The sequence below is a fragment of the Bos taurus genome, chromosome 21 (assembly GCF_002263795.3).
Source record: "Bos taurus isolate L1 Dominette 01449 registration number 42190680 breed Hereford chromosome 21, ARS-UCD2.0, whole genome shotgun sequence".
In the NCBI taxonomy this organism is placed as follows: Eukaryota; Metazoa; Chordata; class Mammalia; order Artiodactyla; family Bovidae; genus Bos; species Bos taurus.
This window is the reverse complement of record NC_037348.1, coordinates 61,831,855-61,903,943: the sequence shown is the minus strand read 5'-3', so window position 1 is coordinate 61,903,943 and position 72,089 is coordinate 61,831,855. Positions and strand designations below refer to the sequence as shown.

The 72,089-nt window shown below is 45.6% G+C and overlaps 1 long non-coding RNA gene across 1 annotated transcript; it reads right to left on the bottom strand.

Annotated features, from left to right (window-relative positions):
- Positions 1 to 32,916: 32,916 nt before the first annotated feature.
- LOC132343381 (uncharacterized) lies at positions 32,917 to 52,626 on the bottom strand. Its single transcript, XR_009492213.1, has 3 exons — positions 52,329 to 52,626; positions 48,497 to 48,573; positions 32,917 to 33,392 (listed from the first exon to the last, which is right to left on the bottom strand). It is a non-coding gene; the product is annotated as an uncharacterized lncRNA (long non-coding RNA).
- Between the last annotated feature and the right edge of the window lie 19,463 nt (positions 52,627 to 72,089).

Sequence of the window (72,089 nt, the reverse complement as noted above, 5' to 3'; positions counted from 1 at the left end):
TTCTGATTCACCCTGACAAGGTAATTCGCCTCTCTAGTCCTCAATATCCTTGTCAATAAAATGAGGATAATGACATCCTCATTAACGTAAGGGATAAGACAGAGCATGTAGGGTATTCTGCCTGGCATGGAGGTAGCTAACACTGTTGGCATCATGATTCCACTGCATGGTGAGGGCATTCAGATTTCTTAGCACCTATGGTCGGCTCACCTCTGGGAGCCCACTGTTACCACTGCCTCCTGCTTCCCTTCTGTTCTTCCAACACTCTTAGCCTGTTTCTGAAGCTGAGCAGGACCCTGTGGAGCCTTCCCAGAACAGACTTCCCCCCACCTCCCACCACTGCCACCATACTCTCCACCTGCCTCTTGTCTAGAAAAATGTAGTCAAAGACTAATTTTAATTAGAGAAATGAAACAATGCAAAAACAAAGAAAAACCGTCAAATAACACAAAATAATCATGGTTTAGCCAATAAACAAAGTCAAGGACTCTAAGTTTTTCCTCGAAGGCTACAGATAATATTCTGAACCATATCCTTTGAGCTGTTCTGTAGAGACTATAACTCCCCTCAGGTGAAATAAGTTAACTACATGATGACCAGGATGTAGCCACAACATAAGCTGCCACAATTTTGAGAACTAGCCTCAAGGAAATGGGAACAAACTGACCCTGGAACTGAAAACTACTGCTGCTGCTGCTGCTGCTGCTGCTAACTGTACTTAAAACAATCAAGATGATGCCGATCAGACTATCACACGACCAAGTTCAAGATCACTGTCAGAGCTGACTGTGCTGTTCTACACGTAGCCTCCGCCCAGCATCTATGCATCCCTGAAACTGCCCTCTGGGAGCTCCTGCCCACTGATTGGCAATGGGGAGTTGGTTCTTTGGGACATGAGTCCTTCTTGTCCCCAGGATAGCTGGCTTCCTCAATAAAGCAGCTTTCCTTTTACCCAACATATGTCTCTCAGTATAAACTTCTTGAGCCACAAGCAGCCAAACCTGAGTTCAGTAACATTCCCACCAAGGACCTTTGCACTTGCTGTTCCTCTTGCGGAACACTCATTCCATTAGTCTTCACATAGCTGGCTCCTCATTTAGTTCACAACTCCCATGTACCTCACGAAAGATCTTCCCTGTCCAACCTCCTGGAGATTGTACAGCAGATTGTTTTTGAGTCACTGGTCTTTACTTTCTTGAGAACACTTATCTTTGAAATTACTGTCCGTCTCTCCCACTAGAATACAAAGCCGTTGAGAACAAGGCTCTTGTCCATCTCATCCTCTACAGAATATCTGTCTCTGGGACTGAGTACCTGGTACAAAGCAGGTATCGTGTAAATACCCTCATGTATTGAATGAATAAATAAGTGAATGGAAGATCATCCCGTTTGAATGAAATGTGAGCCTGCCCGACCCAGAGCCTAGGAAACAGTAGGCACTCAGGAAATGTTAGCTGGACCTTCCTCACTGAGTAACTGGTCCTGGACAAGCACCTCCCTGTAGATGGAGCAGCCAAGATGAGCAGCAGCAAGACTGGCCTGTTCCTGTAGCCCTTGAGTGCCTAGTTATCAAAACTCCAATTTGGCCAGGGGCTCCCTTGATGTACCCTTTTCTCAGTTATTTACAACCTGGTATAATGAATGCAGTTACCTGGGAATTTCCCCAGTGGCCTATGAACTTCAGCTTAGGGACTGAACTTGGCCTTTCATTTACAGATCCACCCATCCACCATCCATCCATCTACCAGGTTTGGTGGCCCACACATGCTAAGAATCCTAACAAGGGAAGACAGCCTGAGCAATTCCTACAGCCAGGCCCTGTGCTAAGCACTCTGAGCATCATCTCATTGAAACCTCTTGACCCAACATGGGGTCCTTGCTGTCGTGTCCCCATTTCACAGGCAAGGAGGCTAACATGTAGAGCAATTATGCTTAGCACTGATCCCATATGTTGCTTGACATTTGGTAAAGTAAAATAAAAGTTAACTATTGCTAACTACTGTCTTTCTAAAGTTCAGAAATACACACGGCTTCACATTTTAAGGTTTTTGAAATTCAGATGCAGCTTTTCATCAATGTGAATATTTAACATCAGAGTGTTCACTATTCTGGAAAAGCTGTTCTTGTGTCTGATGGTGGCTGACACTTTAGAAATGAGAGAACATGGTGCCTTTAGACAGAGGGACCTGTGAATCCACTGACCCTAACCTCTGCTCCCAGTCCTGAGATGGTCTTGCTGTGGGCGTTCTCTCCAGCAAAAGGATTCTGGCAGGATGGCAATTTTCCTCTCTTTCCCAACGTATGTGTGTGAATGTGTGTGTATAAACACACGTGTGTGTGTGTGTGTGTGTGTGTGTGTGTGTGTGTAAGAGAGGTAGAGGTACGTATATACAAGAGATAGAGATTTACTTTAAGGATCTCACTCAAGTGACTGTGGGAACCTAGTAAGAACCTACAGGTTGGAAACCCAGGGAAGAGTTGCCGTTACAGGGTTGAGTCTGAAATATACAGGGCAGACCAGTGGGTGAGAAACTCAAGCAGATTTTCAATGTTGCACTCTTCAGGAAGAATTGCTTCTTTTCCAAGGAAAAAAAAAAAAAAAAGCTTTTTTTTTTCTTTACCAAGCAAGACTCTTTCATTTTAATTAATTTTTACTCTTCTGATTATGCAACTTTCTTTAATATTTTCATTGACTTCTAAGGCACTTTTTACCGAAGGATAAGGTGTAATCATTTTTATTTATTAAGGTAAAATTTACATTTAGTAAAATGCACAGGATTTAAGTATGGGATTGAGAAGTTTTGATAAATATACACATCCATGTGAATATCACCCTAATAAAGATATAGGATATTTCTATTAAGACGACCATGCAATATTTCTAGGAGAGCTTTTCCACTCTGAAGGTCTTCAAATGACTGGGTAAGGCCCACCCAAATTATGGATAGTAAGTAATCTGTTTTACTTAAAGTCTGCAGATATAAGTGTTCATCTCATCAAAGAAAATACTTTCAGAGCAACATCTGTTCTGGTATCTGACCAAACAATTAGGTCCCATGGCCCAGCCAAATTGATGCAGGAAATGAACCGTCACACAGAGTTAGGTTAAAGGGCTCAACAGAAAGTACTCTAGAGATCGCCACCAAATATTAAGCTCTGGACATTCTAGGCATGAAAAGCCCACCATCCTTGTAGCATCCCTTGATGCTATATGAGGTACGGAGGCATCTGATTTGCGTTCTGCCCCTCTCTGCTGCAATTTTCCAAAACCTCATAAGATACATGGAGTCTTAGAAGTCACTGCCTCTCAGCGCTGGGTGATCCAGCTTGTCACTGACTACCTCCCCACCAGTGAGTTCTGTCCTCCAGTTACATCCAGCTCTGGGCACGTCCCTCCTGTACCCAGAGACCCCCGTCAGCTTCAGTTGCTCCCATCTGGCCCACTCCCCACTCACAGCCCCCATCCCCCAGGAGGAAGGGAGCAGCAGGAACCCTCTCCCACCCCTGAGAGTTAAGGTGCCCTCTTATTTCCAGATCCCCTCTCTCACTTTTCTTTGTCCAGAAGCTCCTTAGCTGTTCTCATGACTGCTCAGTAGGTCCCTAGAATCTTCTAATGTCCCAGCAGCAGAGCCTTGGGTCGTCACCTGGTTACACTTAAAGTAATTCTCATGGAGAAAATGTTGTCCAATGGTCCATGCAGAGGTCCAAAACAGTAAGTGTCGTGACATCCAACCTGCTCAGTATCTGTCCCTGCTTCTACTGGTTTCTCCTCCTTTGCTCAGAGGTCCCCAGATCAGCAGAAGAACTGTTTTAAGAAACAGACCTTCCAAGCAGACTCCTAGCTCCCAGTCTCTGGACCCAACAAAATCAGGCATCTTTCCCCTATCCTTCAGGGCATACTGCTTCTTAAAGCTGAGAGGAGCACAAGGCTTCCTAACTCTGTGGTCAAACAGAGAGGTGCTGGATCCAGTTCCCTTGGTTCACAGTCAATACTTGTCCAGCCTGAACTGTTGCATCACTGGCCACTATTGTCAAATCTGCAGCCCAGTGGGAAGGGAATGGTCCTTAGGGTCAAGGTCTTGGGTTCTGGGTGGCCTCAGACATACCACTGACCCGTCTGCCTCTCCTTTCCTCAGTGATAAAGTGAGGACAGTAGACTTACCGTCTTGCTACAAATCATACAGTTGTTGTGGGGATCAGAAGGATGCTGGTAAAGGTAAGGAATACAGTGCCTTGCAAATGAAAACTAAAAAGACAGCACAGTGTCTTCACAGATTCAGCACAATAACAATGCATGCTGAGATGCTTCAGTCATATCTGACTCTCTGTGACCCTACGCACTGTACCCTGCCAGGCTCCTCTGTCCATGGGATTCTCCAGGCAAGAATACTGGAGTGGGTTGCCTTGCCCTCCTCCAGGGGATCTTCCCAACCCAGGGATCGAACCCACATCTTTCACATCCACCTGCATTGGCAAGCAGGTTCTTTACCACTAGCGCTACCTGCAAAGCCCACAACAATAGTAGCAGCCACTTAAACTGCGCGAGGATGTCCAGTCCCTGATCTAAGAACTCCACACACACTGACACACTTAATTCTCACAAGTCTTCTTCTGGGGGTAGCATTATCCCCATTGTAGAGGTAAAAAGACTGAGGCCCCAGATGTTCTAGAGCATTCCCAAGGAACACAGTAAAAGTTAAGGTGAGACCAACACCCAGGCGGCCTCTCTCCAGGGTCTGTATCCTCAGCCGCCCCCTTAGCCTGCATCCCCCACTAGATTCCATCTTGCTTAGCGCCTTACACAGACTTGATACCTCCAAATGTTTGTCAATGAAAGAAATGCTCAACATAAAAAAACATCCCAAGTTCTGAAAAGATATAAAGAATTGTACCTTCTGCCAGTGCCTTGCTCATAACAGGCTCTTGGTAAATATTTGTTGTGCGAATGAGTGAGTTACTCAGAGAGCAGCATTCCTCCATTTCTTTATTAGTGAAAACTGTGACATCTGAAATTTATCGCCATTGGAGTGTTTTTTATGAAGAATTTTAGCAAGCCAGAGTCTTCATGATAACATGCGAATCACAGAGAGTCAGCCTGCCCAGCCAGCTGCTAGCTCTTTCTGATTCTGCAGCAAGACCACAGAGTCTCTGTTATTTTTCGTTACATGATCCTATGTAAGACAACAGAGTGTTAAAAACCCTCCACTCTGGAGAACAAGGAGCCTGGCTTGTGTTTGGAAAATTGTTCTTGGACAGCGCTTTAAATATTCTACATCTCAATGTATGTTAATGGTGTGTCTTGTGAAGTCTTCCTAAATGCCTCTATGCTAAATTAATAAATTGATTTAACTTCATTTTTGAAAAGAAAAGCTTAATAATCTACTTTCTCCCAATAGACATTCTGAACTCAGAATTCCGGTCCCATCACTTCATGGCAAAGAGATGGGGAAACAATGGAAACTGTGAGAGACTTTATTTTGGGGGCTACAAAATCACTGCAGATGGTGACTGTAGCCATGAAATTAAAAGACGCTCGCTCCTTGGAAGAAAAGCTCTGACCAACCTAGACAGCATATTGAAAAGCAAAGACATTACTTTACCAACAAAGATCTGTCTAGTCAAAGCTATGGTTTTTCCAGTAGTCGTGTGTGGATGTGAGAGTTGGACTATAAAGAAAGCTAAGTGCCCAAGAATTGATGCTTTTGAACTTTGGTGTTGGAGAAGACTCTTGAGAGTCCCTTGGACTGCAAGGAGATCCAACCAGTCAATCCTAAAGGAACTCAGTCCTAAATATTCATTGGAAGAACTGATGTTGAAGCTGAAACTCCAATACTTTGGCCCCCTGATGCAAAGAACCAACTCATTGGAAAAGATCCTAATTCTGAGAAAGGTTGAAGGCAGGAGGAGAAGGGGATGACAGAAGATGAGATGGTCGGATGGCATCACTGATGAGATGGACATGAGTTTGAGTAGGCTCTGGGAGTTGGTGATGGACAGGGAAGCCTGGCGTGCTGCAGTCCATGGAGTCACAAAGAGGCGGACATGACTGAGCAACTGAGCTAAACTGAAGCAGAAGCCAGAGGGGTGACTCAGCTTGAATGGTAGGGAAAGGAACTCAAATCAACTCAACTTTGAGTGAGATGCGCTAGTCACTTTTGGATCCAGCAAGGAATGTTTGAACATCTTTAAGAAAAGCTTATGTTGAAGGCTGTCAGGTGTCTCCCGGGAAGGGCACTTCTAGGCCTTGATGCCCATTCCGTGGTTGACTACCTTCAACTGATAAAACCTTGGTCCAAGTGAACCAAGACACACCTGTTTACAGAGTCCATCTTTGGCCCCTCTCGCTTAAAATGCAAGCTCCGTCATCATTTAGCTCCTCAGGGTTTCAGGTCTCTAAAGCTAACCTTCATGCCCCTTCCATCCTACTTCCTCCAAGAGATTTCACATTCTTTTCCCTTAGTTGCTTCTCCTAGGAAAGAATTTAGAGTTTTCTTTATCTCCTGCTCACACCAGCCTAAATATACTTTGTCATTATCCCTTGTAAGAAGTGTAGTGACCTCCAGGAGTCTCACTGTGGGTCAATCCACAGAGTGGAGAATGAAACACCCCCCTCCTTTTATTCTGGCTAATATACAATCACTAATGCCATTTTAGACACCACTAGTCAAACCAGAAGTGGGGACCCCAAGGGTCAATTCAAAGATCTCCTTCCTATGCATTAATTGGTACCTGAGATGCCCAATAAAACATTTTACCTGAATTTGACTAAGAAGATATTGATCCTTAACATAAATGGAGAAAACCAAACTTAGCAATGAATGGATTGATTTGACTGAATTAGAAGAAAATGCTAATGTATCAGTCTGTCCGAAGAATGGAGACACTGGCACAAGGTTAAGCAGGGGGTCAGCCCTCTTTTTCCAGAAAGTGGGTGTTTCAGGTTTATTAGGCTGTAGAGTCTCCATCGTGACCATGCTGCTTCACTGCTATAGCATAAAGTCGGCTCTAGATTTGATGCAAACAAATGGGCATGGCTGTGTACCAATGCAGGTACACAGGTACACAAATTTCAAATTTCACAGGTACAAAAATTTGAATTCCATATAGTTTTCATGGGTCTTTCTGATTTCTTTTACCATTTAAGAATGCAACAAATAAAATTGTGGGCCATGTAAAAATAGGCAGCAGGTCAGATTTACACCACAGGCTATAATTGACAGATCCCCTTGGAATCTTCTTTGAATCGGCAAAGCCAGTCTCAGAGACGAGTGACCTGAGCTGAGTTCTAGCCCCAGTTCAGCCTCTAACTCTCTAAAGCCCTCGAGCAAACCACTTCCTCCCAGGACCTTGCTTCCTCTATCAGAGAGTGAAGAGCCGGAACACCTTGGGCTCACATCACCTTCTCCCCTCATCCAAAGGCTCTCAGATCTAAGAAGGGAGAGATTATTGGTAACAGAACGTTATCAGGAAAAACACTGACCTAGAACTTCACTGCCTATTCCAAGGAAGGTCATGGCGGTAGGGGAAGGGCAATCACCCTGGAAACATTCAGACAGAACGAAAGAAGGGACACATTCCTACGGTTCACCAAAAAATAAAAGTAAAGGCTATCGAAAGCGCCGGAAGAAAACAGTGTCCCACTTGCCATTTCAAATAAAGAAAAAGAAAACCCATGCTTTTCTTCAAAGCGAACTAAAAACAGCAGGATTAATATTGATGCAGCGATGAGAAAAAGCAAACAGACAGGCAGGGACAAGACTGCATCCAGCCTCCAAAACACATGTAAAGTTAGAGCTAAAATGTCATATGCATATGTAATTTATATGCAAAACTCTCCTCTAACAGGGCCGCTGACTGCCAAGTCTCCTTTTGCTACTTCCTCAATCCCCGCTGAAACGCTCTAATTTCATATGATCAGTCACCTACCAAGGGCAAGTCTGTCTCAGGAGCAGACTGAAACTTTCTTAAGGCCAGGATATTAAATTCCTCTCGCACATCGCCCGCCCTCCCGGTATCTCAGCAGGTTTCGGCAGGAAGACCTATTTTTGCTCCTGTGCGGGCTCTGTCCCTGGCAGTGAATGACTGGAGCAGACTGCAGGCAGCTCTGCCAAGAATCTGAGGCTCTGTTGATGTGAGCCAACCTCAGACTAATAATTTTATATCTCAATATAAGCAAAAGAGTTCCATAAAAATAGACCGTTTTTAACAGGATGATATTCTGTGCTGAGTGAGGGCTGAAGGGAGCGGGTGCCATGTGAATATTCCTCCTATCTGTGGTACCTAACTTTAGCATCATCCATATGTCTATTTGTCTGATCGCTGAACTTGGGGGAAGAGTGTTGAATGAGATGTGACTCTTTAGACTCCACGCCCGGGATCCTTCAGAGGTGAAATACCTATCAGTGTGCGGATAACACTTCCTTCTTTGGAGTTCCCAGGAAACGGAAAACAAACAAACGCAAGGCTCAGACTACTATTCTTCAGTAACCGCAGACGCACAGGAGACCACGTGCTTGCTCTTCTGTTTGTAAATTAACAAGAGAAACAGGAGTGCCATGGAGGGTGAGGGTGGGAATGGCCTGTGAACTTTAAAGTTATCTCTCAGCCATTAAAAAGAATACATTTGAATCAGTTCTAATGAGATGGATGAAACTGGAACCTATTATACAGAGTGAAGTAAGCCAGAAAGAAAAACACCAATACAGTATACTAACGCATATATATGGAATTTAGAAAGATGGTAACAACAACCCTGTGTACGAGACTGCAAAAGAGACACCGATGTATAGATCAGTCTTATGGACTCTGTGGGAGAGGGAGAGGGTGGGGAGATTTGGGAGAATAGCATTGAAACATGTATAATATCATGTATGAAACGAGTCGCCAGTCCAGGTTCGATGCACGGTACTGGATGCTTGGGGCTGGTGCACTGGGACGACCCAGAGGGAGGGTAGGGGAGGGAGGAGGGAGGAGGGTTCAGGATGGGGAACGCGAGTATACCTGTGGCGGATTCATTTCGATATTTGGCAAAACTAATACAATATTGTAAAGTTTAAAAATAAAATAAAATTAAAAAAAAAATAAAATAAAGTTATCTCTTTCAGTGCTCAAAGTGGTGATAAAATTCACCAGGATCTCTCCGATGGCCGAATCCCACTGCACACAAGCCGACTCGTGTGGTTTCTCTCTCATAAGTTTCCCCAGGGGAAGGTGGGAGAGGTCCATCCCCAGGTGGAGCTCCAAGTCTGGATGCTACAGAGGAAGAAGCAGAAACCAAAGAATGGTCAGTCTTTTCTCTTGGTGGAAGAGGAAGCCCAAGAATCAGCCTCTGTAACCATCAAGGACCTACTATAAATAGCACAGGGAACTCCAATCAATATTCTTTGCTGTTTTTTAGTTGCTAGGTCATGTCTGAATCTTTGCAACCCCATGGACTGCAGCATGTCAGGCTTCCCTGTCCTCCACTGTCTCCAAGAGTTTGCTCAAGTTCATGTCTACTCAGTCAGTGATGCTATCTAACCATCTCATCTTCTGCCACCCTCTTCTCCTTTGGTCTTCAACCTTTCCCAGCATCAAGGTCTTTTCCAATGAGTCAGCCCTTCACATCAGGTGGCCAGAGTATTGGAGCTTCAGCTTCAATCAATATTCTATGATAACTTATATGGATAAAGAATCTATAAAAGAATGAATATATATGTATGTACAAGTGAGTCACTTTGCTGTACACCTGTAACTAACTCAACATTGTAAATCAAATATAATCCAATAAAACTAAAAAAAAAAAAAAAGAATCAGTCTCTGGAGAGCAAACCAGCTGCCCTGAATAGGTAGGTGAACTAAAGGGAGGGGTACCATTTTTCCAGGCCTTGTGTATCAGTCAGAGGTCTCCAGAGAAGCTGAATCTTTACATATAAAGTTATACAAAGAGATTTATTTTAAGGAATTGAGTCATGGAACTGTGGGCACTGGCAAGTCCAAAATCCACCAGGCAGCTGGAAACGTATCAGAAGCTGACCTTGAGAGACTAAGTTTGAAATCTATAGGGCAGGCCGGCAGGCTGATGCCAGTTAAGGCTGCAATCTTGAAGCAGAATTTCTTCTTCTTCTGGAAGCCTCAGTTTGGGCTCTTAAGGCTTTCCCACAGCTTGAATGAGGCCCACCCACATGGTGGAGGGCAATCTCCTTATGTCCACTGATTACAGATGTCAAGTATATCTACAAAATATCTTCACAGCAGCAACTCCATTTATGTTTGATTAAATAACTGGCCGAGCCAAGTTGACACATAAAATTCCCCAGCACACCTTGTTTGAGGAAATGAAATTAGGCAAGGCTCGGGGAGAGGGTCTGTTCAGCCGGAAGGAAATGGGAGGTGGACCTGGATGCACATCTGAGACACGGGAGAGCACCTGTTCTGAGACTCGATCGGGCAGAGGCAGCTGAGATCTCCCTGTGTTCCAAGCACTGTGCTTGACTTGGGCTGTTGAAGGTGGAGCCCTGAGTGCCGGCAGAAGACAGACCAGGAGACAGCCGCTGACGAGCACTGGATAAGATGACGATAATGTTATCAGTCATTGTGTGTCCTGATAACAAATCATACCACTAGAAATGACCTCTCACATCTGCATAATACTGTTTCAATTTTAAAGTCGTTTTACAGCCACAATCTCTCTGAAACCTCACATCCCTGTCACACTGCACTAGGGTCTTACAATAATGTTTTGACAAACTTATGGTTACCAAAGGGGAAAGGGAGGGGTGATAAATTGGGAGTCTGAGATTAACAGATACACACTGTATATAAAATATATATATATATATGCAAAATAGACAACCAGTAAAGAACACCACAGGGAACTCTATTCAACATTCTGTAATAACCTGAATGGGAAAAGAATCTGAGAAAGAACAGATATCCGGGCTTCCCCGGTGGCTCAGAAGGTGAAGAATCTGCCTGCCATGCAGGAGACCTGGGTTCCATCCCTGGGTCAGGAAGATCCCCTGGAGAAGGGAATGGCAACCCATTCCAGTATTCTCGCCTGGAGAATCCCATGAACAGAAGAGCCTGGCAGGCTATAGTCCACGGGGTCACAAAGAGTCAGACACGACTGAACGACCAAGCACAAACAGCACATATGTATAACTGAACCGGTTTGCTATATACCTGAAACTAACACAATATTGCAAATTAATTCTATTCCAATATAAAATAAATAATTTTTTCTAAAATAGTGCTTTGAAGTTGAAAAGCATCTCATTGGACCTAGTGAAGAACCTGAGGTTCTCTCACCTTGCATCTGGCATGGCCAGTGAGTAACAAGGACTGAATACATGACTGAGCACGCTCACACACATGCCTGACTCTTTGGGACCCCCTGGACTGTAGCCCACCAGGCTCCTCTGTCCATGGGGTTCTCCAGACAAGAATGCTGGAGTGGGTTGCCATTTCCTTCTCCAGCAGATCTTCCTGACCCAGGGATCAAACCCATCTTTCCTGCATCTCCTGCACTATAGGCAGTTTCTTTATCACTGGGCCACCTGGGAAGCCCAAGGCTGAATACAAGAAACTCGGGCAGATTGATGCAGGGCCCTCAGCCTCACCTGAACATCTTCCGCTGTTTTTTATATACATGCGTTCTTTGGATTTAGGTGAGGAATGAGAAGGAAAGAGCTGACATATTGGAGGTAGGGAGCAATAGTCACTTTGGGATTCTGGAAAGATCCTGGGAATCCAAATCTTTCTGGGAACACAAGTCCATGTGTCCAGGGCACCTCCTGAATAGAAGCTAGACGGGTTCCACAAGCATTTGCATAAAGCACAAATGCATTGTGGGATAAATTTGCATGAGAAGTTAAATGTGATGATTGAAACACCTCATACTCATCTAGGAAACCTATGGAAAGAAATAAATAGAAAAGAAGTAAAAAGCCAAACAGTACTGACGCTCATTTTTTATTTTTTCCTTCCTGGGCTAAAGGATGTGATCCTGCCTCTTATTTCATTGCGTTCTCTGAACTTGGTGATTGGACATTATGTGAAATGTGACCTTGGCATTTTTCCTGAGATTTCCTCAAGTTAGGACCTGTCTCTCCCAAAAATGCATTAAATGACATAGCCAAGAGCAGCCATTCCAACTTGACTGGGGAAAGGCCAGAGTAGGGAGAGGAAAATAGGATGCAGACGCCGGAGATCTGAATCAGAGCGCCATCCCGGCCAGTGAGGGGCCGTGCCCCCAGGGCGAGGCACACAGTCCAGAAAGCAGCGGGCACTGGCAGTGTTCACACCTGAAGTTCTGGAACAAACCTGCCTGGGCTCCAAGGCCCATCCTAGCACTTGCCAGCTGTGCGATCTCAGGCAAATTTCTCCAGCTCTCCGACCCTCGATTTCTTATCTGTTAAGTGGGAAAAAAGCTGGTGCCTCTGCCTGGCATCATAGTGACAGTGAGATCGTCCCAAGGCAAAGCTTGACACAGAAGGTGACCTGGAGTGAGTGGCTCTTTAAGTGGAAACAGTTCCAATAACACCTACTATACCTGTTTCCCAAATGGAGAATCAAAATCACATGATGTAATGCTATGACGTGGCTGAACCTTGAAGACAGAATAACTCAGTGAACGCAACCAGCCAGAAAAGACCGCCTGGTATGGGATTCCATTTACATGAAAGGTCCAGAACAGGCAACTCTTCAGAGATGGGGAGAAGACTAAAGTAGATTTGTGTGTATACGTTAATCCCAATCTCCCAATTTATCACCTACTATATGTAAAATTGAGCTTCCCTGGTGGCTCAGATGGTAAAGCATCTGCCTGCAATGCACGAGACCCGGGTTCAATCCCTGAGTTGGGAAGATCTCCTGGAGAAGGAAATGGCAACCCACTCCAGTATTCTTACCTAGAGAATCCCACAGACGGAGGAGCCTGGTGGGCTGCAGTCCATGGGGTTGCAAAGAGTCGGGTCGGGCATGACTGAGCAACTAACACTTACTTATATATAAAATAGATAACTAATAAGGACTTACCCTGTCCCTGTAGCACAGGGAAATCTACTCAATATTCTGTGGTGACCTATGTGGAAAAAGAAGCTGAAAAAAAATGCATATATATATATAACTATATATAGTTATAATGCATATATAGATAAATATAGCATATATATAATAGTTATAATGCATATATATATAACTAATTCACTTTGCTAACACAACATTGTAAATCAAGTATAAGTGAAGTCACTCAGTCGTGTCCGACTCTTTGCGACCTCATGGACTGTAGCCTACCATGCTCCTCTGTCCGTGGGATTCTCCAGGCAAGAATACTGGAGTGGGTTGCCATTTCCTTCTCCAGGAGATCTTCCCAACCCAGGGATGGAACCCGGGTCTCCTGCATTGCAGGCAGACGCTTTACCATCTGAGCCACCAGGGAAGCTCAATAAAAAAGCTCTTTCAAGTAGCTTAGTGACTGCCTAGAGCTGGAAGGTTGAGAAGGAATGCTGAGGAGGTGACTGCTGAAGGGTTTGGGGGTTTTGTAGGGTGATGAAAATATTTCAAAATTGATAGTGATGATGGTTGCATTTCTGTGACTAATTAGTGACTCTGTGAATATACTAATAACCATTGAATTGTGCTTCCCAGGAGGCTCAAGTAGTGAAGAATCTGTCTGCCACTGCAGGAGACTTAAGAGATGTGGGTTGGATCCCTGGGTTGGGAAGATCCCCTGGAGGAGGAAATGGCAACCCACTCCAGTGTTCTTACCTGGAGAATCCCCTGGACAGAGGAACCTGGGGAGGGGGGTACGGGGAGGCTGTGGTCCATGGGGTCGCAGAGTCAGACTGAGCACTAAGCACAAGCACTGCACATTGGGAATAAATGGCCACTGGGAATGTGAATTGCCTTTCAAATTTAAAAAAACAGAAAAGGAAAAAGAATCGGTGATGTGAGTGAGGGCTAAGCAAATGAAAGCTAGGCTCTATGCAACCAAGGGTCAGTTCTGATTCTATGGACAGCTTGTAATTGGACTGAGTCTCAGACCAGTGCAGACCAATTTCATCCTGGGTAATGGTGGCTGTGCTGGCTCTCAGCAGCATCCCCCCACCCGGCCCCAACACACCCTCTTCTCCCTTTTCCTGCTCTTTCTTCCCAGCTGTTGCCAGTGACCTAGGCAGCTGTCTTGTTACCTCTAGCAACTGAGACAGATTGACCTCAGCGACATCAGCCTGGCTCCGCCTCCCCCAGCCTTCTGCCTGCCTGAAAGCTGCCAGGAAACATTCTCTCCCAGCATCACGAAGCATGAGGAGGGTCCTGAGAGGTCATGGGATAGGAGGCTGGAAACCTGGCCCCAGCACTGTTTCTAACACCAATGAGACCGTGGTCTTGAAGCCACATGTTGTGTGGCTATTGGTTGATCAGTTGACTGATTGATTTTTTGTATGTAATAATGTTTGCACAGCTTAAGAAAACTTTCTGGGGAGAGCCTGCCCCTTGCTGGGCTAGCCAGTTCTTAAGGGTAGCAAAGAAGGTAGCCTAGAAGATGCCTTTTGTGTGTAAACTAACCTGTCCAGGGCCTGCCTTCTCTGTTTGGTCTACACAGCCCAGGAGACAATAGTCTTCTGTCTAATTTTCCCAGAGCCTGGTCCCAAGGAAAGAGCTTCTCTCTGGCTGAGCCCACTGAAATGACTCACATTCAGTTCAGTTCAGTTCAGTCACTCAGTCATGTCCGACTCTTTGCAACCCCATGAATCGCAGCACACCAGGCCTCCCTGTCCAACACCAACTCCCAGAGTTCACTCAGACTCATGTCCATCAAGTCAGTGATGCCATCCAGCCATCTCATCCTCTGTCATCCCCTTATCCTCCTGCCCCCAATCCCTCCCAGCATCAGGGTTTTTTCCAGTGAGTCAACTCTTCGCACGAGGTGGCCAAAGTATTGGACTCACATCACCCAGTCCTAACCTGGTCACCCTGCCCCGTCCCCACCTTTCTGGAGCAAATCCCAATAAAGGCCTCATCCTCAGTGCACACTTTCCTCCCATCTTCAGTTTCCTGGCATCCCTGGCATTTTTCACTGCGGCCCCATGTACCTTCCCTCCAGGATCTATGAGTATAATAAACTAAACTTCAGGTTTTTTTCCTGATCCTCTCTTGTGTGTGTGTGTGCTCAGTCACTCAGTCGTGTCTGACTCTTTGTGACCCTATGGATCATAGTCTGCTAGGCTCCTCTGTCCATGGAATTTTCCAGGCAAGAACACTGGAGTGTGTTGCCATTCCCTCCTTCAGCGGTGCTTCCTGACCTAAGGATCAAACCCACGTCTTGTGTCTCCTGCATAGGCAGGCAGATTTTTTTATCGCTGCACCGGAGCCTCTCTTGATGATCTCTGACTATCACTTAAAAGAATACAAAACAAAGCCATCCCCCACACCTGGATCTCTGGTTTTTCCTTCCTGCTGAATAAAGTTTATCCTAGATAGTGGGATAGTGGTTCTCAACCTTTTATCTGACAAGATGCTTGGTGGGTCTAGGAGACCGTCCAGCAAAAAAGGTTTTCAGCAGACAGACGTGGAGTCCCAGCTTCAGGATAACTAGGAAACTATTTCCTCATCTGTAAGATGGAGATAATACCAAACTATCTCACTGGATTCTATGTGCTAAGGTTAACAACTTATTCTGTGCTGAGTTCTTAAATTCTGGCACATAAGGAACACTTATTAAATGTTAGCTAGCATAACAACTAAATATTTAAATGATTACATATTATCTCATTTTGTCTCACATCCTAGAACTCATTTAATATCCTTAAGAACTTACGAGTAGATTACTATTATTTTACATATTTTAAAACTGAGACACAGAGAGGTTGAAAGGTTTTTCCAAGGCCAGATAGTAAGTAATTAAAGCAGGAACCAAACCAGGTAATCTGGCTCCAGAGTCCATGCTCTGAAGCTCACACTACGTGCTTTTTGGTTCTTTGTCATACCTATGAACAGGTATTCAACTGATGCTTTTGAACTATAGTGCTGGAAAAGACTCTGGACAGTCCCTTGAATAGCAAGGAGATCCAACCAGTCAATTCTAAAGGAAATCAATCCTGAATATTCATTGGAAGGACTGATGCTGAAGCTGAAGCTCCAATACTTTGACCACCTGATCTGAAGAGATCATTCATTAGAAAAGACCCTGATGCTGGGAAAGATTGAGGGCAGGAGGGAAAGGGGGTGGGTGACAGAGGATGAGATGGTTGGATGGCATCACTGACTCAATGAACATGAGTTTGAACAAACTCTGGAAGACGGTGAAGGACAGGGAAGCCCGGTGGGCTGTAGTCCCTGTGGTCGCAAGGAGTTGGACATGACTTAGAGACTGAACAACAGCAATGAATACAAACAAAGGGTAACTATTACCCATGTTGGGTTGGGTTCCGAGATCATTCCAGTCCTAGGCATTAGTTGTTGATCTACAGAGCACAGAGTTTTTTAGGCTGTTTTTGCCACCTTAGCCTGGCTCCCCTCACTCCCTAGCATACTTCAAACACTCTTTCCTTCCTCAATTACTCCATAAGCATCCATGCCATCAATTGGCAGCTGTAGTGATATTGGCCATTTTAGTTACTATGTGAATGGACAATCCCAATGACTCTGAGTGTCTCCAGACAGAGGCCACATAAAACTGCAGCAGATCTAACCCCAGGGATTTCTGGGTGAGCCAAGGAATTCCATCAGTGTCATCCTTTTCCCATTTCAGTTCCCTTACGTGGGAGACTGCCACACCTTATTATATACACGCAAGGAAAGACAGCCCTAAGGTGGTTGCTCAAGCTCTGTTTTCTAGAGGGCCCTTGGAATGGAAAAAGAAAATGGAAGTGGAAATAAAATAAAATGAAAAGTAATAGCAATAGTAATAACTTCTATCTCTAACACTGATTGAGCACCTATTCTCTTCTGGAATGTTACTTTATAAATTAAGCCACAGAGGAGTAAACCAGATCAAGACACCCAGGAGAACCAGATCACGCTGAACTTCCCCAATTTCTATTCCCAAATTCACCAAGCAGGCACACATTCTACCCACTTAAGAAGAGCTGGGATAAGACAAGAGACTGAGAGTATTATTCTAGTAGGCGTCTCTTCACTGCGAAGGAAACATCAAGAGTGGGGAATGAGTGCTAGCACTTATGACCCATACAACACTTGATAACCTATTCCTGCTAATAAGCCCTACCGTGAAATCTTTCATAGTGTGTATGATGGACCTTTGGAGGGACTCATCTTGCCTCATCCCATCCCTCCATTCTCTATGTAAGCAAGAGCAGGAAAAAGATATTGGCCAACTTACTTATTACCTGCAAATAATCACTACTTAATTATGAAAAAAGAAAACTGGGTTTTAAGGTGGTTTACAACATTTGAGCACAGCTAACTGATGATATGACAAAACTTCCACCTGTGGCTATGATGGAATTACTGGTACTAGGCAATCTATCTTATTGGAAACACCAATAAAACTGGGTAAGGTGTATGAGACAACTGTCTTCAGATATTGCAGAAGAGTCACCAGAGGACCATGACTCCTGAGAGAAGGGAAACACTTGCAATAAATGCCACAATTCCTTTGGCTTTCTGCCTGAAGGCATTTTATGGTCTATACAGAGCATGAGAAAGTACAGCCCAAACAGACATAATAATGTTGCTAAATAGAGGAGGCAGAGATCAGAGTTTGAGGCTTTTGTGGGCACTGGAATTTGGGGGACAGCATACCAAAGAGGAGGGAGTATCACAGAAAAGGAAATTGAGGAGTTTGTATAGAGGTCCTTGTAAGTCTTTGGCCAGATACTAAGCTGTGCATATGGAAGGAAAAACTCCACTGTGTGTGCTCAGTCACTCAGTCATGTCCAAGTCTTTTGTGACCTCTTGGACTGTGACCTGTCCTCTGTCCATGGGACTTTTCAGGCAAGAATACTGGAATGGGTTGCTATTTCCTATTCCAGGTAACAACTACTAGGGAACTGTAAGGTGAGTAGAGATTTTGAAGACTGCACAGTGCTAGCAGATATTAACACTCTGAAAGCCAAGGTAGAAAGACCTCAGTAAACCCTTCAGACATTTAGCTGAAGCTCCAGAAAGATAGCACACCACACCTTGGACACTGGGCTACACTAACCCTTAAGTAAAGTCTACATAAAACCCACAATAGCAAAGTTTAAAAACAAGCCTCAAAAGGATCAAGCTAATCCATCAGTAAATTCACTGATAGCCAAAACAAAACCCAGCAGTCTTTCAAGGAATACAATAAAATCCAGATGTTCATCACTATAAAGGTGCAATGTCCAGCATGAAATCAAACTTACTAGACATAAGAAGAAGCAGAAAAATATAACCAATAACCAACAGAAAAAAAGTCAGTTGACACAGACCCAAATATGATAAAGATCTTGGAAGTAGCAGAAAATGAGAAACACCCATGTATTTAAGCATTTAGTTGAAAAAATAGAAACAATGAAGAAACAGATGGGAAATGTAAGTAGAGAAACAAACTATTTTTAAAAGAAGCAAATGGAAATTCTTGAACTGATATACAGAATATCCAAATTGAAAACTTTGCTGGATGGTTTTATAGCAGCCTGGACAATACAATAAAAAAAAAATAGTGGAAGTGAAGAAATGGCAATAGAAACTATTCAAGGTGAGACTCAGAGAAAACTGTGGTGGGGGAAAATTGAAAAAAGCCTAAGTGACCTATGAGCAGTATAAACTAATCTAATATCAGTATGGCTAGAATTCCCTGAAGAGAAGAGAGATTGCAGTAGAAAAAATATTTGAAGATATAATGGCCCAAATTGTCCAAATTTGATTAAAAAACATATATATCAACCCATACTTCAAGAAGTTCAGCAAATTGCAATCAGACTAAACCAGACCAACAAAAATAATCATACTTCCAGGCACATCATAGTCAAACTGTTGAAAATAAAAGATAAAGAGAAAAATCTTAAAAGCAGCCAAAGGGAAAACTCATTACGTAGAGAGGAACGATGGTAAGAGTGACTACTGTCCTGATCTAAAATGATGCAAACCAAAATAAAGTTGAACATCTTTACAATTCTAGGGGAGAGGATAGACTTGATCTGTTTGGAATTCTGTGTCTACAAAAATATTCTTCAAAATGAAGGCAAAATAAAAACATATTCAGATAAAATCTGAGAGCATGCATCACTAACAGACCTGAGGCTCTAAGAATTGTTAACAAGACTTGTTTACGTTAAACAAAAATTATACCAGATGGAAGCCTGAATCTATCCAAAGGATAGCGAACCCAAGAAATGGTAAATATAAGAATAATTTTTTAAGTTTTCTTGCTTCTTAATTTCTTTAAAAGATAATTATATAAAGCAAAATTAATAACACTGTTATTAATTTGTAATTTGTAACATATGAGGAAGTACAATGTATGACAACAATAACACAAATTATGAAAAGGGAAAGGGAAAGTTTATTGTTACAAGGTTCTAACGTTATATTTAAAGTGCTATACTATTAATTTGTGACATATTGTGGTAAATTAAAGACACATATTATAGTTCCTAGAGCAACAATTTTTTGAAATAACACAGAGAGGTATAGATTGAGTCAAAATAAGAGAGAAAATGAAATACTAAAAAAATACTCAAACCAAAAAGGAAAAAGGAACAGAAAATGGATGGAACCATGGGAAAATGAACAGCAAGATGGCAGAGTTAAACCCAACCACACAAAAATTACATTAAATATAAAGTGACTAGGTATTTCAATTATTGATAAAAGGCAGACGTTTTTCAGACTGGACTAAGAAACATTTAGACCCATTTGTATGCTTTTCACAAGAGATGCACTTTAAATAGAAAAGAAGAACATGCCCTTAGCATGGAGTTTCTGGGGGCCTCAGAAAATACAGAAAGTGAAAGTCGTTCAGTCGTGTCTGATTCTTTGCGACCCTGTGGACTTATACAGTCCATGGGATTCTCCAGGCCAGAACACTGGAGTGAGTAGCCTTTCCCTTCTCCAGGGGATCTTCCCAACCCAGGGATCGAACCCAGGTATCCTGCACTGCAGGCGGATTCTTTACCAGCTGAGCCACCAGGGAAGCCAATCAGAGAACCGCCTAAACACAGCTGGTATAGACGGTCAGAAAGACAAGGTGCGGTAGCTGGGCAGACAGCAGAGTAGGAATCTGAAGAGGGTCTTCAGGTGAGTGTCATGAGCCATGCTGGTGAGCTGGGATGGGACTAAGGTCCTTTCTGGAACCCAGCATGTACACCTACTCTGATTCTTAGCATGGCTGTAAACTCAAGTTTTTACTTGTTCACTTACTTTACTATGTCACAGAGAATTTGGGGCAACTTATAAAAACGTGTTGTTTTTGTTTAGTCTCTCAGTCATGTCTGACTCTTTTGTGACCCCATGGACTCTAGCCCACCAGGCTCCTCTGTCTGTGGGATTCTCCAGGCCAGAACACTGGAGTGGGTTGCCATGCCCTCCTCCAGGGGATCTTCCTGACCCAGGGATCGAACCTGCATCTCTTACGTCTCCTGTACTGGCAGGCATGTTCTTTGCCACCAGCACCTCTTGGGAACCCCACTAACTTGTGTACCTTCCACCAAAATAAGAGCTCCATGAAAGCAGGCATGTGTCCCTGCTCTGTCCGCCGTGTCCACAACAGACAGTGCGTAGTAGGCATTCAAAACATAGTTCTTGAACGAATAAATTGTGTTCAAAAATCATGTCACCCACACTCACTGCTCAAGAAATAAAAGCTGTGAGTCTTTTGACAACATCAATAACAGTAACTTTAAAATGTGTGCTACACGTCCCTCCGTCATTCCAGGTTTCCGTTTGGAATGATTTCTTTCATCATAACAACTCTTTCTTGGTGGCCTATGCTTGTTAATTAAATTCATGAATGACCTAACTTTTCCAGTTACAAAAGCAGAGCCCCACAGCATTCTAGGCTTACAGAAGGGCCACAGGCCAAGGCTTTGACTTCCTTTGTTTGCCTCTCTTAGGGTAGCAAGCTCGCAGAGGTCCCCACTTTCTATTAAACGGCCCCAAGGCCCACTGTAGAGTCATGGGGTTTACCTGAGGCTAGAGGCTGCACTCAGCTGTTAAGCGATGCGTTATCTGTTTATATATGTTGCCATTAAGTGGAAGGAGCTGGAATTAGAAAGAAGGTAAATAGGACATCTTGACTCTGAGTTACGTTTTCCTTAGCGCAATAGAAACACCATTCATTCTATTCTTACTGCATTGATCGGTGATTTTCATTTTCTAATTTCAAATAAAACCTTTCGCAGCAGTCAAAGCGAGACGCTCCTGCATGTAACTTCACAGTTCATTTTAGCCGCATAGCTTAAAGACGTTCTGTTACCATAAGTCTTAAGTGGTAATTCCACTTTTCCAATTAGATTGTGGGAATGCACCAGATAAATGGCCTCTTATCCCCCAAGCCATAATCTCAGCCTAACCATCAAGGCTGGAACAATGAACCACCCAAACGCTTTTCCCCATCGTTCTGCTCCAGAGCCATAACCTCCTCTCTTTAGTCCCTTCCAAATGAGCTATGCTTTGAGACACAGCAGCATTTTGGAAAGTTGACCCAAGTGACTGGAAGAGTTTCATACCCACTATGATAAAGGCCTGGGCCAAGCATATCTGGGCTTGTTGTCCGCATTGTCTAAAAGTTCATCTTCTCTAACCTTCTTCCTCATCCCCTCAGCAACACACACGCACCTCATCAACACCAGTACAAGTAGGGCATCAATGATGTAGTAGTAGAAAAAGCAATAGGCTGCATGTCAGTAGACATGAATTTGGCATGATGCTTTCGAATTGTGGTGCTGGAGAAGACTCTTGATGGTCCCGTGGACTGCAAGGAGAACAAACCAGTCAATCCTAAGGGAAATAAACCTTGAATACTCATTGGAAAGACTGATGCTGAAGGTCCAATACTCTGGCCACCTGATGCAAAGAGCCGACTCATTGGAAAAGACCCTGATGCTGGGAAAGATTGAAGGCAAAGGGGGAAGAGGGTGGCAGAGGATGAGATGGTTGGATGGCATCACTGTTTCAATGGCCATGAACTTGGGCAAACTCCAGCAGATGGTGAGGGACGGGGAGGCTTGGTGTGCTGCAGTCCATGGGGTTGCAAAGAGTTGGACACGCCTTAGCAACTAAACAAAAACAGACATGAATTCAGGCTCTGGTTCCACCACGGAACTTCCAGTCACCTCCTCCTTGATGTACTGGTTTTCTGTGTTCCTCAAATGGACAGACATAAAACATATCTGCCACACAGGGCTATGGGGATGGTGAAGGAGAAGGACATGTGTGAAAGCATCTTGAAAACACGAGGTGAGAAGGCAGCCTGGCGAGTGGCAAAAGCTTGGCCTTGAGAACTCGGTGGACCTGTGAATGCCATTTCGTCCCATTCATTTCCCCAGCGCCACTGAGACTTCGGTTCTGCAAGGGCAAGCTGGAGATAGTCATCTTGCCCTCAGTTTCTCCACTGTCTGCTGCCCAGACTAAGTGACATTTGTATGTGAAAGAACATTAAAAACAAACGGCATGTGAATACATTACGGTTGTGTCAATCTTGGCTTCCCTGGAGGCTCAGCAGGCAGAGAATCCATCTGCAATACAGGAGCCACAAGAGACACGGGTTCAGTCCCTGGGTGGGAAAGATCCCCTAGAGGAGGGTGTGGCAACCCACTCCAGTATCCTCACCTGGAGAATTCCAAGGACAGAGGATCCTGGCGGGTTACAGTCCATGGGGTCGCAAAGAGTCAGACACGACTGAGCGACTGAACTGAAGGGAAGAGGCCAAGGCTGAAGCCCCCACCCTTGCCCCAAGGCCATGGTCCCCTCTCTGGACCCCTCTGCCTTAGGCACACGTTTGATGGCACTGCTCAGAGTCTCAATTCTGACTACACTCTGGGATACAAAGGAACTTTCTGGAAAGAGAACTCTTTAAAGGGTGAGGGTCTCCTGGCTGCTTGGAGGACAAAAGGGAGGGGGCTGGGTGGAGAGGGGAGCCCAGGAACAAGAGGCAGGCATCCTGCAGGCCGGAACTGCTTCTGTCTCCGTTTGATTCAGGGGGCAGCCCATCGAGGGCTGGGCCCAGGGACACACCATGGCAGTCATCGTGCATTGCGGCATTAACACTAATCATTATGCAAATCAGCATCGGGGGTGGACCATCCTCCGTTAGCCCGGGTCAGTGGTCCCCCGTGGAGATGATAACGGGATGCTCTGCTCAGGCAGAGGGGATCTGTGCTGAGGAGGTGATACAGAGGCGGCCAGAGTCCTCTCCTTCTCTCCGCCCAGGGTGAGCCCAGTGGCCAGGTCGGGGGTGCAGCAAGGAGCATTTAGGGCTCTGTGTTGTCTGGAAGGCAGGGGCCAGGAAGAACTCAGCATGACTCTCAGCCTCTCAAATTTAGCAAGAGCCACACATACAGAGAGGGCCTCTCAGGTGGCACTAGGGGTAAAGAACCCACTTGCTGATGCAGGAGACATAAGAAATGTTGGTTCCATCCCTGGGTCGGGAAGATCCCCTGGAGGAGGGCATGGCAACCCACCCCCGTATTCTTGCCTAGAGAATCCCATGGACAGAGCCCAGCAGGCTACAGTCCACGGGGTCACAGAGTCAGATACGACTGAATTGACTTAACACACATGCACAGATACAGAGCAGACCCAGGGCAGAGCTGGTGAGCACACGGGTGCCTGGGGAAGGGCAGACAGCTCTTTCTGCCCCACCCTCACGACTTGATGGTATGATTCCAAAGCAAGAGAGGTTGGACCACACCTTGGGGACTGAGGAGGCCAAGTAGAAGCCCACCGGCAGGCAGCCTGCCTCACCAGCTACTGTGCCAAGCCACAGCGAGATGGGCAACCTGGACGAAGAGGGGAGGGGATGCCCAGGGTCTGCTGAGAGCTGGCGACTTTGGTGGGGTGAGAGTCTGCACCCAATGGGTGCCAGTGTGAGGTGGCGCCACACCTCCTCACTCTTCATCTGAAAGGGAGAGGGTGCTGCCCATGGAGAGAGGAGGGGAGGGCGGGCAGCAGCACCTGGACACGCAGCACCTGGGGCTCCGGGCTCCGGAGGTTGTCAGGGGCCTTGCTGTACTCAGCACACAAGGAGAAAAGGCCTGCATGCAGAACTTTGGGGCTGCATCTGAAAACCCCCAAAGTCACAGTGACCTGAGAGTCAGGGAGACATTCAGGTGGCTGTACATAGCCCCTAAGACAAAAGGGATTGACCAGTTCTCAGTTTTCTGACAATCATGAACTGGCATTGGCTGGGGCTGGTCTTCCAGCTGGGTACCCAGGAGGACAGTGGTCCCCGAAGCCTCATCTTCCAGGGGCCACAGCATCTCAACCCCAACATCACATTCTTGGGGAGCCTCCTGACATTCCAGCCAGATCAGCCCGCCAGCTCCAAGCTCCCCAGCTCATTGAAATTACAGAGGCATGAGATAAAATTCACATACCATAAAATCCACCATTTTAACCATCTCACAGTGTACAAGCCAGTGGCTATTAGTACATTCACATGGTCATTCAACCATTCCCACCATCCAGTTCCAGAACATTCATCTCCCCAAAGAGAAACCCGTGAGCAGTCTCTCCCTTTCCCCACCCTCCCCAGTCCCTGTAACCAGGAATCTGCTTTCTGTCTCAGGGATTCAACACCTCTGGACATTTCGTTTCTACTGAATCACACACTGCGTGGTTCCTGCTTCTCTCCCTCGGCACAGGGCTGTCAGGGCTCATCCATGCTGGAGCCTGGATCCGTGTTCATTCCCTTGTTTTGGCTGAACAGCATCCCGTTGTGTGGATATATGCTTCTTTGTTTACCTATTGATCAGGGCTGGACATCTGGGTTGTTTCCATCTTTTGGCTCCTGTGACTCCAGCTGTAAGGAATACCTGTGGGCAAGTGTTGGTCTGAGCACCAGTCCTCAATATTTGGGCTGGATCTTCCTTGAAGAAGAATCCCTGGTCATGCAGAAACTCTGTGTTTAACTTATGAAAGAACTACCAAGCTGTTCCACGGTGGCGGAGAACTTATTTTTTAAATAGCACTTGCCGTCATGTGTAACACACATTTAAGTGTGATCAATATCCGTCTCGCTTCAGGAGAATTCAAGCTCCATGGGGTAGGGACCGTCTAAATCTGTTTGATTTCTGCCTCTCTGGCATCTAACACAGTGCGCCCAGGATGGGTGCCAATCAAAACTCATGGAGATGGGGGAGGAAGGGGAAGGGAAGGGGGAGGGTGGGGAAGAAGAATAAGGTAAAGAGGGAGGGGGAGAGGGAAGGGGGAGGGAAGAAGGGAAGGACAGACAATTATTTGCAAAAATAGGCACAGTCATTCCGTTTCCTCCATCCACTCCATCTTGCATCTTCCCACCAAGAGGTGGAATCTCTCAGGGTCATGATCACTTGAATCAGGTTGGCCTTGTGACTCGATCTGACCACTAGAATGAGCTGGGGGTGCGCCCATTCTAAGCTTTCGCTTCAAGAGGCTGGGGTGCTTGCTCCCCCTACCCAACTGCATCATGGACAGGCCAGAGCCAGCCAAATGGGTGGAAACCTGTGGCTCATCCACCTCCATCACTCCAGTCCATAGCCAAACACGAGAGAGCCATCCTAGACAACCCACCAGCCTCCCCAGCCCCACCGCTGATAGACCAGCTGACCACAAAGGATCCCAGCACATAAGGTCAGCAGAGACTGAGCCAAGCCAGCAGAACAACTCAGATGACCCATGAACTTCTGAGCCCTAATAAATGCATACTATTTTGAGCTAGACTCATAGGAAAAGACCCTGATGCTAGGAAAGATTGAGGGCAGGAGGAGAAGGGGACAACAGAGGGTGAGATGGTTGGATGGCATCAGTGACTCCATACACATGAGTTTGAGCAGACTCAGGGAGATAATGAAGGACAGGGAAGCCTGGCATGCTGCAGTAATCTATGGGGTCACAAAGAGTCAGACACAACTGAGCGACTGAACAACAAGGTTTAGAGCTGGTATGTTACACAATAGATAATAGACACAGAAATTTTTCTTGAAAATGTACCAGTGTTCATACATCCCCCTCACTTTTAAGGCCTCCTCCCAATCTTCAGTCTCCTCTGAGTCCTATCTATTGTTCATTGTTCCATTTAGTCCCCCTCCTCCCGGCAGCCTTCCCCGACTTCCCCAGCTCACACTGCACTTTTCTAAACTCCTACAGTACCCAGTAACTCACTCCCAAACTGTCTTGGTTTGTGCTTTAAGGTGATGGATGAGCAACTTGTTTTAAACTCTGAGAGAGCCAGGAACTGACTCCTCTCTCATTTAAACATGACCTGGAGTCCTAAAGATTGAGTTTGAATTTGGCCTCCTTCCCCCTCGCCTTAAGGAGGTTGTACATCTGTATTTGGGTACAAAGAACTCTGGGAAGCAGAAGCTCTAGGTTTGAATCTTGGTTCTGCCTCTTCCTACCTGGTGACATCGGCGCACTCACATGATGACTTGGATTCTCTGTCTGCTGTGTATGTCTGTGCTCAGTCACCCCATCATGTCTGACTCTCTGCGACCCCATGGACTGTAGCCTTCCAGGCTCCACTGTCCAGGGAATTTTCCAAGCAAGAACACTGAAGATGGTTGCCATTTCCTCCTCCAGGGATCTTCCCGACCCAGAGATGGAACCCATGGCTCTTGCACCTCCTGCATTGGCAGGCAGATTCTTTATCACTGTGCCACCTGGGAGGCCCGCTCCCGGAGTGCCCTGCCGTCTAGATGGGTTTGCATACTAATATACAGCAAGAGCGAGGCTCTGAACAGATGGAAGTCTTTGTTCTCAGCCTCCCATCACTTCCTCTGCCACTTTGGCCTGACTTCTTGGTAAAATTGTCTTGCAGGAGCCACAATACCTGGCCCCCACACACCAGTTATCCTGGGCACCAAGATACAGGGGAGGAAAAAGGGTACCCAGAACTTCAAGGGCTGCAGACACCCAGGCCTCTGCCCTGTAAGATGGCCAACCTTCCAATGGGCACTTTGCCATCTGCTGCTTCCATTCGAACAGTGGCTCTCAGCCTCTCACCCGGGGAGGCCAGTTCACTTAGTCTGCATGGGCCCCAGGCACACATATTGTGAAAAGCACCCAGAGTTGAGAAGCACAGGTTCAGAGCAAGCATTGCTTCACCGATGCATTCCTTGTTTCATTGGTCAGATATTTACTGAGCATGTCCCATAGGTTGCCAAGTGTAGGTGCAGGAATCCCAGCCTGCAAAAAAGTGAGAAATCTGTGATAGATGCTCAGTAAATATCCAGGGATATTTATTGAGGGAAGGGAGGGAAGGATGGAGGAAGAAAGGAAGGAAGGAAAGTGGAAAGGAAGGAAAGAGGGAAAGAAGGAAAAAATGAGGGAGAGGAGATAAGAAGGAGGGGAGCAAGGGAGGAAGGGAGGAAGCCACTACGATCAGAGAGGTTAAGTCCCTTGCTGGTGGGGAGCAGCAACGTCAGAATCTCCTGGTGCCAAGTCAATGTTGTTTCTGGGGTACCTACCGCAAGAAGTGCCCCACCTCTTCTGTTAGGACGACAGCTACTACCATTTTCTTCTTTCCAAGCATCGTGCTCATAAAAGCGTTCCATGCACAATCCCATTTAATCCTCCCTGCTGTGGACAGAATGTTTGTGTCCCTCTCAAAGTCATATGTCAACATCCTAACCCACCACGTGTTGGTATTAGGAAGTGGGGCCTTTGGCCCCATGATGGGGCGCAGCGGTCCTCATGAATGGAATTAGCACCCTTATCCAAGAGACCCTGGAGAGCTCCATGGCCCCCTTGCATGTGAGGACACAGCAAGAAGATAGCCACCTGTGACCAAGGAAATGGACACCGAATCTGCTGGTGCCTTCATCTCGGACTCCAGCCTCCAGAAACGTGAGAAGTAAACGTCTGTTGTTTCCAAGTCCCCCAGTCTGTGCTGCTCTTTTATAGCCACTGGAGTTGGCTAAGACATTCATCCAGAAAGTGAAAGTGTTAATGGCTCAGTCGTGTCCAACTCTTTGCGACCTCATGGTCTGTAGCCCACCAGGCTCCTCTGTCCATAGGACTCTCCAGACAAGAATATTGGAGTGGGTTGCCACTCCCTTCCCTTGGGGATCTTCCCACCCAGGGATCAAACTCGGGTCTTCAGCTTTGCAGGCAGATTCTTTTACATCTGAGCCACTGGGGAAGCCCAAAATAGAAAGGTGGCTTCAAGAATACTGGAGTGGATTGTCATTCCCTTTTCCAGGGGGATCTTCCTGACCCAAAGATCAAAACTGGGTGTCCTGCATTGCAGGTGGATTCTTTACCATCTGAGCCATGAGGCAAGAGCTCTTACATCTAGAGGTGGGTGTTATTATCCCCTTGTAGGACTCAGGAAATGAGGCTCCCAGAAAACAGTCTACCTGGACCACCCTGAGAAGCAGGGCCTCCTGGAGGAAGGGTGAGCGTGTCTCCCTGTACCCCAAGGCCACACAGTTTCCAGCGCACAGATACCTCCTTTGCTGTGGCTTGCTGCCTTATTATCTTAGAGATCCCAGCAACTTGCACCCTGTCTGCCACAGACGTGTACTCACTAAGTCTTGGCTGAACTTGACTAGCACTTCCCACTATTGATCATTATATACCATTAGGTGTTTGTTTCACACTGATCTCTGTCACCAGCCTTTAAATCCCACATGGACAAGGAGCAGCTCTGTTTTCTATACCTGGCGCATCCAGCATCTGCCCACCAGGCCCCCACCAAACTGTTGTTGAATGGATGGACTCGTGGTTCCATGGAGACTGGGATGTAAAGGCTGAACACAGGCCATACCTGCTATTAGGCTCAATAGTTGCTTTCAGCCAACATAGAAATCTAGGCCCCCCAAGTAAAGGAATAAGCAGAGACCCCTGAGGGCAGGGACCTCCTGCCACAGCCAGATAGGAATCAGGGCTGGAAGCAGAAATGGCTTTCCTGGTTCCAGGTGTCACTCTGGACACCCAGGATATTGGCAACAAGGCTGTTCACTCCTACCTCGAGAGCAAGCACTCCCTGGCTCCAGGATGTGGCCCACACTGTTTGTGTTAAATGTTCTTTGTCCTTTATTCACCAGGTTTCAAGGTTAAACTTAAATCCATGGAGAGACAAACGCACTGACCAATGGACACCCTCTCCTTGTCCTTTTCATGGAGATTATAGGTACATGACCCTCCCTGGCACAAAAAGCTGTTGCCATGGGAACCACATCCAATGCCAACTTGACAACAAGTGACATTCAAACCAAGAGGGACATTGACCTCACCCCATTACACACACACACACACACACACACACACTTAATTGCCAGGGGAAAAGGTACAAAACCGTGTCCTTTCCGTTACCTAAAGCACTGGTCTATTCATATTCATTAAACGAGAGTGACAAAGACACAACTTTCATTACAGTTTTCTACCAGAGTTGGGGGGCAGGATCAGAGGTGCGGTGGGGAGTGTCCTTGTTCTAAGCCTCCTTCTTGGACCCTGGCAGGCGAGAGCAGGCAGTTCTCCTCGTCATTATCCTTGGGTGTGTAAAGGAACAGCTCCCTCAAAATCAGACCATCCCTAATCAATACAGGAGCACCCACCTACTTATTTCACTCCTGTTATCCCATCCAACCTCCCCGGGCTTTCGTCCAGGAACCCTATGTGGCCTGGACAGGGGGCTGTACTGTTTCCTGGGGCCCTTGAGCAAGCCTGGTTTTTACAAAAGCAAAAAAGGAAACCAAAAGAATAAGATTCTGTGACACCTGAGATTAAGAGGAACTGCCCATTTCCGTGTCCATCAATAAGGTTTCGCTGGACACAGCAGGCCCATTCATCTCTGCATGGCCCATGACCCCTTCTGCCCTGTGGCCGAGCAGGGAGACCCCTCTACAAAGCACAGCAGTGCCCAGGACCCACATGACTTTCAGAGGCCCAAGGAAACAGTTCAACCTTAAAATCAGAAGAAAAGTGTAAATATAAAAATAATGAATCCAGCCTGGGCTATATTCATCTTGATATCCACGCAATTGTAAAATATAAGTTTTAACATTTCCTTATGGAGAAGACCCAGGAGGCCAGAGTGCCCAGGGCTCATGGAGGTCTTAATGAGACCCTAGTGCCAAGCTTCTTGTTTCTGCTTTCTGGATCTTTACAAAAAAAAGTCTTCAGGCCCCCCGACCCAGTAAATCAATCCTCATTTGATACTCCAGAAACCAAGGTGCTGGCCCATCTCTGACACGCTGGGTGACTTGGAGCAACTGGCTTGCCCTCTCTGGCCATCTGAGAATGGATCCCTACTCCAGCAGTGCCCTGGTGAACTTTGACACGTGACTGGATCTGGGCAAATGTGGGTGATGACCGTCCCACATTACTGGGCTGGGATGAGGCTGGGTCAGGATGACCTGCCAGGACTCAGTGGGGACCTGGCACATAGAGCAGTTAACTCGTGGAACCCAAGAAGCGTGACAAGCCCCTGCTCTGGGCAGGACCCAGAGATAGACCCTCTTATCCATTTGGAAAGCCTGTCTCCTAAAGGGATGGGGATTGGGAAGTCCTTCCACGTAGGGAAAGACCCCAGAAGATCCCCAGTAGTTCCACAGGTTCAAGGGGACACCCTTGGGTGATGGGAACCCCATGTCATCACCCCCCACCATCGCCCAGCCCTGCGGTGCCACCCCCTGGACTATGCAAGGCCTTCCTGCGTCTGGAAGGCTTGCCTTGTAATCTCTACATAACCTTTGCAAGGAGCCTGCATATTTCACCCTTCCCAGAGAGCACTCACATTTTTTTTTGTCATTCCAATTTCATTTCCTGGGCTGTGTGGACTGCGGGCTCAGCAGTCGCTCGGTCTGAAGTGACTCCTGGGACCTCCTCACTGTTCTATATGCAAATGGCCTCGCACCTGGGCAGCGGAGCGGGCGCGCAGACAGTTTAGTTATGCAAATCTGATTGATCGAGAGCGTATTGCTGGAGCGCGCAGGCCTGGGACACTGGCAGCTATATTTCACTGGCTAAATTCCCGAAGAAGGGGGGAAAAAATTAAATGCCAGGCATTTTGATGCATATTCCCTCTCAACCCCTGTAGTGCAATAGTGTTTATTTCCGAGTGTGTTGAACACTCGGGTTACACGTTGCTAATGCAATTTTTGCGTGCGGGGTGCATTAGTGCTGGATTAACAGAAGGCTTGTTTTCGGTGTAAAAAAAGGCCCATCGCTGTGATGTCACAGGCACAATAGGTCTGTCTGTTTATTTGAAATAATTCCCCAGGCAAATACAGTAAAAGGCGGTGTTAAAAATAATTAGGTCCTTCGGCCCCTGAAAACTCGCCCCAGTGGAGGGAGTAGTGTGTAAGTTACGTAAGTTACGCAGACTTGAATCTCTTCTGCAACAAAGGGTGAAATAAACCACTGGGACGCTGATTATGCATGGTCATCCTGGGTCAAAGGCAGTTGTCTATTTCCCAAACCCAGGGTTTGAAGACAGATTGAGCAGCAGCAGCAACCTTGGAGGAAATCTTTTTATAAAATTTTTTTAACTCAAATCTACCTGAATCTGCTTCAAATAATAAATTCTGCCTGACACATTGCACTCATACATGTTGACATCTGTAACTCTCCAGGCTTGGGAAGCCTGACTGGCTGGTTTTTCAGCTTCTCCTTATTGATTTATAATCACTGATAAATAAGCTACACCTACCTGGCAGACTGTTGTTGCCAAAGGAAAAAGAAAGATATTTTTGCCAGAGCCTTTCTCCACCACCCTACTGCCACCCACGAATCAAAATTAAAAATAAATCAGTGTTGTGAGGGGGAGGGGGAGGTGATGGGAGGGAAGCAGAAAGAGAAGAAGAGGAAATTTCTCCCTGTTTCTCTGGCATTATTCATGGGGCTCCACAAAGCAGGTCTTGAACAGCAAACCTCTGAGAGAAGAGAAGGTGGAGAGTGCAACTTGACTCAGGAGTTAAACTCACTGTGCAGAACGGCATTAAAGGCAAAGACAGCAACGCAAGCCGTCCTTCACTCACTCACTCACGTCCATCACATTATCCTTCGCAGGCGCTCTCGGACCATGTAATTATGTGTGTGTACACGGGCGTTGAGCAGTTCCCAGGTACCCATGTGGACACAGCCTGCACTCACGGATATTCACTTGCAAGACGCATGTCGTTGTTTAGTCCCTAAGTTGTGTCTGACTCTGCGACCCCATGGACAGTAGCCCATCAGGTCCCTCTGCCCATGGAATTTCTCAGGCAAGAATACTGCAGTGGGTTGTCATTCCCTTCTCCAGGGGATCTTCCCCACCCGGGGATCGAACCCACGTGTCCTCCTTGTCAGGAGGAGTGGCTCAGTTCTTTATCACTAAACCACTTTGTAGTGGCTGCAAAAAAAAGGGGGGCAGAGGAAAAAGATTGAAAGGCTTACCTATAGGTGTATCACACGTTTGTGTGCACCCGTGCACACCCCACCTATACACACCCACACCCCCTCATGCTCACATACAGATGTGCACACATTTGCACACACAAGTACAAATGCACGCACACACACACACGGGCACCTGTGTACCCAGATGTACACACATACCTTTTTTTAAAAAACCAGCCGTCTATCTGACAGGCAAAGCCCATTCAGAGGGTCAGAAGTGAAGAGCCTGGGAAAGGTCAGGTTTAATCTCTCCCCACATTGGCCCTGCCGGCCCCTCCCACCGCCGACTAACAAAAGGGCCTCGGCACTGTGACTGACAGAATTCTTAATTGTATCCACTCACTCATGACAATTTGATTAAAATATTACGCCAAAGTCTCACCCCCTGTTTGCTTCGATCCTCCAAATCTAATTTTGAATTTTCAGAAAGGAGATTACCTCCACAAGCATGACTGGGATGCTATTAACTTCTACTTAATCTTTATTACTGATGTGAATTTAACATATGTACGGCTTCGCTCTGCTCCCGTTGTTTGCCTCTCGAAAGTAACGTCTAGGAGATATACCAGGGACAGGCGTTCCTTTTCACTCTGCTATTCGGTCCGGGGCCAGCTGCCTCCCATGTCCACGGCAGGACCGGATCAGGCCTTCCACTCCCTCCCAAAGACCATCTCTGGGCAGCCGAACCCAGGGCCGGCCATACTGTAGAGCTCAAGGTTTTGTAAAATAGGACACATGAGGCTGGCAGGCCTCCCTTTTCTGCATGGATGAAAATTAGCAGATTTTAATGAGCATCAGTGTGGAAAGGGCCAGTGAGTCTTGAACTCTCCGAAGAGTAGGTCTCACAGTCCAGACACTTGTTTCTGAATCTCTCCCGTGCAGAGCTCACCCTTGTCTCCCTGGCCACGAAAAAAAAGCAAATCAACAAAGAAACAAAATAAAAATTAAAACATGGACAAGGAGGCTTTAATTTTTAAAGGGTTTCTCTTTTTTTGTTCCTCCCACTTTAAATTTGTTTTTGAAGATTTTCAATGTGGACCATTTTTGAGGTCTTTATTGAATTTGTTACCACCCTGCTTCTGTTCTATGTTTTGGCTTTTTGGTCGAAGAAGTATGTGGAATCTTAGCTCCGCAACCAGGGATCAAACCCACATCCCCCTATATCAGAAGGCAGGGAAGTCCGTCTTCCTCTTTTTTAGATGTGTCTTTTTTCTTAATTTTTTTTTTCTCATAATATATGAGTATGTGTGGGATATCATCAAGGTTTGGAGAACCACAGAAAAATCTGGCATTCCTAGCAACTGTTTCCTAGAGGGGTTGGCTGGAAGGGGACAAAGGTCATGAGGGGGCAAAGGAAGCTTCTTCTACTCTGCTTCTTACTCAACATTATGAGTAAAATTGTGCCCCCCATAAATTCATGTGTTGAAGTCCTAGCCCCACCGGACTCCCAAAGTGGCATTTGGAAATAGGCTGGTTGTAGGTGTAATTAGTTAGATTTGGATGAGCCAACCTGGAGTAGGGTGGACCCTCATCCGATGTGGCCGGTGTCCCTACAAAAGGGAGAGATGTGGATACAGACAGGGGCCACAAGGAGAACTCTGCGTGAAGATCCAAGGAAAACTGACACAAGCTACAAACTACCAGAAATTTGAAGCGGGAGGAGGTGGGGGGAACACATGCTCCCCAAGAGCCTGCAGAGGGGCTTGCTCTCAGACCTGTGAGACAGTGTACATTCTGTGGTCTGAGCCACTGAGTTTATAGCGCTTTGTGACAGCAGCCCTCGGAAGCTAATGCCCCATCCACTCCTATACGCTTAAGTCAGATTTCTCAGTATTGCTCTTGGGATCATAAAAAAAAAAAAAAAATACATTTATTTTGACTCCTGTAAGAATGGATGCTTTTGAACTGTGGTGCTGGAGAAGACTCTTGAGAGTCCCTTGGACTGCAAGGAGATCACACCAGTCAATCCTAAAGGAAATCAACCCTGAATATTCATTGGAAGGATTGATGCTAAAGCTGAAGCTCCAATCCTTTGGCCACCTGATGCCAAGAGCTGACTCATTAGAAAAGATCCTGATGCTGGGAAAGACTGAAGGCAGGAGGAGAAGGGGATGACTGAGGATGAGATCGTTAGAGAGCCTCACCAACTCAACGGATATGAGTTTGAGCACGCTCCGGGAAATACTGAAGGACAGGGGAGACTGGCGTGCTGCAGTCCATGGGGGTCACAAAGACTCGGACACGACTTAACGACTGAACAATAACAATTACAAGCCTGTCTCAGTGTGTATATTGCCTCCAAGAAGGGAGAACGCTGCCAGGAAGGATGGAGACAGGCGCTCAGCCTTTGTTCTCAGGCGCCTGAATCTGTGCCTCTGATCTGCCTCTTTCCAAGCAGATGAACCAGGAGAGTCATTCCCCGGCCCTTGCCTGCTGTGTTCCCCGCTGAAAACGAGGATGGAAGCCTTGCCCTGCCCTTGTCAGGCTGCCACAGTGAAGGTGAGCAGACACCCCCGATCCATTCTGAGTATTAACATTTTGTCCACTGAGTCCACGCATCTCCACAAAGTATTTGCTAGATGCTGGGCCCTGTAGGCACAGGGTCTCGGAGAAGCCCCAGATGTGCTCTTGTCCATCAGGAGGTCATAATTTGGGATTAAAGAGACCCGTAAGCCAATAAGCACTCAAGAGAGAGCAAGGGACCTAAAGACTCAGCACAGGGCTCGTGGGGCTCCAGGGAGACAAAAGGATCCTTCCTCTGGAGAGCTGAGTGGCTTCAGAAAGAAGGAGAGCACACCAGGAGGAAGATGGTCGTCAGTGGACAGGACGAGTGCTTCCAGCCAAAGGTGGGATGGCAGAGCAGGGAGGGGAGGCCAGACAGTGAGGCACCTGGAAACAGATGTGAGTCATCAGGGGTGGGGACTTGGGACCCCAGGATGCAGAGACGGTGCCTGGCTCCATCGCTGTCAGATCCTCGACCCTAGAACAGCGCCAGGCACACAGTTGGGGTTCATGAAACGTTTGCAGAGTGTATGAATGAATACAGTGATGGGGGCAGGATGACCAGGAATGAAGCTAGAGGAACAGGCAGGGGTTAAACCTCCACGACCTTTGGGGGCTCTGGAAAGGAGCTAACACTGAGCCACTGGCAGGGCTTGGTATCATCCTGATCATGGCAGGAAGCAGGTGGACCCTTAAGTGATTAATTTGTAAAGCATTTGATTAAGAGACGCCTTAGAAAAGTGCAGGCAGAAAGACCAAGCAGTACGTGGCAGGACTCGGGCTCAGAATGGAGCCAACTCCTGAAGGCCGGTGGAGGGTGCGGTTCTCAAACTCGATGCCGGGAGGACATGAGTGAGGCCACCTGTAAGCTGTGACCTTCGGAGGGCAGGGCACGCCGGCCACACACAGGAGGGAGACAGAGAAACGGTGCCCTCACCCCTATTGTGTCCTCCAGAGCTCCCACTGGCCAGACCCAACCAAGACCAGAAGGAAGGGAAAGTGAAGTCGCTCAGTCATGTCCGACTCTGCGACCCCATGGACTGTAGCCCACCAGGCTCCTCGGTCCATGAGATTTTCCAGGCATGAATACTGGAGTGGGTTGCCATTTTCTTCTCCAGGAGATCTTCCCAACCCAGGGATCAAACCCCGGTCTCCTGCATTGTAGGCAGACACTTTACCATCTGAGCTACCAGGGAAGCCCAGAGGGAAGGGAAACCCTTGATAAAATTCACAGCACAGGTCACTCAGGTTGGCTCCCGGAGCTCTGAGCAGCAGAGAAGAGGCAAAAGCAAGGCGGAGAATTTAAACTCAGGGGTCATTTTCCATTAGAAAAATCACTTTGACACTGAAGTGAACAGCAGTCTGTTACAGGACGGTGACTTGAAAATTGAGGAGACGGCCTGTAGACATAGATGTTTATGTGCCAATCGGAAAGAAAAAAAAAGTATAACCTCTTAAAACTGTGAATCACTATATTGTACACCTGCAGTTTATATATTATACATCAAATATACTTCAATTTGAAAAATCTCACTCTTGGACTTCCCTGCTGGTCCAGTCATTACGAATCTGCCTGCCGATGCAGAGGACATGGGTTCAATCCCTGGTCTGGGAAGAGGCCACATGCCAAGGGGCAGCAAAGCTCATGGGCCATGGCTACCCAGTCCCTCGCACCTAGAGACCATGCTCCACAACCAGGGAAGCCCCCTCAATGAGAAGCCCGCACACAGCAACCAGAGAGCTGCCCCTGCTCGCTGTAGCTAGAGAAAGCCTGTGTGCAGCAACAAAGACCCAGGGTGGCCAACAACTAATTAATTAAAAAGTCTCACTCTGTCTTATGATTCCATGTAGGGCCCAGGTGAAAAGCTGAGGTCATCTCCCCATATCTAGAGAGCCTTAACTTAATCACATCTTTTATGCCCCTTTTACCGTATTAAGTGACAAAAATCTCCAAGTCCCAGAGCTCAGGCTGTGACATCTTTGGGGTCATTATTCAGTCTTCCAAGGCAAGTGACTTCTCGTGTCTGATTTTTCAGCATGCTCCTGCCTCAGGGCCTTTGCACAGCCCCTTTGTCAATTAAGTGTTTTCTCCAGCTACTAGCCCTCCCAGGGGCTGGACCACCCCCAGAGAGGCCTTCCCTGAGCATCTCTTCCCCAGTGCTGAACAAAACAAATAGCTGTGGCTGGTGTTTCTGAGTCATGTATGCCTCATAGTGTTAACTGTGTGAAGAACTTAGGGTAGAGCCTGCCTTCTAGTAAGTGGACTCAGCATGTGTTCGCTTACTTATAAAAAGGGATCTTGGACTCAATTCCAGTGTGTGTGTGTGTGGGTGGGTGTGTGTGTGTGTGTGTGTAGTCTTTCCCACACCAGCAAGCAATTCTTGGACCCCAGCAGGGTGTGTAAGAATTCAACTCAACTCTGACACTATGTACCCAGAGATGGAATCAGAGTACTCAGTCCCACAAGCCTGAACTTCTCTTCAGATACCAGTCAAAAACCCAGATTTTACCTGTACTTCTGATCAACTGGCTGTAAGTCAGAAGTTCCACGATTTCCTCTCCTTGAGTTCAGTTGACTCCCTGGAAAGGTTCGCAGAACTCAGGAAAACCCATTTACTCACTAGGTTATGGATTTATTACAAAGGATGTTAAAAAGATTCAAATCCACAACCATATGCAGAGATGCATGGGGTTGGGGGTGTATGGGGAAAGTACATGAGCTTCCGTGCTCTCTCCCAGACCCCTGCCCACTCCCTGTCCTCACATGCAAGCACTCTGAACCCATTCTTTTGGGGTTTTATGGAGTTTTCAGTGTTCTTGCCTGGAGAATCCCAGGGACAGGGGAGCCTGGTGGGCTGCCATCTATGGGGTCGCACAGAGTCAGGCATGACTGAAGCGACTTAGCAGCAGCAGCAGCATGGAGTTTTCTCCACATAGTCATGATTGATTAAATCACTGGCCCTTAGTGATTGATTCTCAGAGAAGGCAGTGGCACCCCACTCCAGTACTCTTACCTGGAGAATCCCATGAACAGAGGAGCCTGGTAGGCTACAGTCCATGGGGTCACTAAGAGTTGGACACGACTGAGCAACTTCACTTTCACTTTTCACTTTCATGCATTGGAGAAGGAAATGGCAACCCACTCCAGTGTTCTTGCCTGGAGAATCCCAGGGACGAGGGAGCTTGGTGGGCTGCCATCTATGGGGTCACACAGAGTCAGCCACGACTGAAGCAACTTAGCAACAGCAGCAGTGATTGATTCCACCTCCAGCCCCTTTCCTGGAGGGGGGCTGAAATTCCATCCTTCTGATCATCTCGTTGGTTCTCTTGGAAACCAGTGCCCACGCCACAGTGGGATCCAAAAGCCACCTTCCCCAAAGAGTTCAGTAACAGAACAAAAGACAAAATATCCCACCACTAAGGAAATTCCAAGGTTTTTAGAAGCTGTGAGTCAGAAACTGTGGACAAAGATCGAATATGTATTTCTACTATATATTTGCATATCTGAATGGCCAAATATGCATTTTTCCTGTAAATCATGATATTGCACTGCTGTTATTGTTACATGGAGGTTTTTAAGATTCCCTCTGCTACTGCTGTCTGCAGGAAAAGGATTAAAAGAGAGTTCTGGTCTGGCAAGTGTTCCCAGGTGGCACTAGCAGAAAAGAACCTGCCTGCCAATGTAGGAGACATAAGAGGCACAGGTTCGGGGCGGGGGCGGGGGGGGGGCAGGAGCTAAGCTGGCGGAGGAGTAGGACGGGGAGAACACTTTCTCCCCCACAAATTCATCAAAAGAACATTGAAACGCCGAGTAAATTCCACAAAACAACTTCTGAATGCTGGCAGAGGACATCAGGCACCCAGAAAAGCAACCCAAGTCTTCGAAAGGAGGTAGGAAAAAATATAAAAGACAAAAAAAGAGACAAAAGAGGGAGGGACGGAGTTCCGTCCCGGGAAGGGAGTCTTAAAAAGAGAGAAGTTTCAAACACCAGGAAACCTTCTCACTGCCGAATCTGTGCCGAGCCTTGGAAGCACAGAGGGCAACATAACAGGGAGGAAAAATAAATAAACAATTAAAACCCACAGATTGTGAGCCCTACGGTAACTCCCCCAGTGGAGAAGTAGCGCAGACGCCTGCACACGCCACTAGCAAGTGGGGGCTGGGCAGGGAGGCGTGGCGCGGGCTGCATCGCATAGAGTAAGGAACTGGCCTGAATACCCTGAGCACTATCTGAGCGAAATAATTTGGGCTAGCAAACCAGACTGTGGGATATCTACCACGTGAAAAGCCAGCCCTAACCTAAGACACCGCCAGGCCTGTGCACGGAACAAAGGACTGAACAGAGGTAGCCGGCTGCAGACCTTCCCCCTCCGGTGACAGGCAGCCAGAGCCGGAAGGGGGCAATCGCAGCCCCAGAGAGACATTATCTATAAAACTGTAAGCAGGCTCCTTTGCTAACTAAAACTTCTTGGGGGTCTGGACGGTCAACATCTCCCTGAGAAGGTGCGCCGGTTGTACACCTAGATAACTGAGCGGCGGGGAGACGATAAGTCGCAGCAATCACGCTCGCTAAACACCTCATCACCTGAGCTGCTCGGACCTGGGAAGGGCACAAAACGCAGGCCCAACTGAGTCTGCGCCTCTGAGGACTACCCGAGTGCCTGAACCTGAGCGGCTTAGACCTGGGAGGTGCAGGCAGCCCAGGGCCGGCCACGGATGGTTCCCCGCGGAGCAACCTAGAGCCTGAGCAGTGTGGCAGGGAGGCTACACGCACCGTGAGCAGGGGCAGACCCAGTGTGGCTGAGGCACTGCGAGCACACGCCAGTGTTACTTGTTTGCAGCATCCCTCCCTCCCCACAGCGCGACTGAACAAGTGAGCCTAAAAAGAAAAAAAAAAAAAAGTGTCCTCCACCGTCCCCTTTGTGTCAGGGCAGAAACCAGACACTGAAGAGACCAGCAAACAGAAGAAGCTATAACAGAGGGAACTGCCTTGGAAGCTACAGGAAATAGATTAAAACCCTGTGGTTAGTACCAACTACATAGGAAGAGGCCTACAGATCTTGAGAAATATAAGTCAGACCAAGGAACTAGCCAAAAATGGACTGAACCCACAATACTCACAACAAAACCAGAGAAAGTCCTAGATATATTTTTACTATTTTTACGATCATTTTTTCTTTCTTTTTTTTTTTAACTAAAAAAAAAAATTTACGTCCTCTATTATTCCTTTAATTTTCACTTTTATAACCTATTACTTTGCAAAAAAAAAAAAGAGACCCTATTTTTTTAACGCAAACTTCATATATACATTTTTTATAATTTTTTTGACCTCGTTTTTTTTTTCTTCTTCTTTTCTTTAACATCGTATTTTTGAAATTCCAAACTCTACTCTAGATTTTTAATATAAGCTTTTTGGTATTTGTTATCAATTGTGTACCTATAGTTTTTTTAAATAATTTCTGTGACTTTTTTTTCCCTCTGTTTCTTTCTCTTCTTCTTTTATATAACATTGTATATCTGAAATTCCAAACTCTACCCTAGATTTTTAATTTATGCTCTTTGGTATTTGTTATCAATTTTGTAACTATTTTCTTTATAATTTTTGTGACTTTGTTTTTGTTTGTTTGTTTTCTCTCTTTCTTTTTCTTCTTCTTTTTTTTAACATTGTATTTTTGAAATTCCAAACTCTACTCTAGATTTTTAACTTTTGCTTTTTGGTATTAGTTATCAATTTTGTACCTATATTTTCTTTATAATTTTCGTGACCTTGTTTGTTTTTGTTTGTTCGTTTTTTCTCTCTTTCTTTCCTTTCTTCTTTTCTTTAACATCATATTTTTGAAATTCCAAACTCTACTCTAGATTTTTGATTTTTGCTTTTATATATCTGTTACCAATTCTGTACCTTTAAGAACCCAATCTTCAGTACCCATTTTTCACTAGGGAGCGAGATTACTGGCTTAACTGCTCTCTTTCCCTTTGGACTCTCCTTTTTCACCACCAGGTCGCCTGTGTCTCCTCCCTAACCCCTCTCTACTCTACCCAACTCTGTGAATTTCTGTGTGTTCCAGACGGTGAACACTTAGGGAACTGATTACTGGCTGGATCTGTCTCCCTCCTTTTCATTCCCCCCTTTTATCCTCCTGGCCACCTCTGTCTCCTTCCTCCTTCTTCTCTTCTCTGTATAACTCTATGAACATCTCTGAGCGGTCCAGTTGTGGAGTGCACATAAGGAAGTGATCACTGGCTAGCCCACTCTCTCCTCTATTGATTCCACCTGATCTCATTTGGGTCACTTCTAACTCCCTCCTCCCTCTTCTCTTCTCCATGTAACACTGTGAACCTCTCTGGGTGACCCTCACGGTAGAGAAACTTTTCATCTTTAACGTAGATGTTTTATCAATGGTGCTGTATAGAAGGAGAAGTTTTGAAACTACTGTAAAAACAAGACCGATAACTGGAAGCAGGAGGCTTAAGTCCAAACCCTGACTCCAGGGAACTCCTGACTCCAAGGAACATTAATTGACAGGAGCCCATCAAACACCTCCATAACTACACTGAAACCAAGCACCACACAAGGGCAAACAAGTTCCAGGGCAAGACATACTAAGCAAATTCTCCAGCAACAAAGGAACACAGCCCTGAGCTCCAAGATACAGGCTGCCGAAAGTCACCCCAAAACCCTAGACATCTCATAACTCATTACTGGACACTTCATTGCACTCCAGAGAGAAGAAATACAGCTCCACCCACCAGAACACTGACACAAGCTTCCCTAACCAGGAAACCTTGACAAGCCACCTGTACAAACCCACACACAGCAAGGAAATGCCACAATAAAGAGAACTCCACAAACTGCCAGAATACAGAAAGGACACCCCAAACTCAGCAATTTAAACAAGATGAAGAGACAGAGGAATACCCAGCAGATAAAGGAACAGGATAAATGCCCACCAAACCAAACAAAAGAGGAAGAGATAGGGAGTCTACCTGATAATTCCGAATAATGATAGTGAAATTGATCCAAAATCTTGAAATCAAATGGAATCACAGATAAATAGCCTGGAGACAAGGATTGAGAAGATGCAAGAAAGGTTTAACAAGGACCTAGAAGAAATAAAAAAGAGTCAATATATAATGAATAATGCAATAAATGAAATTAAAAACACTCTGGAGGCAACAAATAGTAGAATAACAGAGGCAGAAGATAGGATTAGTGAATTAGAAGATAGAATGGTAGAAATAAATGAATCAGAGAGGAAAAAAGAAAAACAAATTAAAAGAAATGAGGACAATCTCAGAGACCTCCAGGACAATATTGAACACTACAACATTAGAATCATAGGGGTCCCAGAAGAAGAAGACAAAAAGAAAGACCATGAGAAAATACTTGAGGAGATAATAGTTGAAAACTTCCCTAAAATGGGGAAGGAAATAATCACTTAAGTCCAAGAAACCCAGAGAGTCCCAAACAGGATAAACCCAAGGTGAAACACCCCAAGACACATAGTAATCAAATTAACAAAGATCAAACACAAAGAACAAATATTAAAAGCAGCAAGGGAAAACAACAAATAACACACAAGGGAATTCCCATAAGGATAACAGCTGATCTTTCAATAGAAACTCTTCAAGCCAGGAGGGAATGGCAAGACATACTTAAAGTGATGAAAGAAAATAACCTACAGCCCAGATTATTGTACCCAGCAAGGATCTCATTCAAATATGAAGGAGAAATCAAAAGCTTCTCAGACAAGCAAAAGCTGAGAGAATTCTGCACCACCAAACCAGCTCTCCAACAAATACTAAAGGATATTCTCTAGACAGGAAACACAAAAACGGTGTATAAATTCGAACCCAAAACAATAAAGGAAATGGCAACGGGATCATACTTATCGATAATTACCTTAAACGTAAATGGGTTGAATTCCCCAACCAAAAGACAAAGACTGGCTGAATGGATACAAAAACAAGACCCCTACATATGCTGTCTACAAGAGACCCACCTCAAAACAGGGGACACATACAGACTGAAAGTGAAGGGCTGGAAAAAGATTTTCCATGCAAATAGGGACCAAAAAAAAGCAGGAGTAGCAATACTCATATCAGATAAAATAGACTTTAAAACAAAGGCTGTGAAAAGAGACAAAGACGGTCACTACATAATGATCAAATGATCAATCCAAGAAGAAGATATAACAATTATAAATATATATGCACCCAACACAGGAGCACCGCAATATGTAAGACAAATGCTGACAAGTATGAAAGGAGAAATTAACAATAACACAATAATAGTGGGAGACTTTAATACCCCACTCACAGCTATGGATAGATCAACTAAACAGAAAATTAACAAGGAAACACAAACGTTAAACGATACAATAGACCAGTTAGACCTAGTTGATATCTATAGGACATCTCATCCCAAAACAATGAATTTCACCTTTTTCTCAAGTGCACATGGAACCTTCTCCAGGATAGATCACATCCTGGGCCATAAAGCTAGCCTTGGTAAATTCAAAATAATGGAAATCATTCCAAGCATCTTTTCTGACCACAATGCAGTAAGATTAGATCTCAATTACAGGAGAAAAACTATTAAAAATTCCAACATATGGAAGTTGAACAACACGCTGCTGAATAACCAACAAATCACAGATGAAATCAAAAAAGAAATCAAAATTTGCATAGAAACTAATGAAAATGAAAACACAACAACCCAAAACCTGTGGGACACTGTAAAAGCAGTCCTAAAGGGAAAGTTCATAGCAATACAGGCATACCTCAAGAAACAAGAAAAAAGTCAAATAAATAACCTAACTCTATACCTAAAGCAACTAGAAAAGGAAGAAATGAAGAACCCCAGGGTTAGTAGAAGGAAAGAAATCTTAAAAATTAGGGCAGAAATAAATGCAAAAGAAACAAAAGAGACCATAGCAAAAATCAACAAAGCCAAAAGCTGGTTCTTTGAAAGGATAAATAAAATTGACAAACCATTAGCCAGACTCATCAAGAAACAAAGGGAGAAAAATCAAATCAATAAAATTAGAAATGAAAATGGAGAGATCACAACAGACAACACAGAAATACAAAGGATCATAAGAGACTACTATCAACAATTATATGCCAATAAAATGGACAACGTGGAAGAAATGGACAAATTCTTAGAAAAGTACAACTTTCCAAAACTGGACCAGGAAGAAATAGAAAATCTTAACAGACCCATCACAAGCACGGAAATTGAAACTGTAAGCAAAAATCTTCCAGCAAACCAAAGCCCAGGTCCAGACGGCTTCACAGCTGAATTCTACCAAAAATTTAGAGAAGGGCTAACACCTATCCTGCTCAAACTCTTCCAGAAAATTGCAGAGGAAGGTAAACTTCCAAACTCATTACATGAGGCCACCATCACCCTAATACCAAAACCTGACAAGGATCCCACAAAAAAAGAAAACTACAGGCCAATATCACTGATGAACATAGATGCAAAAATCCTTAACAAAATTCTAGCAATCAGAATCCAACAACACATTAAAAAGATCATACACCATGACCAAGTGGGCTTTATCCCAGGGATGCAAGGATTCTTCAATATCCTCAAATCAATCAATGTAATACACCACATTAACAAATTGAAAAATAAAAACCATATGATTATCTCAATAGATGCAGAGAAAGCCTTTGACAAAATTCAACATCCATTTATGATAAAAAAAAAAAAAACCCTCCAGAAAGCAGGAATAGAAGGAACATACCTCAACATAATAAAAGCTATATATGACAAACCCACAGCAAACATTATCCTCAATGGTGAAAAATTGAAAGCATTTCCTCTAAAGTCAGGAACAAGACAAGGATGCCCACTTTCACCATTACTATTCAACATAGTTTTGGAAGTTTTCGCCACAGCAATCAGAGCAGAAAAAGAAATAAAAGGAATCCAAATTGGAAAAGAAGAAGTAAAACTCTCACTGTTTGCAGATGACATGATCCTCTACATAGAAAACCCTAAAGACTCCACCAGAAAATTACTAGAACTAATCAATGATTATAGTAAAGTTGCAGGATATAAAATCAACACACGGAAATCTCTTGCATTCCTATACACTAATAATGAGAAAACAGAAAGAGAAATTAAGGAAACAATTCCATTCACCATTGCAACGGAAAGAATAAAATACTTAGGAATATATCTACCTAAAGAAACTAAAGACCTATATATAGAAAACTATAAAACACTGGTGAAAGAAATCAAAGAGGACACTAATAGATGGAGGAATATACCATGTTCATGGATTGGAAGAATCAATATAGTGAAAATGAGTATATTACCCAAAGCAATTTATAGATTCAATGCAATCCCTATCAAGCTACCAACAGTATTCTTCACAGAGCTAGAACAAATAATTTCACAATTTGTATGGAAATACAAAAAACCTCGAATAGCCAAAGCGATCTTGAGAAAGAAGAATGGAACTGGAGGAATCAACCTACCCGACTTCAGGCTCTACTACAAAGCCACAGTTATCAAGACAGTATGGTACTGGCACAAAGAAATATAGATCAATGGAACAAAATAGAAAGCCCAGAGATAAATCCACGCACATATGGACACCTTATCTTTGACAAAGGAAGCAAGAATATACAATGGATTAAAGACAATCTCTTTAACAAGTGGTGCTGGGAAAACTGGTCAACCACTTGTAAAAGAATGAAACTAGAACACTTTCTAACACCATACACAAAAATAAACTCAAAATGGATTAAAGATCTAAACATAAGACCAGAAACTATAAAACTCCTAGAGGAGAACATAGGCAAAACACTCTCCGACATACATCACAGCAGGATCCTCTATGACCCACCTCCTAGAATATTGGAAATAAAAGCAAAAATAAACAAATGGGACCTAATTAAACTTAAAAGCTTCTGCACAACAAAGGAAACTATTAGCAAGGTGAAAAGGCAGCCTTCAGAATGGGAGAAAATAATAGCAAATGAAGCAACTGACAAACAACTAATCTCAAAAATATACAAGCAACTTCTACAGCTCAACTCCAGAAAAATAAATGACCCAATCAAAAAATGGGCCAAAGAACTAAATAGACATTTCTCCAAAGAAGACATACAGATGGCTAACAAACACATGAAAAGATGCTCAACATCACTCATTATCAGAGAAATGCAAATCAAAACCACAATGAGGTACCATTTCACTCCAGTCAGAATGGCTCCAATCCAAAAGTCTACAAGCAATAAATGCTGGAGAGGGTGTGGAGAAAAGGGAACCCTCTTACACTGCTGGTGGGAATGCAAACTAGTACAGCCACTATGGAGAACAGTGTGGAGATTCCTTAAAAAACTGGAAATAAAACTACCTTATGATCCAGCAATCCCACTGCTGGGCATACACACTGAGGAAACCAGAAGGGAAAGAGACACGTGTACCCCAATGTTCATCGCAGCACTGTTTATAATAGCCAGGACATGGAAGCAACGTAGATGTCCATCAGCAGATGAATGGATAAGAAAGCGGTGGTACATATACACAATGGAGTATTACTCAGCCATTAAAAAGAATACATTTGAATCAGTTCTAATGAGGTGGATGAAACTGGAGCCTATTATACAGAGTGAAGTAAGCCAGAAAGAAAAACACCAATACAGTATACTAACGCATATATATGGAATTTAGAAAGATGGTAACAATAACCCTGTGTACGAGACAGCAAAAGAGACACTGATGTATAGAACAGTCTTATGGACTCTGTGGGAGAGGGAGAGGGTGGGAAGATTTGGGAGAATGGCATTGAAGCATGTATAATATCATGTATGAAACGAGTCACCAGTCCAGGTTCAATGCACAATACTGGATGCTTGGGGCTGGTGCACTGGGATGACCCAGAGGGATGGTATGGGGAGGGAGGAGGGAGGAGGGTTCAGGATGGGAAACACATGTATACCTGTGGCGGATTCATTTCAGTATTTGGCAAAACTAACACAATATTGTAAAGTTTAAAAATAAAATTTTTAAAAAAATGTAAAAAAAAAAAAACAAAACAAAGCCAAACAAGCAGTCAAAGAACTTATTGCCAATGACAAAAAAAAAGAGGCACAGGTTCGATCCCTGGGTCAGGAGTATCCCCTGGAGGAGGGCATGACAACCCACTCCAGTACTGCCTGCAGAATCCCATGGACAGAGGAGCCTGGACGGCTACAGTCCCTGGTATCACAAAGAATTGGACCTGACTGAGCAACTGTGTATGCTGTAGGCATCTACAACAATGGGTAGCATTTCATGTATTTTTCTTTTGTCTCATGTGTTTTGTGTCTTTGGACACACACATCTTCATGACTTTTTCCTTGTTTCATTTGCTCTGACCTGTTTGCATCAGAAGGACCTTTTGCACATCCTTTCTAGACACCCTGTCATCTGCCATCAGCTCACAGGGTGCTTTGGGCAATAGAGACCCAAAACACACTAACCCAGCAATTACAATGCATAGACTTGACTCCACCTGCATTTGTCTTTTGTTATATTATTGGTCACTCCATGAGGCTTGCTGCTGCTGCTGCTTAATCACTTCAGTCGTGTCTGTCTGACTCTTCGTAACCTTGTGGACTATAGCCCACCAGGCTCCTCTGTCCATGGGATTCTGTAGGCTTATGGGATCTTAATTCCCCCATCAAGGAATTAACCCAGGCCTATGGCAGTGAAAGGGTGCAATTCTAACCACTGAACTGCCAGGGAATTCCCTGCATTTGTCTTTTTTGATTCTCCCTCAAATCCCTCAGAGGCGGGCAGAAGAAGGACTCTCAGCCTCATTTTGCAGATGGAAAAACCTGAGAAGCAAGGAGAGAGAAGTAAACGTGACCAAGGACACACAGCTAGTAAATGGCCAGGATGTGAACATGGATTTTATGATTCCAGTTGACCTAATGGTTGAGTTTGCATGCGCAGTCAAGAATTTCACAAGGAATGAAGAGCACGCATCTTCATTAGAAGATTCAGCGAGACTCGGGGGCTCTGTGGCTAGGCTGCTTGGAAAGTCTCACCAGTCCAGATGTGCGGACCATCCACACCAATCCGACCCTGCTCTGCAAGTACCCCGATAGTGGGGTGAATCCAGGTGCTGTGTTCATTTCATAAGTCTTCTCAAATAATACTTTTTTTTTAAAGTTCATTTTAGACCTTGATGCATTATTAAGTGGAAAAATGCAAGTTACAGAACAGTATGCATAGCATCATGATATCTGTTTTAAAGTGTAGTGATATATAGTCCTTTGTGAACACTGTGTGAGCGCTGAGCCATTGGAAGAATATGTGTGGTTCTCAGTGATTCATGGTGGGAAAAGCTCAGAAAGGTACACAGAAAGGGTCCAAGGAAGATGTTTAATTTTTACCTTATAGACTGTATTTACTTATATACTTATACTACTTACTTATAAACATATATAATTTTTACCTTATATACTATATATATAAGTATATATACTTACATACTCAGCCTAAGCTGAGACAGGGAGGGTCTTCACAGAGATGAGGAGTTCCCAGATTGAATTCCAGATCATCATTCCTGATATTGAAGAAGAGCCAAGAAAATTAAAGATGGGTTGAAGATGGCACCAATTTCTCGGTCCTTTCTGCTGTGGACAGGTGTGTTCTACATCCACTCCCCTTGAATCAGAGCAGCCCCTCTGATGACTTGGACCAATAAAATATGGGAGAAGTGATGCTCAGCTGGTGTCCAAGCTCAGGCCTTCCCCGACCAGCAGCTTCTGAACTTTCCCTCCAGCACCCGGAGCTACCACATGACAAATAAAGACTCCATGGAGAGACCAGGGTCTAGCTGAGCTCAGGCTTCCCGTTGAGGTAGCAGATACCATAGACCCTCCAAAGCAGCTTGTCCACCAGCTGAGTACCACCAGGGGACCTCCCACCCAACACTTCATGGAGCAATTGCCCTGTGGTCAGCTGAGCCCTGACTACATTCCTGACCCACAGAAGCATAGATTAAAAAAAACCAAACAGTTGCTAAGTTTTTTTCTTTAATTGAAGTATAGTTGATTAACAATGTTACAATAATTTATGCTGTGCAGCAAAGTGACAAAGTTAAATATTCTTTTCTAAATATCCTTTTCTGTTATGGTTATGGGGTATTTTTCAAGGTAGGCATAGATACATGGAAAGCAGAGCCTTCTATTTGAATCCATGGAGGGCAGAAGGAGAGACTTGAATCTCTACTCCTACTTTGGGGAGTGGCGGGGCTTACGCATCTGGTTGGGAAGAATGGACATTGTTGAGGACACTGAATGTTTGTTCACTGGATGATAAGCACCTCAAGGGCAGAGCTCATGGTCTGCTTCATTCACTCATGCATCTCAAGTGCCTAGAACTCTACCTGCGACATAGTAAAGGCCCAGTGTTCACCAGTGGAACCATGGATGAAGGCCCAGCTCTCCTGGCTCTGTTGCCCTGGGGCCTGGCTGCTCTCCTGTACCCCCCTCTGCAGGGACATCCCAACTAAATCAAGTTGGATGGTGGACACAAGCTACGCTAAAGTATTTCCACAGGTGTAGGCATTTAAGAAAGATTCTTTTTTTTCTATATATATTTTTTTATCCATAGCTTGATTGAGGTACAGTTTACATACCCTAAAATTCACTTGTTATAACTCTACAGTTGCATAGATTTTAATTTATTTACAGAACTGTGCCAGCCCCCTCACACTCCAGTGGCTGAACTTAATGAGACTCTATCTGGGTAAGACATAGAGAAGGTGACTGGGGTCAAGGTTGGTTGGAAATGCTCTTAGGAAAAGGAGTTCGGCAAAATGGAGCAAAGCTTAATTCCACCCCTGAGAAAATGAAAACCTTTCAAAATGATAAATTCTACTGAAAAAAAAGCTATAGGCACTAGGTTGTTCATTTTAGAATTGACTATCACTGAGACTTGAAAAGATTCTAAATCCTGCCAAATCCAGAAATCCTTGCCTAAATATGTCACTTCCCCATCACAGAATATTATACTTTCACCAAAGATAATAGTTATCACGTTACCAAGGCCTACATAAAGCCTTCTAGAATGGAAAGCTGGAAAGAAGTTTTATGATATAGTATTAGAAGGAAAGCAGAATGCAAAATTCAACACAACAGATGAGAAGACTCCATTCCAAGCTGCAAATAGTCAGTAGAGACCATAGAATTATGAGCATGTATCTTGTCCTCAATTGTTATTCATTCATTCATTCACTCAGCAGGCTGTTACTCAAAGCTTACCACGTGCTACACACACAGACAACTGGTCACCCAGGGAGTGCCTGCCCCCACCATAACCTAAACTCACACCTTACTTTCTTGGGTAATTTAGGGTTTCAGGGAATACATCCATATTTTGCAGAGAGAGCTATGAACACTAACTGGCCAGAAAATTAAAGGAAAAATAAACATAAAAAGGCATCTGATTGGGTCCAACTGTACACAAAGATTGGGAGTCAGATGTATGCTCACATGTTCACCATCACCACCACCACCACCACACACACACACACACACACACACACACACACCCCTAGTACCCACTAAGAATGCTGTTAGTGTGTAAGCAACAAGGCTTTCAACTCAAGGTACGTCAAATGGTTTCTGGTTATTTTAAGCAGTGGGAAGGGCCAGTTCATAAATTCCTTCTATTGTCAATTGAAAGATGAGCCCATGTAGATTTCAAGTCACTGGGGTTCACCTGCATTGTCTCAGGTCTGGGCACAGCGAGTGGAGGTGTGGCCACGTTCTGTGTACAGAGCACAGCTTACCACCTCAACATCCATCCGCTCTCTGTCACACCTGGTCCCAAGATGGGCCTGCCTGGGAGACAGCCACGGTGAACTCAGCCAAAAAACAAGCTCAACTGTCAGATGCCACAGCAGACACAAAAGGCTGGGGAAGCCCCAGCCACATTCCATGAGCAGGCAGCTGAGAAAAGGATAGTTTCCAACCTGCCCGATGAGATTCTCAGCAACACACAGCCTCCTCCAACACAATCCCCAAGGAGCTGCTTCCCACCCAGGCTTGGAGAAGGAAGATGACAACTTGGAATTGAAATCCCCTGTGTTTTAGAGGCAGGAACATGCCGTGATGTAAATGAGATGTTGGCTGTGCTGGAGTTTCCCATGATTCCTGTGATTTTCCAGAAAGTATACATTGAAACCTAAGTATCCTCAAGCTTCCTGCAAAGTTTAAAGACATGAAGACAGTGCCCCTGCCTCTTCTTCTCGGTGGGCCCCCAGCCCTGGCTCTCTCTTCCTGGTTCTGGTTCCTTCCACAAACACTTCTTGAGCACTTGGTAGGACATGAGAAGATTGCAGAGGAGATGGATGAAGACAAGACAGTAAAACAGTCAGGAGCCGGTTCTGGGATCACACGGATCCTCCCACAGTATTTTAGTTAAAGTCGTTCACTATTTAGACTCACACCAAGCAGATTTGTAGATTTCCTGGGGATAGGAACCATGATGGCTCGCCCATGCCTGTTAACCTGAAGCACTTGCTGGGCAGAAAGTGAGGGCTCAGTAAAAACTGCAGGGGTCCACTGAGCAGTGGAGTTGATGCTGGCATTCTTCAGACTTGTCAGGATCCCATCCTTGCTTTTGGAAAGGAGTGAGTGAGTGCAAGTTTTGCTTTGTGGCCAGCCCAGTTCCTTCAAAAACAAATCTTCTTCATTAGGAGATGGCAGTTCTTCCACTGGAGAATCATTCCGTTCCGTGCCCTCAGCCTGGTTAACCTCCAAACCCGTGGCTCACTCCTCACATTGCTTTACATGGAGCGTGTAAGCCTCATGATTTCCCACCCCACCCCCCAAGGTCAGCCTTTGGGAGACGCAGGGCTGGATGAGCCCAGAATGGAAGACAACCACTCCTTTCAGAACCACATCTGGGAATTTCCCCTTTGGTAACTTTCTCCTGACTCTGATGAGTAAGTCACACTGAGAAAAGATCTAAGAGAGGAATCTGAGAGCTGGAGAGACCCCAGAAGGAAGCCCAGAATTTTCCGACTGTGGTGGGTGGTCTTGATAAAGCAGCAGTTGAGATCCCCATTTCAGAATGGCTTATGTGCCGATGGGTGAGGCAGCCCACCTGGCAATAAATGGACAAGCGCTGCCATAGGGCTCAGAGTCAGGTGTGCAGACAGCATTTGTTCATTTATTCACTTAATTCTGAGCCGCCCTGTCCGGAAGGACAAGGCGAGCACTGCACAACTGTGCATCAGTTCGCAGAGTCCTCACTTGGCCTCCCTTCCTGTTCCTGGCCTCTTCTCCTCCCTCCTGTCCTCCAAATCACCTCTGGGGACATGAAGAGGGGCTCAGGCTGGTCCTTGGCAGGTGCATGCCCTGAGGACATTCTGTCTGGCTCCATCCCTGGGCATTTGTACTGGCTGTCACTGCTCACAACCCAGGCCAAGGGATTGTGGTCTTTCCTGGCTAGGCCAGAACTGGTGTCATCACTGTGCTCCTTCAGCCCAACTTCACCCTTTCCCAGGTCCTTCTGGAACTATTGGAACCTCCCACATGACTCCCCACACCATCACTTCATCTCTGCCACTGCAGACAGCAAGGCACACCCACTTATCCCCATCATAATCCAGCCCCACCCACTCGGCTCTTGTTCTACTCAACACATACTTCCTGGGGGGCCTACCTGTTTCCCCTGGCCACTTGTCCCATAACTTCTTCCAAACTGGAACCTGAATAAAGACCCTGAACTGGCATCAAACACAGGTGCTGAACACCTCTGGTACCCACAGCCCTAAGAGGCAGCAGAAGTGTGTCTCTTCATCAAGCCTGCTCCCTGCCACCTGAACTTGTGAATGGTGCCACCCACCTAGCTGTCTAAGGGCTCAATTTAGGGGGATGTTCCCCCACGTCCCACACATCCCAACAGTCACAGAGCCCTGCAAGTCCTGCCTCTGATATTCCTCTTGAATCTCTGTCATCTTAGATACTGCCTTCTCCACCAAGTGTCTCTCCCTGCTCCTACGTGGGTATACCCTTGACTCACCTGGGAGCTGGGTGAGGGCAGGGATGGGTCTTGTTCGAGGTTCACCTCCAGCACCCAGCATCCACACCTGGGTGGAGATGGAACTCAAATGAACACACGCTTCTCCAGTGCAGGAGGAAATGCCTGGGTGATTCTACACAGAGCACTCTCTGGATGAAAGCTTATCTACTCCATCTGGGTGAAGAGCCTGAAATCCTGGGTGCTGGTCATGGTCTATTTGCATTAAAAATCCTACAAGAGCAGTTGGCTTTGTTTCCATCTTCCATAGGGGGAAACGCGGGTGGGGGCAGAGGGCGGCTGTGGGAACTTCATACTTCTTGCTCAGTTTGTAAACCTACCCCTGCTCCACCAATAAGATTCATTCATTTTTGCAAGTGTTACTTTGAGAACGAGAACAACACACTTCTTTGCAGTGAGTCGACTGTGGTGCGTGAGCTCCAGAACACACAGGCTTCAGTAATTGTGGAACGTGGGGACTCAGTTGCTCTAAGGCATATGGAATCTTAGCTCCCTGGCCAGGAATCAAACCCATGTCCCCTGCATTGCAAGGTGGATTCTTAACCACTGAGTCACTCAGGAAGTCCCTAAGAAGAACTTTATATTTGATATTAGTCTGCAAAACCATCAAAGTAAACCTCTGAGGAGAAACCAGAACTTTCTGACATGACTTACCCTTCTTTTATGTATTTATCTTTTTGTTTTTTTTAATGACATCTTGGAGTATAGGGAAGAGCCATCATAGTCTTTTTGACGCTTAAGGCCTCCAAAGTTTTTCTCTAATCCTCCACCTATCATGTCTCAAGGAGGAGGCAAAGAATCCTCTGAAAGATTCAGGGCATCCAGGGTGGGGCAGGTGCTGTAAATGAGTACAGAGAAGAGAAGGGGCAACTGGAGGGGGTGCTGGTGGAACAACAGACCTGGGCGAGGTTCCACAGTCAGACTGGGAGGCAGTATAGCCCAGCGGTCAAGCATGTGGACCCTGGGGGTCAAACCCCAGCTCCATCACTGGCTAGATGGGTGACGATCAGCAAGTCACACCTTCCTCTGCGCAACTCATAAAGTCTTCAGGCTGAGTAACTGCAGGTAGAATGACAAGAATGGTGCCTGGCACATAGGCAGGCTGTTTGGATGTGGGGAAGGTGGGCTGTTCAATGTCCACCATGGCCTTGGGTAGGGGGGGATCCCAGACTCTTGCCTCGACCCTATGCTGGCTGTTCTTCCTTTGCTGCCCAACATCCAACCCTTTCCCCTGATCTGTGTCTTAGAGCCTCACCCGTATGACCTCCCCTTGCCCAATGGCTTCAGGTGGAGCCTGGCCAATGGGAGGGACCAGCTGGCTGTGGTCGCAGAGATTCTATCTTCCACCAGTGGCCTGGAGGAGCAGCCATCACCCCAGTTCTGGGCATCACCCCTCTGCCCCTTCAGCCTTGTGAAGGGTAAAGCCTCCTAGCTGCTCCTGGCCCAAGTGTGCATTCCCATCCCACGCCAGTTTCCTTCGCCTCGGTAAACAGTCCTTTTATCAAACTCCCCTGATGACCCCTACCCACCCCCAACACAGCTCCCTGTCACTCCTTGAGCTCCATGCTATTCAACAGGAAGATAGGACCCCGCCAAGGGGCTCTATAACCAAAGAGAAAGCTCACAGCTTACAGCATGGTAAAGGCTCAGGAGAAGGAAGAGGTGGCTGTGCCCCAGAGCCCAGGGACCCCAGCCACAGCTCAGTGGGAGTGAGGACCCATGTAACTGATGAGAGGAGAGGAGACAGCTTCTCCTGGGGCTGCTCTGGGTCCTGGAGCTGCCATGGCAATAGCCATAAGAGGGCCACCAAGGAGCTGGCTTGGGAGAGCATCCCCAAGGCTCGCAGAGAATTTGATGGAGAAGGGCCCTGCTAGGGGTGGGGGCAGGATGAAATGGAAGATCTGGGGGAAACGTGACCCTTCGCTTAGAATGAGAAGTGTAAGGTGATCTATGAAGTCCAGGCTTGGGATGGCAGCCCCCGAGTGATGGGAACTCTCCCTTGGAAGGGCATGATTGTCCTCCTTGCAGCATGATACCTCTGGATAAGTGCTGAGTAGGGTTTCTAAGGCCTAAGGGAGGTATTTTAGGGCTTCCCTGGAGACTCATCAGTGAAGAATCCACCTGCCAATGCAGGAGACATAGGTTAGATCCCTGAGTCAGGAAGATCCCCTGGAAAAGGAAATGGCAACCCACTCCAATATTCTTGCCTGGAGAATCCCCATGGACCCATGAGTCTGGCGGGCTACAGTCCATGAGCTCGCGAAGAGTCAGACATGACTTAGCAACTAAACAGCAACAACCACACATCCTTGGGAAGGATGTCCCAGAGTAAGGAAGGGCGACAGGACCCGAAGTGGAGCCACTGCTCCCGGCTAAGCTCCAGTCCTGGGCTGTTCCCCAGGTCCCTCCACGCTTCCCCAGCACAGCTTGGAGCAGAGCTGTCCTGCTCTTGGCACTCACCTCCCCATGTTCACTCCCTACCACCCTCTCCTCTGCCGGGGCTTCCAATCGCCCATCAAGCAGCTGTTTCTCCCATTTCCAATCTTGCCTCCTCCCTCACCATGAGAACTGCATTCCCAGCCATGACCTTGACCTCTGTCCTGGGCAAATCTCACCCCCGACTCCAACCCATCCAGTCTGACCCAGGAGCCTCCTCCCACCAAGCTGACCCCAAGCCCCTGAACGAAAAGCCAGACAAACCAGCTCCATCCCGTGTGTCAACTTCACTCCCTGAAAGCACAAGTGATGAGTTAAAAGCCCAAGCACGTTCAGCTACCCCCCAAAGAATGGCTCCCTTTCTTCCCTGTCCCTGGAAGGATCAGCCCATTATATTTAATGGAGGTTGATACTTCTTACTGTAGCACATAAAAGCTATTATTAAAATGAAACATTGTTACAGTTAAGTATCCCATCCTTGGCACTTGTCTTTTTTTAAGCTCTCTGAAGCAATTGGTATCAGGGCTCCTTGTAAGTTTCCCTGATTATACATTGACATGGGTCTCCTAAGGAGTTGTTTTAAAGGTTTTATTGACCTCATTTGTTCCCTGGGCTGGGAAAGTGCAGGAGGCCACAGGCCGCAGGCAGGGGAGAGGATGGTGGGCCCATCCCCCTGCTGAGTGACTAGGCAGCATCCTTATAAGCATATTTATGAAATAAGGCCGGTGACTCGAGCTTGGCAGCTTGGAATCTAACACCGTGCTGTATCTACCTTATTTGCAGGATTAGCAGCCATTAATTCCCAGAATTGTTCTCTGGAGCATAAGTGACAACAGCTGGAACTATCTGCTCGCTGTCTTTCCACATGGGCTGCCCTGTTCAAGGGATGCACGAACACACGCAGCAAATGGGGTGCGGCCGCGGAGCTCCTGCGGCTGGAGCCGATACGGAGCCTGCCGCCAGCAGACAGACTGTCCCCGGAGCCGTCACCTGGCTGCTCAAGAAGAGGGGCTCAAATCTGCTCCCCATCCCGCCAGCCCATCTCCCAGATAGGCGCAGGCTAGGAGGGCACCTTCCCAAGTGTCCTCAACACGCCTCTCCTCCCATCCCTCTGCCCTCCTCAAGGCCAAGCATCCCAGTCTCCATCTCCTCACCTAAAATGAGGGGCTGCATCAACCATCCCGAGGGTGACTTTTGGGCCCTTAAAGCAAAAAGCAAACTCACAAACAAGATCTCCTCTATCAGCAGGACTAAGTTTTGCCAAAAATCAGAGTGCCAGTTTGTCAGGAAAGAATTCTAAATTTCTATTAAAATAGCAGTGCTAAATAACTATTGTGTTTAAATAACATTGACGAGCCTTCCCTGGTAGCTCAGCTGGTAAAGAATCCACCTGCAATGCAGGAGACCCTGGTTCGATCCCTGGGTTGGGAAGATCCCCTGGAGAAGGGAATGGCGACCCATTCCAGTATTCTTGCCTGGAGAATCCTATGAACAGAGGAGTCCGGCAGGTCACAAAGTGTCGGGCACAACTGAGCACCTAACACTTTCACTTTCAGGCTTCTAATCAGAGAAATTTAAAGGAGAGAACAAAACTGGTTTATAATCCCAACATCCTGATAACTCCTATTAGGTGCAGACATGGCAACGGATGCATGGATAGTAGGCTGGACAGGAAGTAAGGTACACACATCTTTAAATTGTCAAATAGGGACTTCCCTGGCCATCCAGTGGTTGGAACTTTGTGCTCCTAATGCAGAGGGTGCTGGTTCAATCCCTGGCTGGGAAACTAAGATCCCACATGCCATATGGTGTGACCCCCCCCAAAAATTTTTTCAGTTGTCAAATGGTACAGAAAGAAATTAAATGAATGTAAACCTCTCTCTCTATCCCTCCCCTTAAAGTTACATTTTGCTAACAGTTCCATGTGTATCTCACCAGGAAAACAAAAATTTTAACACTGATACCAGCATCTATACTAACATATGCTTACTCAAGAGGGAGATATATCTGGCTTTCAGCAAAGTTTTTCAAACATACAGAAAATAATATAACAGATATCCATGTATGTACCATCCAGATTTAAGCAATATTCGCCTTATTTTAGGGCTTCCCTCGTGGCTCAGATGGGTTCGATCCCTGGGTCAAGAAGATCCCCTGGAGGAGGGCATGGCAACTCACTCCAGTATTCTTGCCTGGAGAATCCCAAGGACTGGTGGGCTACCGTCCGTACGTTCACAAAGAGTCAGACGCAACTAAGCATGCACGTGCCTTATTTTATTTGATTCAGATGAAAGAAAAGAAAGAAGGAAAGAAAGGGAGATGGAAAGAAGGGTTACAAGTAAAAGAGTTACAAGTAAAAGGAAAAGAGTTACAAGTAAAAGCCGTAAGTCCCATCTGGACCTCCTCTGCAGGAGCAGCCGCTATCCTGATGTCTGGTGTGTATGATTTTCATACACACTTTTGTAATTTTACTACATGGTTTAATATCGATAAAATTATATTGTAGTGTTATGTATATGTACTTGCTATTGCACAAATAGAGTTATACTGAATGTACCTTCCCAGAATTTGCTTTTCTCAATCAACATGTTCGTAATCACCAATGCTGATGCAGAGAGAGGGAAGATAATCATTTCAATTGCTTCAGTGTTCCAGCCTGTGACGAAACTGTGGTCCTCAGTTCATCCATTCCTCTACTGGTCCTGATAGGCAATTAGGGTGTTTCCCATTTTGCTGAAGTTTGGGGTGTTTTGAAATCACAAACCACATAATAATTGTTAGAACTTTTTTCATTCTATTCTCTGCATCTTTTTTGATTATCTGGAGAAATTGTATTGAGAGGATATACCATAATTTATCTAACCAGCCCCCTACTGGTGGTCACTGAGGTTGTTTTAAGGATTTTATTCTATAGACAATGCCCCCAGGAAGCACTTTGTATCCATTTCTTGCATACTTCTGAAATTACATCTTTAGGGGAATTTTCTAAGTATAGAGGTTCTTCCCTTGTGGCTCAGCTGGTAAAGAATCTGCCTGCAATGCGGGAGACCTGGGTTCGACACCTGGGTTGGGAAGATCCCCTGGAGAAGGGAAAGGCTACCCACTCCGGTATTCTGGCCTGGAGAATTCCATGGACTGTATAGTCAATAGGGCTGCAAAGAATCAGACACAACTGAGTGACTTTCACTCTAAGCATAGAACTGGGTCAAGGAACATGTACATTCAAATTTTTCATAGAGTTAACAAGACACCTTCTGAAAATGATATCTCTACCACCAATGTAAGCAAGAGACTGCTAACCTACAACCTTACTGGCACTAGGTAATTTTGTCCACCTGAAAGGTGAAAATGGCATGCCAAATATTTCCAAATCTCATCTTATTTCTTACTTTCATCCCTCATTCATCAGCCAGAGATGAGTTATGATAGAATGTTGTTACTTCGGACATTTTAGGCTTCAAACCAAGAAGAGTTTAGACTGAGAGTGGGATGTTTTCAGTCATCTTTCAGAAATCTGGGCCCCTGAAGTGGTTGACTCCAGTTGTCACCATGGCCCCTAGGATACGGATGCATGAAAGATAGGTGAATGATAAATGATAAGTAAATGAATGAGAAAATATAGCTTCTTGACAAAGCCAGCACTGCAGCCTTGAAAGACCGTTCCCTTAAATCATGTCCAGACCTTTCCAAGGGAGGCTCTAAGACTCCACTGAGTCAGCCCTCCACCATCTTGCCCCATGAAATCTGAAATAGGTTTGATGTGGGTGATCTCTAAGGTACCTCCAGTCTCCAAAGGCTTCAAGCAGCCAAAGGCCAGCGAGCTGTCTCCAGATTCGTCATGGTCTGGGAAGGTGAGTCCCAACCGTGTTCTTCCAGGGGAGGCAGTGGCTGAAAGTCAGATCGTTAGGATGCAGCCATGAAGGAATACCAACCTGGCTGGGGTGGAAAAGAGAAGTTGCCAACCGTATCTTCCAACTCTGAACTGACGGTGTAAAACATTATTTTGTCAACTAAATGTATCTCTAGAGAAAGTTTCCATTTCCCTATTGGTTCTGTTTTTCCAAAGAGACCTCTTCCTCCTGGCTCCTCCGCAGCCGGGCTCCTCCTCCAGGCTGGTGGTGTCACTTCTCCAGGGCGGGGAACACACCTCAGCAGCATCAAACCAGTGGAACCTCGCCACGCGGGCGTCAGAGTTGCGCCACTGCCGTTTCCTTGAGAGATTTGGCCTGTTTTACACATCTAGGTGATAAATCATTGCGAGAGCTTTAAAACGTCAAAACATCTCTTCCTCCTGTGTTATTCAGATCTGTTTCACTTGCAAGTGACAAACAGAACCTCAACTCAAATTAGCTTAAGTTGGAGTCGGTTGATTCACATGATGTGAGTTTCCAGGCCTGATTGGATCCAAAGCCTTGAAAAATGTCCCGGCTCTTTCTTCCTGTTCCGGATCTCCCCTCTACTCCCTTCAGGCCAGTCTTGCTCATTCTTTCTGAAAACACAGCCTCTGGCAGTCCCAACAGCACCAAAAACTATGTTCCATGGGAAGAAGGAGGTTGTCCCATTCGATTCAGCAGAAAAGGCCTGAGAAGGGCTCTAGCTTTCCAGGAAGATCCCTTTAAAGCTGTCACTGTGTCTATGCGGATGAGACCCCTCCATTAGTCCTACAGAGATTTGGTTCCATATTCTTAGAGACAGAAAGGTCAGAGCTGGGATTGTCAGGCCCACAAAGTCCATGCAGTGTTAGGATTGTTGTTGCTTAGTCACTAAGTCATATCTGACTCTTTGCCACCCCATGAACTGCAGCACGCCAGGCTTCACTGTCCTTCACTATCTCCCAGAGTTTGCTCATACTCATGTTCATCAAGTCGGTGATGCCATCCAACCATCTCATCTTCTGTCACCACCTTCTCCTCCTGCCCTCAATCTTTCCCAGCAGCAGGGTCTTTTCCAATGAGTAGCTCTTGGCATCAGGTGGCCAAAGTACTGGAGCTTCAGCTTCAGCGTCAGTCCTTCCAATGAAGATTCAGGGTTGATTTCCTTTAGGATGGACTGGTCAGATCTCCTTGCTGGCCAAGGGACTCTCGACAGTCTTCTCCAGCACTACAGTTTGAAAGTATCAGTCCTTTGGTGCTCAGTCTTCTTTATGGTCCAACTCTCACATCTGTACATGACTACCAGAAAAACCATAGCTTTGACTAGATGCACCTTTGTCAGTAAAGTGATGCCTCTGCTTTTGAATATGCTAAGTTTGTCATAGCTTTCCTTCCAAGGAGCCAGCATCTTTTAACTTTATGGCTGCAGTCACCATCGGTAGTGATTTTGGACCCAAGAAAATAAAATGTGTCACCATTTCCACTTTTTCCCCTTCTATTTGCCATGAAGTGATGGGACTGGATGCTGCGATCTTTGTTTTTTGAATGTTGAGTTTTAAGCCAGCTTTTTCACTCTCCTATTTCACCTTCATCAAGAGAAAAGAGTTAGAATGTAATTCTCCAAAAAGGAAGAAGCAGGATGAGAAAATACACTGGGCTGACCAAAAATGCAAAAACAAATCAAAAAACGAAGCTGCCAGTGATGACCAGTTGGAATTGGGGAAATAAGAAGCCCATCTCGGAGGGAAGAAGTATTTTGTCAACCACAGTGTTCAGAAATGCAAGGGCACAGGAATGGCTTTGGCTTGGCTTTTCTGGACTGTTCTCCAGTTCTCTACAGAGACTGCATCCCTTGTTGCCTGCACCGGGTGGACTTCCCCACTCCAGCCCATGATGGGCCACGGCACTCCATCCAGTGCTGTGTAATGGTGCATCTATCCAGTCATGAGTCATCTTCTGCATGTTGACTCTGTGATGGGCCCTGAAGATGTGGCTCCTGACCTCAGGGAGCTCATGCTTCTTGGAAGGGAGACAGTGGTAGCAGTGCTATGATTGAGGACAGAGGGCTTGGTTTGGCTTGGGAGGAAGCGTCACAGTCCATTCAAAGACTTCACGGAAAAGAGGGCGTTTGAGCTGAACCTACTGTTTAAGTAGATGTTTTCCAGGAAGAAAAGAGGGAAGTTTCAGACAGAAAGAAGACCTGGAGCAAATATTCAGACTAGAGGGTATAGCTGTTGATCATGGTTGAGGAAGGAGTTAGTTGTTTCTCTTACTATCAAGTGTGGGGTGAATACCAGGGGAGGCTCAGAGATGCTGGGAATAGTGAACATTCACAAGTATCTTTCCAAGAAAAGGCCATCATGACCCCACAAGGACGACCAGGAGAATTACTGGCCAAGGGTCCCAGAGGCATTGGAGAAGTCAAGTTTTGATGGCTAGACAAATGCCCAGGGCTGGGAGAAGGCAAGCTGGATGCTGAGCACCCCAGAGCTCCCTCTGCTGGTGGAGCTCAGTCCAGACCCTCCAGCCCATCTAGGAGGGAGCTGCCCAGGGCCTTGGCAGGGATATTGCACAATTTGGAGGGATGAAGCCCTACAAGGCCCATGACCTGGCTTGCTGGCTCCAGGTGTGTGAGTCTGCTTTCTGTTCCTTGAAACGCCACACCAGTACCTGCCTCAAGGCCTCTGCATTTGAGGTTCCCACGCCCCTAACATTCCCTCCCCTGATCTTTGCTTGGCTGGCTCTCTCCCATCGTTTAGATCTTGGCCCAACTGCCATCTTCCTAAGAGGTTTTCCTCAACAACCCTACATAAAGGGTTCCCTCTCACCCACAGTCACTTTCACAGGGTCCTGATTTATCCCATTGCCTGAAATGATCTTATTGGTTCATGCCATTGAGTCACTTGACAAGGCTAAGTGCACACTTACAGAGTGCCAGGTGCTAGTCTGGTGCTGTGCGTATGACCTCAGCCTGACAAATCCCTGCCCTCGGAGAGCTTCCATTCCACTGGTGCACACAGATAAAGACAAATAATATAACATCCAGTGGTGCTGAGCTATGAAGAAATCATTCCAGGTGGGGAAGTGAGGGCTGATTGGAAGCTGCTGTTGTATTTAGATCAATCAGAGAAATTGTCTTTATGGCAGAGATGTGGATGAGTGAGGAGGCAAGCCAGGCAAGTACCTGGGGAGAGCATTCCTGGTAGAAGGCATAGCTAGGGCAAAGCCCCTGGGGCAGACAAGGCCAGAGAACAGGAAGTGTCAGGAGGGTTTGACTGGGGTGAGGGCGAATGGAAGGAGCTGGGCTGGGGGCCTTGAAGCCCATGGTGAGGATCTTGGCTTGAATTTCAGGTATGATGGGAAGCTGATGAGGGTTCCATCAGGGACTCCTCTCCACTGGAATGCGTGTTCCATGAGATACAGGGTCACCACTCAGCTGCCCCACATCCCTGGTCCAACAAGTGTCTGACCAGTCATAAATGTCCCACAAATCTCTATGGAAGGAATCAGTTCATTAAAACAGCATTCCTTCCATTCCCTGCAGACCCATACTAGTTGAACGTTGACATCACAGTTTGAACATTCAAATTACCTTTTGATCTGTCAGACCAAATCCATCTTTTCTTGGGGCCAAGTCTGACATCTAAATAAACCAGTATCTTCCCGGGTCTAGAGCAGCGTAGAGAGAGACTCTTGTTTATTTTTACCAGATCGGATATTTTTCTGTCAGAAGGTTGGGGAAGAGAGTGTATACACAGGAGATAAATGCAAAGTTAAGTTTTAAAATGCAGCTCCAGCACCCTCAGCCTGTCTGGTCATCCTTGAACACTCACTTCCATTCGTTTAGCACAGAAAAGTATCGGGACTGTTTATGCTGTGTGGACCCCTTAAAGATGACCATCCCTGCCAGAAGGCCTCCCACCAGGAGTGGGAAGGAGGATTATCTGGAGGTTTCTGACTATTAGATTCCATAAATGTCATCCGCACTGTTGCCACCTAAAGGCCATTGAGTTCTCAGTAAACATGAGAGGCGACGGCCTTTGCTAAATAAACCTTGCATCACCACCAGCATTGTAAATGTAGCACTTAACTGGATATTTTAAAAGGGGGACTAGGAAAAAAAAGACAACACAACAGCATTTTTCCACCCAATCAAAATCAAATTATACCTGAGCAACATAATTGGAGTTTAATGAGTAGTTTTATGTTTTGCTAATCAAATCACCATATTGATGGGGTTTATCAGCAGAAATACAATGTTAATTACTAAGGAATGATAAAAAATTAATGCAAATCTAAATGCAGCATCCCACATTACACACGGAAAGGCCCGTGTGGACAGTTGGAAGGCTGGTCATTTTTCCTTTTAATGAGTCCTATAACTGCCAGGCATGGGACCTCTGGCTGGGCAATGTTTATTTGCCATCTTCAATTAAGCATGGTTCAAGGGCTGGAGGTCATCTGGGGATGCTAACGGGAAGTGTTCGGAAGTGAACATGCTCCATCCCTAGGCATTCGTGCTGGGGAATAAAGCCATAGGTTTTAAAACATCACCAAATCCCTTCTCCTAGAGATTCAGAGTGTTAGGGCATCTGTCTGTCAAAAGCAAGAACAAGCCAAAATCAAAAAAATAAACAAACACAGGTTGAAAAGTCAACTATATTCATAGTCTCCATGCAGAGGAGATCTAAGAGTTCTCTTACGCCAAAGACTCAGTCAATCAGGAATGATTAAATTGGCAGTATAGCATTGCTCAGAGATTCTTTTTTAAGAAATGTGTACAAGGTTTTACAGGGCAAACTAAGAGAGTAATCAGGCACTCCAATCACCCTGCTTCTTCTGGGGCAGCCCAAAGCACTCCATGATGCAGAGGTGATGGAATTCCAGTTGAGCTACTTCAAATCCTAAAGATGATGCTGTGAAAGTGTCGCACTCAATGTGCCAGCAAATCTGGAAAACTCAGCAGTGGCCACAGGACTGGAAAAGGTCAGTTTTCATTCCAATCCCAAAGAAAGGCAATGCCAAAGAATGCTCAAACTACCGCACAATTGCACATATCTCACACGCTAACAAAGTAATGCTCAAAGTTTTCCAAGCCAGGCTTCAACAGTACGTGAACCATGAACTTCTAGATGTTCAAGCTGGATTTAGAAAAGACAGAGGACCCAGAGATCAAATTGCCAATATCCGTTGGATCATAGAAAAAGCAAGAGAGTTCCAGAAAAACATCTACTTCTGCTTTATTGACTACTACTAAGTCTTTGTGTGGAGAAGGCGATGGCACCCACTCCAGTCCTCCTGCCTGGAGAATCCCATGGACGGAGGAGCCTGGTAGGCTGCAGTTCATGGGGTATGAAGAGTCAGACAGGACTGAGCGACTTCACTTTCACTTTTCACTTCATGCATTGGAGAAGGAAATGGCAACCCACTCCAGTGTTCTTGCCTGGAGAATCCCAGGGACGGGAGAGCCTGGTGGGCTGCCGTCTATGGGGTTGCACAGAGTCGGACACGACTGAAGCGACTTAGCAGCAGCAGCAGCAGCAAGTCTTTTTGCAGATCGCAACAAACTGTGGAAAATTCTTAAAGAGATGGGAATAACAGACCATCTTACCTGCCTCCTGAGAAAGCTGTATGAAGGTCAAGAAGCAACAGTTAGAACTGCACATGGAAAAACAGGCTGGTTCCAAACTGGGAAAGGAGCACGTCAAGGCTGCATATTGTCACTCTGCTTACTTAACTTATATGCAGAGTACATCACGTGAAATGCTGACCTGGATGAAGCACAAGCTGGAATCAAGATTGCCGGGAGAAATATCAATCAATAACCTCAGATATGTAGATAATGCCTCCCTTATGGCAGAAAGTGAAGAGGAACTAAAGAGCCTCTTGATGAAAGTGAAAGAGGAGAGTGAAGAAGTTGGCTTAAAACTCAACATTCAAAAAACTAAGATCATGGCATCTAGTCCCATCACTTCATGGCAAAGAGATGAGGAAATAATGGAAACAGAGACAGACTTTATTTTCTTGGGCTCCAGAATCACTGCAAATGGTGACTGCAGCCATGAAATTAAAATACACTTGCTCCTTGGAGGAAAAGCTGTGACCAACGTAGACAGCATATTAAAAAGCAGAGACATTACTTCACCAACAAAGGTCTGTCTAGTCAAAGCTATGGTTTTTCCAGTAGACATGTATGGATATGAGAGTCGGACCATAAAGAAAGCTGAGCACTAAAGAACTGATGTTTTTGAATTGTGGTGTTGGAGAAGACTCTTGAGAGTCCCTTGGACTGCAAGGAGATCCAACCAGTCCATCCTAAAGAAAATCAGTCCTAAATGTTCTTTGGAAGGACTGATGCTGAAGCTGAAACTCCAATACTTTGGCCACCTGATGTGAAGAACTGACTCATTTGAAAAGACCCTGATGCTGGGAAAGATTGAAGGCAGGAGGAGAAGGGGACAACAGAGGATGAGATGATTGGATGGGATCACCAACTCAATGGACTCAATGGAAATGAGTTTGAGCAAGCTCCAGGAGTTGGTGATGGACAGGGAAGCCTGGAGTGCTGCAGTCCAAGGTGGTCACACAGTCAGACACTCTCCTCTTTCACTTTCATCAAGAGGCTCTTTAGTTCCTCTTCACTTTCTGCCATAAGGGAGGCATTATCTACATATCTGAGGTTACTGATTGATATTTCTCCCGGCAACCTTGATTCCAGCTTGTGCTTCATCCAGGCCAGCATTTCGCGTGATGTACTCTGCATATAAGTTAAGTAAGCAGAGTGACAATATACAGCCTTGACGTGCTCCTTTCCCAGTTTGGAACCAGCCTGTTGTTCCAGTCTGACTAAGGTACTGAACTGAACTGATGATGCAGAAACATTTTACAGGAAATGAGGCCCAAGGAACTCACAGTTGGGTTTTCCTCTTCCCTGCCAAGCCCTCGAGGTCTGGGTTTCTCTTCCCAGGTTTGACAGAGGGAACGGCATTGTCAAAGATGAGAAGAGGGAATTCCCTGGTGGTCCATTGGTTAGGACTCTGCACTTCCACTGCAGATGACACAAGTTACACCCCTAGATGGGGAACTGAAATCCTATAAGCAGTATGGCTAAAAGAGAGAGAGAGAGAAGAATAGTTAAATAAAACAAAATGAAGTTAATTGAAACTCTGCTCAGCCTTTTTTTTTTTTTTTCCCCTTAAACACTGAGGCATTATCCTTGAATTTTCTGCAAATACCTTATGATGTCAAAAATAATGTATGACCCCAATGTCCAGAACTGCTCATGGAGTCAAGCTGTCTGTATCATACTGAGCTGGGTACACCTTGCCCTCTCCTTCTGAACATGAGATTTCAGGGTCAGAAGGAACCTCAGGGGTCGCCTGCTTCATCCTTTCTTCCCAGGGACAAGGAATTGTCCTTGTAAGCAACTGCACACTTATGCATTCATTTAAATCTTACAGTAACCCCGTGAGTTGCGTGTCTCATCCCCATTTTAGTGTTGAGAAAACTGAGGCTCACAAAGCGAGGTGACCCACCTGAGTTTACACAGCTAGTGAGTGACAGAGTCAGAATTTCAACCGCAGTTGCCAGCTCCCATGGAGAGAAAATGTTCCATCTGATGCTGTCCCAGGATTTGGGGCGGGATCCATTAGCCTACAAAATAAAGCCCACACTTGGCCCCACGTGTGAGACCCACCACCACCTTTCCAGCCTTCATCCCTCTGCCTCTACCCCCGACATATCCCCCTCTCCCATCCACAAGTTTCCTTGACAGATATCAGAGTCACAGTGGGTGCGGAATCACACAGTCACGGTGGCTCCGAAACACAAGAACATGCCACCCCCCACCAGCTTTAGACCAAATGCTCAGTGAGTCATGTTTATGTCAGTGCCCTGGGGTGGAATAAGGCCACCTACAGGGACAGTCTGGGGCAGAGGTGGCTTCTGTAACCACAGTGCTTTGCCCCTTGACCTCACCCACTTGCCCTCATCCAGCTGAGCTCACAGATGCCCATCATTCCTGTGGACCTTGATCCAGATGATGTCTGCCTTTGAGGACGATGACGTCAGAGGATGAAAGAACCAGAAGAGAAGGCTGGACTCAGCGTCTTTAGGATTTTGCACGTGGGGAAATTGAGAACCAAAGACAGATAGACAATGAGTCAGGGCACCAGACCAGACCTTAGTCCCCTGCCTTCTATTTCAGTGCATTCCCTACTGCCCACAAAAAAAAATGTCCTCCAAATGCATGGCTCCTTACTTATCGCTACTGAAAAATAAGATCCTTGGAGGCAGGGACAAGAATATCGTTGTTATTGTTCAGTCACTCATTCCGACTCTTTGCAACTCCATGGACTGCAGCACGCCAGACTTCACTGTCCTTCACCAACTCCTGGAGCTTGCTCAAACTCATATCCATTGAGTTGGTGAGGCCATCCAAACCATCTCATCCTCTGTCATCCCTTTCTCCTTCTGCCTTCAATCTTTCTCAGCGTCAGGGTCTTTTCTAACGAGCTGCCTCTTAGCCTCAGGTGGCCAAAGTATTGGAGCTTCAGCTTCAGCATCAGTCCTTCCAATGAATATTCAGGACTGATTTCCTTTAGGATTGACTGGTTTGATCTCCTTGCTGTCCAAGGGACTCTCAAGAGTCTTCTCCAACACCACAGTTCAAAAGCATCATTCTTTGGTGCTCAAAGAGAGCCTTTTTTATGGACCAGCTCTCACATCTATACATGACTACTGGAAAAACCATAGTTTTGACTAGACGGACTTTTGTCTGCAAAGTAATGTCTCTACTTTTTAATATGCTGTCTAGGTTGGTCATAGCTTTTCTTCCAGGAAGCAAGTGTCTTTTAATTTCATGGCTGTAGTTATCATCTGCAATGATTTTGGAGCCCAAGAAAATAAGAATGGAACGCTTTTTCCATTGTTTCCCCATTATTTACCATGAAGTGATAGGACTGGATGCCATGATCTTCATTTTTGAATGTTGAGTTTTAAGCCAGCTTTTTCACTCTCCTCTTCCATCTGCATTAAGAGGGTTTTTAGTTCCTCTTTGCTTTCTGCCATAAAGGTGGTGCTATTTGTATATCTGAGGTTATTGATATTCCTCCCAGCAGTCTTGATTCCAGCTTGTGCTTCATCCAGCCCAGCATTTCTCATGATGTACTCTGAATGTAAGTTAAATAAGCAGGGTGACAATATACAGCCTTGACATACTCCTTTCCCAATTTTTAACCAGTCCATTGGTCCATGTCCAGTTCTAACTGTTGCTTCTTGACCAGCATACAGATTTCTCAGGATGCAGATAAGGTGGTCTGATACTCCATCTCTTGAATTTTCCACAGTTTGTTGTAATCCACATAATCAAAGGCTTCAGCATAGTCAATGAAGCAGAAGTAGGTGTTTTTCTGGAATTCTCTTGCTTTTTCTATGATCCAACAGATGTTGGCAATTTGATCTCTGGTTCCTCTGCCTTTTCTAAATCCAGCTTGAACACCTCAAAGATTCTCAGTTCACATACTGTTGAAGCCTAGCTTGGAGGATTTTCAGCATTACTTTGCTAGCATGTGAAATGAGTGCAATTGTGCAGTAGTTTGAACATTGTTTGGCATTGTCTTTCTTTGGGATTGGAATGAAAACTGATCTTTTCCAGTCCTGTGGCCACTGCTGAGTTTTCCAAATTTGCTGGCATGTTAAGTGCAGCACTCCCACAGCATCATCTTTTAGGATTTGAAAGAGCGCAGCTGGAATTCCATCACCTCCACTAGCTTTGTTCATAGTGATGCTTCCTATGGCACACTTGACTTCGCTCTCCACAGTGTTTGGCTTTAGGTGAGTGATCACACCATTGTGATTATCTGGGTCATTAAAAATCTCTTTTTTTATAGTTCTTCTGTGTGTTCTTTCCACCTCCTCTTAATATCTTCTACTTCTGTGAAGTCCATACCAAAGTCAACATTTTCTCACCATCTGTCCTTCTAGACTCCATCCAGTGGAGCCCATCCAAACACATGAGGTCATCTGACATGGCAGAGGAAGCCCAGCAGAAATGAAGCTACAGCCCAGATCTCAGTATCATTCAGTCACTGAGAGTCTTCGCCCCATGAGGGGGAGGATTTGAAGGTATTTTGTGAGTTGAAAGTATGCCAGGAGCCCAGGACAGTGCCTGGAACAAAAGAAGCACCAGGAAGTATTTGATGAGTGAATGGATCTCTCACCCAATCAGGCAACCAGTTCACTCAGGGTGGCTCTTAATTATAGTCACAGTCATTCATCAGTCTCTGTAGCCCTCTTAGGTCATCCACCCAGTGAGTGTTCCTCTTCTCTTCCCAGATGCCAGATAGAAGAAGGTGTGAGTTCCAAGAAAACTCCTTTTCCATGAGGAATCTGCTAAAAATGACCCTGCGTTGGTCATTCATTGGCCAGTCACACCTCTACAGAGTGTTTGGAAGTGCTTTGGAATCACAGCCCACAGCATGAGAGTGCTCAGCAGAAAAGCCACCAAAATTAGCAAGAGAGATATAAAAGTCCTCTGAATTCTACCTTCTTCTCCTCTTCCATCTTAAACCAAGACCTGCAGTTCCAAGTCATTTTGCCACCCTTGGCTGAATAAAGAGGATGCTGAGCCCCAAGAGGAAGCGAGCTGAGATGGAAAAAGGCCAAATCTCTGACTCGCTACATGAGAGGCTGCCTGGCACACACACCATAGGACTTTCCTTGAGTCAGAAATAGACTTCTAAAGTGTTGAGCCACCAAGACTTTGGAGTTTATTTACCGCAGTTGCTATTGTGCCCTTAAAAAAATACAATAGGAAGATAAATAATCTATACTGCCCACTCGGCAATTCACTGGACAGTTCATGTATATTATCTCATGCAGTTATCTGGTCAACCTTGTAAAGTCGGTTTCATTCTTTCATCTTATAGTTTAGAAAGCTGGGGCTCTGGGAGGTTAAATAACCTGCCCTTCTATGACTAATAAGAAATAGAGGCAGGATTAGAGGCAGGAGTCTGACTCCAAAAACGATGGGATCTCTAAAAAGTACATGATGTGTGCCAAGTAGGAGACAAAGAAAAGGTGCTTTGGGACATCAAAGTGAAAACAACTCCATTTGATCAGGAAGATCAGTAAATGCTCTGGGAGCAGGGAGCTTTTGAGAGGGTCTTTGAAGGATAGACAGAATTGAAGCCAATTAAAGCAAGAGATGCATCTCTAGCAGAGGAAGCAGCCTGGGCACATGGGTGGAATTTGAAAAGCACGGGTCTCACATAGAGGAGAGAGATGGAACCCAATTTCTCCAGTGTGTGGGGTGCAGTAGGAGATAAAGAGGGGCAAGGCTAGTGGGTTTAAATCACAGCAGATCTTAGACGTCAAAAATATTGGCACGTGAGGGAATTTGTACTTTCGACAGGAAAGGTCTTTGAGTAGAGTTCTATAATCATAGCTATACATCCAAAGCCTAATTTAGCATAATCTTATGTAAACACCAATACTCTCTTTTAAGGTTTATGTTGGTGAAAATAATAACACATAGTCTTCTTCCTTAGACGTGGAGAGGATTACCAGCAGTGATTTCAATAACAACTAAAGCACACGGAATGGGACTTCCCTGGTGATTCACTGGTTAAGATTTCACCTTCCAATGCAGGGATGTGGGTTCAATCCCTGGTCAGGGAGCTAAGCTCCCACATGCCTCACAGCCAAAAGAAAACAAACAAACAAACAAAAAAAAAAAACATAAAATAGAGCAATATTATAACAAATTCAGTAAAGATTTTAAAATGGTCCACATCATTTTAAAAAATAAAGCACACTAAGTCAATAAAGACTTTAAACGTGGCTCATGTTATTTTTAAATAAATAAAGCACGTTGCAGAATTTTGTTTTGTTCATTGATGGCCCCATGATTTGTTGCTAGCAGAGCCACACGTGTGCCATGCATGTGTGCCCATGAGTCCAAGTGCGTCACTTGGACAGAAACACTGGTACAACCTGCAGAGGAAGGATGCTTCATCCCCAGCCAGCAACGTCTCCATCGACACAGGATGGATGGTGGCAGCAAGACCTCTGGAAATGCTGGGGAAGCTCTTTTCCACATCACATGACCAGCAATCATCTCCTTTGCATTTCAGTCCCTGTCATCTCTCCAGATACCGGGAAGATTTCCTTTTCATAAACAGGAGCCCTGTGAGCCCACCCATGACCACAACAGTATCCCTCAATTTCAAGGCCGGAGAAGCAGCGAGGCCAGGAATCTAGGAGAATTCTGAAAGGGAGTGTCAAATGCTGCTGCTGGGAGAGTTCTGTCCGGTTCCTCGGACACATGGCAGCCCTAAAGGGGCTCTCGGGGGATACAGAGATGACTACCCACTGTCTCCCACCTAAGTGGGTCAGGAGGAGGAGCTCATCAAACCTGCGGATGATTATAATAAGGAGTGACCACAGCTGCTGTAGCAGACCCCACTTTGAGTCCTGCAGAGGCAATACAGAAGTTTATTAGCCCAGCATCTTCAAGATAGTTACAATTTCCTGTGATCCAGTCTCTCCACCCTCCCTCCCCACCCCTGCCAGTTCCTATTTTCAAGTCCAGCCTCCTAGCAAGGAGAAGGGGTTGGAGTTGGGCTCATGACCCAGCAAAAGGAAGACACGCTTTGGACCCAGATGCCTGTGTTTCAATCCTGGTTTGTCTTCCCCAAAGCTCCCTAGACTTTAAATA